Source organism: Oncorhynchus keta, chromosome 31, assembly GCF_023373465.1.
Source record: "Oncorhynchus keta strain PuntledgeMale-10-30-2019 chromosome 31, Oket_V2, whole genome shotgun sequence".
In the NCBI taxonomy this organism is placed as follows: domain Eukaryota; kingdom Metazoa; phylum Chordata; class Actinopteri; order Salmoniformes; family Salmonidae; genus Oncorhynchus; species Oncorhynchus keta.
This window is the reverse complement of record NC_068451.1, coordinates 7,094,937-7,167,025: the sequence shown is the minus strand read 5'-3', so window position 1 is coordinate 7,167,025 and position 72,089 is coordinate 7,094,937. Positions and strand designations below refer to the sequence as shown.

At 43.1% G+C, this 72,089-nt stretch overlaps 2 protein-coding genes across 3 annotated transcripts; one reads left to right on the top strand and one right to left on the bottom strand.

Annotated features, from left to right (window-relative positions):
* Positions 1-2,192: 2,192 nt before the first annotated feature.
* LOC118364289 (probable U3 small nucleolar RNA-associated protein 11) lies at positions 2,193-7,337 on the bottom strand. The gene is made up of 8 exons (XM_035745709.2): positions 7,002-7,337; positions 6,706-6,767; positions 6,469-6,571; positions 5,940-6,062; positions 5,520-5,613; positions 3,468-3,598; positions 3,096-3,206; positions 2,193-2,555 (listed from the first exon to the last, which is right to left on the bottom strand). Exons 1-8 carry the CDS (start codon positions 7,059-7,061, stop codon positions 2,472-2,474), a joined length of 768 nt encoding a protein of 255 aa, XP_035601602.1. The 5' UTR covers positions 7,062-7,337; the 3' UTR covers positions 2,193-2,471.
* Positions 7,338-17,384: 10,047 nt separating this feature from the next.
* Positions 17,385-69,558, top strand: LOC118364288 (four and a half LIM domains protein 3-like). 2 transcript variants are annotated; one of them, XM_035745707.2, is made up of 6 exons: positions 17,385-17,707; positions 60,736-60,920; positions 61,938-62,112; positions 66,919-67,088; positions 67,321-67,507; positions 67,821-69,558. In XM_035745707.2, exons 1-6 carry the CDS (start codon positions 17,629-17,631, stop codon positions 67,976-67,978), a joined length of 954 nt encoding a protein of 317 aa, XP_035601600.1. In that variant the 5' UTR covers positions 17,385-17,628; the 3' UTR covers positions 67,979-69,558. The 2 variants fall into 2 exon arrangements, with proteins under 2 accessions (XP_035601600.1, XP_035601601.1); XM_035745708.2 differs by lacking the exon at positions 17,385-17,707 and adding an exon at positions 46,033-46,055.
* Positions 69,559-72,089: the final 2,531 nt, after the last annotated feature.

Sequence of the window (72,089 nt, the reverse complement as noted above, 5' to 3'; positions counted from 1 at the left end):
GTAGTAACCAAAAAAAGTAACAAATCAAAATATATTTTATACTTGAGATTCCTCGAAGTAGCCACCCATGACTTGATGACAGCTTGGCACACTCTTGGCGTTCTCTCAACCAGCTTCCCCTGGAATGCTTTACCCAAAAGTCTTGGAAGGAGATTCCACATATGCTGAGCACTTGTTGGCTGCATTTCCTTCACTCTGCGGTCCAACTCATCCCCAACCATCTCAATTGGGTTGAGGTCGGGTGATTGTGGAGGCCAGTTCATCTGATGCAGCACTCTATCGCTCTCCTTCTTGGTCAAATAGCCCTTACACAGCCTGGAGGTGTGTTGGGTCATTGTCCTGTTGAAAAACAAATGATAGTCCCACTAAGCCCAAACCAGATGGGATGGCGTATCGCTGCAGAATGCGGTGGTAGCCATGCTGGTTAAGTGTGCCTTGAATTCTGAATAAATCACTGTCACCAGCAAAGCACCTCCACACCTCTTCTTCCGTGATTCAGTGTGAATCACACATCCAGAGATCATCCATTCACCTACTCTGCGTCTCACAGAGACAGAGGTTGGAACCAAAAATCTCAAATTTGCACTTATCAGACCAAAGGACAGATTTCCACCGATCCATTGCTCGTGTTTCTTGGCCCAAGCAAGTCTCTTCTTATTATTATTGGTGTCCTTTAGTAATGGTTTCTTTGCAGCAATTCAACCATGAAGGCCTGATTCATGCAGTCTCCTCTAAACAGTTGATTTTGAGAGGTGTCTGTTACTGAAACTATGAAGCATTTATTTGGGCTGCAATTTCTGAGGCTGGTAACTAATGAACTTATCCTCTGCAGCAGAGGAAACTCTGTGTCTTCCATTCCTGTGGTGATCCACATGAGAGCCAGTTTCATCATAGCGCTTGAAGGTTTTTGCAACTGCACTTGAAGAAACTTGACTGACCTTCATGTCTTAAAGTAATGATGGACTGTTTCTCTTTGCTTATTTGAGCAGTCTTACCTTAATGTGGACTTGGTCTCTTACCAAATAGGGCTATGTTCTGTATACCTCTCCTACCATGTCACAACACAACTGATTGACTCAAACACATTAAGAAGGAAAGAAATCCCACAAATTAACAAGGCACACTAGTTAATTGAAATTCATTGAAATGCATTCCAAGTGTGCAAAGCTGTCATCAAGGCAAAGGGTGGCTACTTTGAATAAACAAATCTAAATATATTTTAGTTTAACACTTTTTTGGTTACTACATGATTCATTGTGTTATTTCATAGTTTTGATGTCGCCACTACTATTCTACAATGTAGTAAATATTCAAAATAAAGAAAAACCTTGGAATGAGTAAGTGTCCAAACTTTCAACTGGTACTGTATTTACCTATGACAATTCTGACTGGTCTTATGTATACTGTTATGTAGACCATAATTGGTCTTTAAACGACGCAAAGAAAATACTAACTAAACTATGTTCTTGAATTGAGCTGTCCTGAGCGGCGAGAGAAAGTTAAGCCCAACTGTTCTTACTTCAAATGTGCCAACTAGACCCTCTGCCAAAATAAAGGAAACACAAAAATAAAGTGTCTTAAGAGTGTTGGGCCATCACGAGCCAGAACAGCTTCAATGCACCTTGGCATAGTTTCTACAAGTGTCTGGAACTCTATTGGAGGGATGCGACACCACTCTTCCAACAAGAAGTTCTATAATTTCGTGTTTCGTTGATGGTGGTAAAAAGCGCCGTCTCAGGCGCCGCTCCTGAATCTCCCATAAGGTGTTCCAATTGGGTTGAGAACGGGTGACTGAGGCGGCCATGGCATATGGGTTACATAGTTTGTGTGTTCATCAAACCATTCCGTGACCACTTGTGCAATGTGGATGGGGCATAGCCATCGTAGCCAAAATAATGCCCAGAATAACAGGCTGCCCAGTATTTTTTTTACATGAACATAAGATTGATGGGATGTTAATTGCTTAATAAAATCAGGAACCACACCTGTGTGGAAGCACTAGCTTTCAATATACTTTGCATCCCTTATAAATATTATTTACTGAAGTGTTTCCATTATTTTGGCAGTACATTCCATTGATAAAGTACACTAGTGCCATCTACTGGTAGTATAACTGAACAGCATGATATTGATAAACGCTCACATGAACCTATAAAGATGACGTTTGACAGACAAGCTTGAGGCTTTAGGAATCGGTCTCAAAACAGTTTATTCATACAATAATCAAACTTACATCCTTTGATAAGTGTACAAAAACCCTGCAGTGCTGCAATCATAGAGATAAATCTATGCCTCCAACAACAATTGAAAGTGTATTATTTTACCATTTCACTTGTCCATATCCACATGAATTGCGCTAGGCAAACCAAAGTCCACATTTCTGTCCGATGGAGACCGACTGGTGATTGTATAACAGGCCACAGAAAGGTCTGGTTGATGATGCGTTTCCTGTTCAAAGAGGTTTACCTTTCTCAGCACTTTCTCTTAGCTTCAAACTTGTAAACAGCAGAGGCATTGACCGTCTCTTTGCTCACCTTCACCTTCTTGTTCTTATCCTGGACAGAGAGGAGACACCACAGAGATGGTAATACTATTGAACGTTCTATCATTTAGTGTGTCATCGTATTCTGTGGGAGACACACACAAGCACAACGAGGATCAAAGAAACCTCCTCCTGTAGCACAGTTGGTAGAGCATGGCGCTTGTAACGCCAGGGTAGTGGGTTCAATTCCCGGGACCACCCATACGTAGAATGTATGCACACATGACTGTAAGTCGCTTTGGATAAAAGCGTCTGCTAAATGGCATATATTATATAGTTAACAAGCAGGCTGTTCTTTCTAGAAGTAGACGCCCCCTTTGGGACAGTGGATAGAATCGAATGGATTAGAACAGAACACAATTTAAAAGCCTAGAATTAAGTACAACTTATCCACCAGAGGGGGGAAACGTACCTTTGGACTTTCTAACATGTGAAGAGCCTAGAAATACCCCATCAATACAACTATCATGGGGAAATCCATGTCTTTCCCAACCACCGTCGTAAGCATTACGAATCATTAAGTTTATATGGCTTGCGGTCATCTCCTACTCACGTGTAGGTCTTTGCGTGTCTGGATCTTCTGGCCAATGACAAACATCTTCTTCTCCCGGTCAATCCGCTGGGACAAGATCTTATACTGGTGCTTCCTCTGTCTGGCCAACTTCTGCAGAGAGGAAAACATACGCAACCATCAACACATGTAACAGAGAAATACTCTGTAGTTGAATAACCACACACCACCATAATTGAGAAATCTTGTGAGTTTATGCTAACAAAAAGGCCTTAAAATGAAAGACTGGAATGGTCAATTTTTTTTTTTTTAGCAAAATCAACCCACCCGGTGCCCTGGGCGAGCTAAAACGAATGCACCCATTGCTGAGGATCAGTGTGGCTATCAGGCTACACGGGGGCAGTCCCGACTGACCTTCATCACGAGAGGCTCCACGGCACCCTGGATGGTCTGGCTCTCCAGCGTATGGAGGGTGGGCCGGTTGTACACTCTATCCACCAGCTCAGGAGCTGTATCCAGGTGGCTGGCCAGGTCAAAGTCTGCTACTGTAGTGGAACACAAAACCAGGAGATATGAGGGCCTCTATCAGTTTCAGATGGTCTTTAAAAACAGTCTTCAGTTAAAGGAAAGATTCACCCATCTCATTTCATCTCTGAGCAATGTTCTAAAGATTCCCGGGGACACTTCATGTTTATCGGAGCTACCTGATCCTAGATCGGCTCTCCTATTCTTAGAGGCTTTATGAATATGGGCCCTGATTCCTAGGTGTACAAGAAGAACGTCTGCACGTATGATGAAAGTGGGAGTTAATGGCCTTCTGTATGAAATATCCAACACAATACTACAAAATGTCCAGTGTGTATATACAGTTGAAGTCGGAAGCTTACATACACTCGTTTTTCAACAACTCCACAAATTTCTTGTTAAACTATAGTTTTGGCAAGTCGGTTAGGACATCTACTTTGTGCATGACACACATAATACTTCCAACAATTGTTTACAGACAGATTATTTCACTTATAATTAATTCACTGTATCACAATTCCAGTGGGTCAGAAGTTCACATAAACTAAGTTGAAAGTTGACTGTGCAGTGAAACAGTTTGGAAAATCCCAGAAAATTATGTCATGGCTTTCAAAGCTTTAGAGGCTAATTGACATCATTTCAGACAATTGGAAGTGTACCTGTGGATGTATTTCAAGGCCTACCTTCAAACTCAGTGCCTCTTTGCTTGACATTACGGGAAAATCAGAAAAGACCCCAGAAAAAAATTATGGACCTCCACAAGTCTAGTTCATCCTTGGGAGAAATGTCCAAATGCCTGAAGGTACCACATTCATCTGTACAAAAAATAGTATGCAAGTAGAAACACCATGGGACCACGCAGCCGTCATAGAGATGAACATACTTTGGTGTGAAAAGTGCAAATCAATCCCAGAACATGAGCAAAGGACTGTGTGAAGATGCTGGAGGAAACAGGTACAAAAGTATATATATCCACAGTAAAACGAGTCCTATATCGACATAACCTGAAAGGCCGCTCAGCAAGGAAGAAGCCACTGCTCCATAACCGCCATAAAAAAAGCCAGACTACGGTTTGCAACTGGACATGGGGACAAAGATCGTACTTTTTGGAGAAATGCCCTCTGGTCTGATGAAACAAAAATAGAGCTGTTTGGCCATAATGACCATCGTTATGTTTGGAGGGAAAAGGGGGAGGCTTGCAAGCTGAAGAACACCATCCCAATCGTGAAGCACGGGGTGGCAGCATCATGTTGTGGGGGAACTTTGCTGCAGGAGGTACTGGTGCACTTCACAAAATAGATGGCAGCATGAGGGAGGAAGATTATGTGAATATATTGAAGGAACATCAAGAAATCAGTCGGGAAGTTAAAGCTTAGTCACAAATGGGTCTTCCAAATTAACAATGACCCCAAGCATACCTCCAAATTTGTGGCAAAATGGCTTATTTAGGACAACAAAGTCAAGGTATTGGAGTGGCCATCACAAAGCCCTGACCTCAAGCCTATAGAACATTTGTGGGCAGATCTGAAAAAGCGTGTGCGAGCAAGGAGGCCTACAAACCTGACTCAGTTACACCAGCTCTGTTAGGAGGAATGGGCTGAAATTCACCCAACTTATTGTGGGAAGCTTTTGGAAGGCTTCCCAAAAAGTTAAACACAAGTTAAACAATTTAAAGGCAATGCTATCAAATACTAATTGAGTGTATGTAAACTTCCGACCCACTGGGAATTTGATGAAAGAAATAAAACTACTATTATTCTGACATATCACATTCTTAAAATAATGTGGTGATCCTAACTGACCTAAGACAGGGAATTTTTACTAGGGTTAAAATGTCAGGAATTGTGAAAAACTGAGTTTAAATGTATTTGGCTAAGTTGTATGTAAACTTCCAACTTCAACTGTACTTTGCTTGGTGTTTGCATTAATGTATTCCTCTACCTTCTTGCTTTGAGTCCAAGTAGAAGGTGTGCCCGTTTTTCTGTTTGCCGTCAGCGTCCAGGAGATGGAGTTCTGATTTCAACCTCTCAATTTTCTGAGGGCAATTCAAAACACTTAAGCCTGCACCATCACCATTGTATACCACCATTGACAACTTCAGTGATTTAACAGAGTGAGTACAAGAAAGCAACAGTCTGCACGTTGCACTCCACGGGATAAATTAACAGTTGATGTTGTTCAATTGCTTTTCATAGGCTCTTATTTGTGCTGACTGGCATAGGTTCACCTCACAATTTCACACTGTACGTATTCACAGCCCATTAATTTATCTAATCATACAGCGAGAAGGAAATGAGTTCATTCAAGAACACAAGGAACAGTTTACTCAAGTTTAAAAAAGGCACCACACTGAGCTCTTACCTTGCCCTCAGCCACTCTCTTCATCTCTACATATCTGATATCCTGCGTCCTCATCACCTTCCTCTGTTCCTCTGTATTCTCCTCCTCTGTTCCTTTAGCCTTATTTGCCACATGCACTCCATCCTTTCAGAACACAAGAGGACCAGAGATGAGGCTATTTTATTATGGGACTGCAGAAATGGCACAACCATTAATCTATCATGTTTTACTTTCATTCTTATACCAGCGAGGATGAAATATGGACATGGTAAGACAGTCAAACATGAAATGACCGTATAAGCTAGCTATTGTATTAGCCCGAGTGCCAGTCTGTTTGTGCCATCATGCCAACTGATTATCACACCTAACAATGAGCATGGGAGTTGGCAAGTGCACAAGCAGATCTGGGACCAGGCTCCTCCTGTACAACCCGGACCCAGATCTTTGAGGTCTTACTCCATTGTGTTTGGCTTGACAATGACCAGAGGAGTTGACAAGACAGCACAAATCTGGGACCAGGCTAAGCAACATCCAACGAGTGATGACTTACCTTAAGCTGAGAGTTGACCATCTTAAAATAGAACTCATCGGGGTTTTTGTCCAAGGTTTTTTTATGCAAAGCAGCAAGGGTGTTCTGTTTCTTGTGGTAGTCACTGAAAAGGTCGAAACAGAGCATATAAAGATAAGCAACCAAATCAAATCTGTACATGGACCACACATATCTAGCTGACAGTTCAGCAAAGGTGAATATGTGTTACTAGAATAAGCATGAATTAGATTGACTTACTCCGCGCGAAGTTTGTAATCCTTTTTCTTTTCAAGATGTCCCAGATGTTTTCTGAAAACAGGCTGTGGCAGAAAATTGAAGATGATTAGTTAACGTTAGTTATTACAGTAGGCAACAGGAACCAAATTCACATGGTCATGAAATAGTTAGCAACATAATGCTACATGTCAACAACCACCAATCAATACTTCACACATTGGTAGCTGTACAAACAATAGCATTGCTACCTGGAAAGTTAACGCGTTAGCTAGCTAGCGATAGTAGCTAGCTAACGTAACAATTTTCTCATCCTTTACCTGGGATCTTTCTTTGTGATTTTTTTGTTGGGATTTCAATGCCTTTCTAAACGACGACATATTTCCGATTTTCAAAGTAAAATAATCTATAAAGTAGACAGTTCTTCCTAAAACAAACAACTGCCCGACTAACTACAAAGCCAAGACGCAAATGCCTCAAAATTCTCCCTTAGTAAAACACGTGGGTATACAGGAAGCGCTACTTCACTTTTCATTTAAGAAGATTCGCTATTTCTTCGCTCTTCGCTGGCAACTATATGTAGTACAAATCAAACCAATGATATTATAGTGAGCTCTCTTGACGTTATGGTGGGTGAAACGAGTGATGACAAAATATTAATATATGTTTCGAATTTCCGTTAGTGTCATTATTCATATCATCAAAATAGACAACATCAAACTTTTGTTGAAATTATCGGATGCAATATTCGCAATTAAACAGTAGGTGGCACTGATACACACATTTTGAAAATTAACCAGGCACTCCTGCCCTGATGTTGAAGGTACTATGTGATAGGTATTTGGGTATGACATGACTCAGGCTCCTCCTCTACGTTTCTTTTTTTCTGATAATGAATGTCCTAATACAGATTATATAACTCACCCCTTGGTCCTAAGGACTATCTTCTAGTATTCAGCAGAATATTCTCACTAAACTGAGGGGCTTAAAATATCTATTTTAATGCTATTATGTGCGTATATTGTTATTAATGTCATTTTTCAGCGTGAATTTAAAAAGTAGCTTTAACTTTCGTTGTTGTGAGGATAATCAAATTAAAAATCAGCGATAAGACAACCAAATTAGCCATTCAGCCCAGTAAATCATTTACTGTGTTGAAAGTTTTCCGTTAAAAGTTTTAGTGGCTTTAAAATATCAACTTTGGCAATCTTTCTTCAAGCAGACCAAGGCAGATGCCAACATCCTGCTACAGAGACACTGAGCACACATCACCACATTATCTTTATATGGACATTTTAAATCATCGGCATCCAAAACTGGGATCGTCCAGTCTGGTCTGTTCTGTCGCATGCTGCAAAATGCCAGGCTTGGAACCAGGAAAAGCTCCATAACAAACCCAGGTCACTGCGCTAGTCAGTTTATATGTCTTGGCCACAGTTTTGATGCTCCAAATTACTTAAGTCACCGTAATGAAGACCTGCTTTTGCCAAAGAAGTTGATTAACACAAACAGATAATAAACTCAGCAAAAAAAGAAATGCCCTCTCACTGGCAACTGCGCTTACTTTCGGCAAACTTGTGTAAATATTTGTATGAACATAACAAGATTCAACAACTGAGACATAAACTGAACAAGTTCCACAGACATGTGACTAGAAAACGAATAATGTACCCCTGAACAAAGGGGGGGGGGGGGTCAAAATCAAAAGTAACAGTCAGTATCTGGTGTGGCCACCAGCTGCATTAAGTACTGCAGTGCATCTCCTCCTCATGGACTACACCAGATTTTCCAATTCTTGCTGTGAGATGTTACCACACTCTTCCACCAAGGCACCTGCAAGTTCCCGGACATTTCTGGGGGGAATGGCCCTAGTCCTGACCCTCGGATCATGGCAGAACACTGATATTCCTGTCTTGCAGGAAATCACGCACAGAACAAGCAGTATGGCTGGTGGCATTGTCATGCTGGAGGGTCATGTCAAGATGAGCCTGCAGGAAGGGTACCACATGAGGGAGGAGGATGTCTTCCCTGTAACGCACAGCGTTGACATTGCCTGCAATGACAACAAGCTCAGTCTGATGATGCTGTGACACACTGCCCCAGACCATGATGGACCCTTCACCTCCAAATTGATCCCGCTCCAGAGTACAGTCCTCGTGTAACGCTCATTCCTTCGACCATCACCCCTGGTGAGACAAAATCGCTGCGGAATACTGTGGTAGCCAAGCTGGTTAAGTGTGCCTTGAATTCTAAATAAATCACAGACAGTGTCACCAGCAAAGAAGCCCCACACCAATGAACCTCCTCCTCCATGCTTCCCGGTGGGGACCACACATGAGGAGTTCATCTGTTCACCTACTCTCCATCTCACAAAGACACAGCGGTTGGAGCCAAAAATCTCAAATTTGGACTCATCAGACCAAAGAACAGATTTCCACCAGACTAATGTCCATTGCTTGTGTTTCTTCCTATTGGTATCCTTTGGTAATGGTTTCTTTGCAGCAATTCAACCATGAAGGCCTGATTCACGCAGGCCTCTGAACAGTTTATTTTGTATATCACCCCTACCTTGTCACAACACAACTGATTGGCTCAAATGCATTAAGAAGCAAAGATATTCCACAAATTAACATTTATCAAGGCACACCTGTTAATTGAAATGCATTCCAGGTGACTACCTCATGAAGCTGGTTGAGAGAATGCCAAGAGTGTGCAAAGCTGCCATCAAGGCAAAGGGTGGCTACTTTGAAGAATCTCAAATATAAAATATATTTAGATTTGTTTAACATTTTTTTTGGTTACTACATGACTCCATAAGTGTTATTTGATAGTTTTGATGTCTTCACTATTATTCTACAATGTAAAATAGTAAAAATAAAGAAAAACCCTATAATGAGTAGGTGTGTCCAAACATGTGGGGCCACAGTGCATGAACCATAACCACGTCGGAAATTACACACTCCCCATCTCTCTCGCACAAAAATAGTTATTATTAATACATTACATATACTGTCACGGGCATCGAAAGCATGCTCTTCTCCTCAGTGACATGGGGGTAAGGGGGTACAACACCTCCTTGGGGAACACCGCTCTCTCTCTCGCTCCACTTCCTGATACAATAATCCAAGGAGAGACCAGGCAAAGCCACAGTGGCACCAGATCCCTAATCCCTAATCTCACTTTGGGAATGCTATGGAAAAAGCTCAAGAAGGAAGAGGGATATTCCACTATTCCACAAACCATCTTTTTTTCTGGGTTTGCACTCTCTGTGCTCTATCCCCCATGACCACATGACCACAAAGAATGTGTTTAATATGTGTGAGATTTGCCCAGCGAGCAGAATATTCTGCGGGTGATGAAGAAACCACTGAATGGGTTCAGTGTTTCCACTTTATGTCACTCACTTGTTTTTCATTTTCATCTCTAATGACCCTACTGTTTGGGGTCTGCCTCGGGGCCACTGTGATATACTAGTCCACTAACATGAGTCTAATTACCAAAACACAGACAGCACTTTAGGATTTACGGGTTAAATAATGTCTGCATAGATTTAGACTAATCAGCACTACAAGCCCAAATGCCTGTTGAATTATTGTAAGGGGTAAATAGTAGAATGAAGATTGTGAGTCATAACAAGTGGATCCTAGAGTGGGAGGACAAGAGCATTCGCCAAAGGGTCAGGGATTTCGAAATAACCTTATGGTGGCAAATCAAGTCAAATCAAACTTTTTTTCACATGCGCCGAATACAACAATTGTAGACCTTACCGTGAAATACTTACTAACAAGCCCTTAATCAAACAAAAGTACCAATTGTGATGTTTATGGGACATATTGGAGTGCCAACAAAAGACGCCCGTCAAAGGTAATGCATGTTTTATATTTTATTTCAGCGTTTTTTGTAGCGCCTGCAGGGTTGAAATATGCTAACCCCTTTGTTTACTGCTGGTGCTATCATCAGATAATAGCTTCTTATGCTTTCGCCGAAAAGCATTTTTAAAATCTGACATGTTGGCTGGATTCACAACGAGTGTAGCTTTAATTGAGTATCTTACACGTGTGATTTAATGAAAGTTTGAATTTTATAGCATTTTATTTTAATCTGGCGCTCTGCATTTTCCCTGGCAATTGGCCAGTTGAGACATTTGCGTCCCGCCTATCCCTAACTATATTTATCCAACAGTGCAGTTCAAGAAGACTTAAGAAAATATTTACCAAATAAACTAAAGTAAAAAATAATAAAAAGTAACAAAATAACATAACAATAACGAGACTTTATACAGAGGGTACCAGTACCGAGTCAGTGTGCAGAGGTACAGGTTAGAGGTAATTTGTACATGTAGGTAGGGGTGAAGTGACTTTGCATAGATAATAAACAGCGAGTAGCAGCAGTGTACAAAAGAAATGGAGGTGGGGGGCAATGTAATAGTCCTGTGGCCATTTGAATAATTGTTCAGTAGTGTTATGCATTGGGGGTAGAAGCTATTAAGGAGCTTTTTGGTCCTAGACTTGGCACTCCGGTACCGCTTGCCGTGTGGTAGCAGAGAAAACAGTCTATGACTTGGGTGACTGGAGTCTCTAACAATTCTATGGGCTTTCCTCTGACATCGCCAATTATATAGGTCCTGGATTGCAGGAAGCTTGGCTCCAGTGATGTACTGGGCCATACACATTACCCTCTGTAGCGCCTTACGGTCAGATGCCGAGCAGTTGTCATACCAGGCGGTGATGCAACCGGTCAGGATGCTCTCGATGGTGCAGCTGTAGAACTTTTTGAGGATGTGGGGACCCATGCCAAATGTTTTCAGTCTCCTGAGGGGGAAAAGGTTTTGTCGTGCTGTCATCACGACTGTCTTGGTGTGTTTGGACCATAATAAATCATTGGTGATGCGGACAACAAGGAACTTGAAACTCTCGACCCGCTCCACTACAGCTCCGTTGATGTTAATGGGGGCCTGTTTGGCCCGCCTTTCCCTGTAGTCCAGGATCAGCTCCTTTGTCTTGCTCACATTGAGGGAGATGTTGTTGTCCTGGTACCACACTGCCAGTTCTCTGACCTCCTCCCTATAGGCTGTCTGATCGTTGTCGGTGATCAGGCTTACCACTGTTGTGTCATCAGCAAACTTAATGATGGTGATGGAGTTGTGTTCAGCCACGCAGTAATGGGTGAACAGTTAGGACAGGGGGGGACTAAGTACACATCCCTGAGGGGCCCCAGTGTTGTGGATCAGCATGGCAGACGTGTTGTTGCCTACCCTTACCACCTGGGGGCGGCCTGTCAGGAAGTCCAGATTCCAGTTATAGAGGGAGGTGTTTAGTCCCAGGGTCCTTAGCTTAGTGATGAGTTTCGTGGGCACTATGGTGTTGAACGCTGAGCTGTAGTCCATGAACAGCATTCTCACATAGGTGTTCCTTTTGTTCTGGTGGGAAAGGGCAGTGTGGAGTGCGATTGAGATTGAGTCACCTGTTGATCTGTTGGGGCGGTATGCGAATTGGAGTGGGTCTAGGGTGTCCGGGAGGATGCTGTTGATGTGAGCCATGACCAGCCTTTCAAAGCACTTCATGGCTACCTACGTGAGTTCTACGGGGAGGTATTCATTTAGACAGGTTACCTTCGCTTCCTTGGGCACAGGGACTATGGTGGTCTGCTTGAAACATGTACATATTAGACTCAGCCAGGGAGAGGTTGAAAATGTCAGTGAAGACACTTGTCAGTTGGTCCGTTCATGCTTTGAGTGCACGTCCTGGTAATCCATCTGGCCCGGCAGCTTTGTGAATGTTGACCTGTTTAAAGGTCTTGCTCACATTGGCTACCGAGAGCGTTATCCCACAGTCATCCAGAACAGCTGGTGCTCTCGTGCATGCTTCAGTGTTGCTTGACTCGAAGTGAGCATAAAAGGCATTTAGCTCATCTGGTAGGAATGTGTCACTGGGCAGCTTGCGTCTGGGTTTCTCTTTGTAGTCCGTAATAGGTAGTCCATAGTAGGATTCAATCTTCATCCTGTATTGACGCTTTGCTTGTTTGATGGTTCGTCTGAGGGCATAGCGGAATTTCTTATAGCCTTTCGGATTAGTGTCCCGCTCCTTGAAAGCGGCAGCTCTATCCTTTAACTCGATGCGAATGTTGCCTGTAATCCATGGCTTCTGGTTGGGATATGTACAACAGTACCACAGTACGGTCACTGTGGGGACGATGTCGTCGATGCACTTATTGATGAAGCCGTTGACTGAGGTAGTATACTCCTCAATGCCATTGGATGAATCCCGAAACATATTCCAGTCTGTGCTAGTGAAACAGTCCTGTAGCGTAGCATCCACGCCAGATGACCACTTCCGGATTGAGCGAGTCACTGGTACTTCCTGCTTTAGTTTTTGCTTGTAAGTAGGAATCAGGAGGATGGAATTATGGTCGGATTTGCCAAATGAGGGTTGGGGAAAGGTTTGTATGCATCTCTGTGTGTGGATTAAAGGTGGTCTAGAGTTTTTTTCTCTTCTGGTTGCACATGTGACATGCTGGTAAAAATGAGGTAAAACTGGTTTAAGTTTGTCTGCATTAAAGTCCCCGCCCGGCCACTAGGAGTGCTGCTTCTGGGTGAACATTTTCTTGTTTGCTTATGGCCTTATTGAGTTGGTTGAGTGCACTCTTAGTGCCAGCATTGGTCTGTGGTGGTACATAGATGGCTACAAATAATATAGATGACAACTCTCTTGGTAGATAGTGTGGGCTACAGCTTATCAGCCAAGCAATACCTTGAGAATTCTTTAATATTAGACACCAGCACCAGCTGTTATTGACAAAAAGACACACACCCCCACCCCTCGTCTTACCAGACTTAGCTTCTCTGTTCTGCTGGTGCATGGAAAATCCCTCCAGCTGTATATTGTCTGTGTCGTCGTTCAGCCATGACTCAGTGAAACATAAGATATTACAGTTCTTAATGTCCCGTTGGTCAGCTAATCTTAATCGTAGGTCATCCGTTTTACTTTCCAATGATTGCATGTTAGCAAGTAGAATTGATGGCCATGGGAGTTTACTCGCTCTCCTATGGATTCTCAAAAGGCAGCCTGATCTGCGTCCTCTTTTCCTTCGTCTTTTCTTCACACAAATGACGTGGATCTGGGCCTGTTCCCGGGAGAGCAATATATCTTTCTCGTCGGACTCGTTAAAGGAAAAAGCTTCTTCCAGTCAATGGTGAGTAATCCCAGTTCTGATGTCCAGAAGTTATTTTTGGTCATAAGCGATGGTAGCAGCAACATTATGTACAAAATAAGATTAAAATAATCCAGATCTATGGCCTGTTTGGTTCTTAATATGACCCCATAAAAATAACAGCATTGAAATAAGCCTGCTGGACAGTGGCTGAGTTCAGGACTCTGGTCCTGTCTCCGCTGGCCCTGACCATTGCAGGGCCTTTTTTACAACAGGCCGACCCTGTCAGAAAAGTCCTCGAAAGGAGTTCCTGCGTGTGGTTCTAGATCTGTTTGTGCTGTCTGTCTAATTCCTATGGTCATTGGCGTGACAATGGCCACAGAAGTTGACAAACAGCCCAAACAGATCTGGGACCAGGTTAGGAGGTTAACATTTTAGTCCCCCGACCAAGACCACAGTATTTTTCCAGTACAATTACATTACATTTCTATGATGAGGCCCAACCTCTAAGACATATAGTGCGAGACATAACATTCTTCCTGTTTTTTCTCCCCATCTCCCCCGCTGTTCCTCGAGAGCCAGCAACAGTGAGTGCACCCCTGGACCTGATTCCCACCCTCACTCTCCAACCACAAATTCCTATAAAACGGAAATCATCTCCAATTAACTGTTAAGTCTGCTGCTTAATTTCTCTGCTTGAGGTTGTGGTGTATATTGCTGGATTACCTGTTATATTATGGAGCCTCCGAGTGAGGTAGAGTGGGTGTTGTAAGTCTCCAAAATATGTCTGCAATCCTGAGGTAAAGGCAGTTCATCTCAAGCTTCAGTTCAAGCAGCTGTGAGTTTTAGGCCTAGGATTATCTTATTGTCTTCTACTTATGCATAGCCTACATTTAATTTTTGGACAAGCAACCAATTGGATATTGCATTTGGACAAGCAACTACCACTTCTTAGACGTGGTCAAAAATACGTGTTCTTAGACATGGTCTATAGATAGCTACTCTAGCCCATGGTGACCCATTATGGCTAACTCTCTTGGCAGATGCGACAACACCCTTCAGAAATGAACATTTCTTTTTTGTGCCAATGACACATATAGTACATGAGAGTCACCTGGCTGAACTCATAACAGGTCATACCAGGTCGTATTCCGAACCGCATCCAAATCTGATTCTAAATTGAATCTAAAACTCTAAATCTAAATCAAAGGTCAAAATGTGTCCTGACATTACTGGACTCTGGTGGAAAATTGGCACTCGTGTTATTTTTGCTATGACGGTTCCCAACCCGACACCACACACACACACACGACAGGCTGGGTGCAGAACAGGGTCAGCCGCAAAGCAACAACACCCCTGGAGCAGTTTGGGAGATAATACATTGCTCAAGGGCACAATGGCTGTACAATAGGTGGTACCTGAAATAAATGCCAGCCTCCGAATGCCAACTCAATCCATATTTTTCCCATCAGCACGGGTAATCCCCCCCCATCAGGAAATGTATCATACTCATATCTCTAGAGTCATAGGGCTTCAATTAAACTCTGTGCTTCTTTTCCAAAATTGAGACAGAGAGTTGTTCTGTGTTGGGGTACAATATGGATCTCAACATTTCTCAACATCTCTGGGAAGAAGATCACTTTTTTCCCTGTGTGAATAGAGCAGCTTCGGTTCTCTAATTTGTTGTGCAGGACTGGCAGGCTTCCACCGAGGTGTGTAAAATAAGAATTTATAATTAGGGGAGTGAGGTGTTGAGACGTCCTGACAGTATCAGAGACACACTCTTCCAATTGTCTTGCCTTTGAACCGTGAAGACTGAGGAGTCTCACATGTCTTAGGAAACATGTGAAGAATCCTTGCTTATCAACCCTCCCTCATCCTTTTAAGAAATGTGACACAATAGTTTTTTCCCTAATGTTTCGCAACCCATGATGCAGGTTGTAAAATATACAATAGGGGTTCTAATATGGTTCACATCACATGCGTGTGTTCTTTATCCCATCAAATACAGTATACTGGATCTAACGGTAACATGTAGGCATTACTCTTGGTAAGGACCCTGCTTCAATGTCAAGACCATATCCACCCATTTACTTTTCCAAATGACACTATCTTGTTTTCCATCTATGTACATTGATGATCTCGAGGCAGCACTCAAAACACTTTTTTTTAAAGCTGCTTTTAAGAATAATCCAAGCAGTGCTCAAAACTATTTCCTTGTTCCCTTTTTAAATTATAATTTGAAAACCATAGATTTATTTTTATCACATCCATATTTTTCTTGACCAAGTCCTCAGTGAACTGGCACCGTTGGCACCCAGTTGGCACTCATGCCTAGTTATGTAAAATGTGTTTGGACTGAGTGCAGAACCATGTGAAATGGAGATCTGCTAGAGCTAGCCTTGGCACTTGTCTCCGTGTAGTCTAAATAAAATGTGACGGTCAAAACACACCAGTTCAGACCAGAACAATACCATGGTGCAGGGTGATGCATGTGTCAACATCATGTTCTACAGGCTCAGCACAGCTTGCTGATGAAACACTTGGATTAACCTCTCCTCTATTCCTGGGAGTGTATTAAAAAAAGTGTATATAAGTGCCTGGTCTAGGATCAGGTAACCTCATGTCCTTATAATGTTATGCATTATGATCTAAAAACTGATCCTAGATCAGCAATCCTACTCAGAGACACGTTATGCATACTGGCCCAATTTCTACCCCAAGGACATACAGCTGTTGACATTTATATTGAGAACGCTCCCTCTTGTTGACTCATATAGACAAGATGAGACAAATGAAAAAAAGAGGGGAACAGAAGACAAATCGTATGAAACAGGAAGTGAGATCATTACCCATATTGGGGCAAAGTGCGCCAGATAGATCATGCCTGAGTTAAGAGAAAGAACAGCTGTGCAGTTTTGGGAAAATAGGAGAAAGTACTGATTCTGGTCACACACACACACACACATACATACACACATATAGGTTTCAGTTTAACACGTGTAAAAGCTATCAATAAACTTACAACAGGAAAAAACATAATGAAAGAATGACCAAAGGAATTGAAAGCAATACCAACCCCAGAGGGCCTATTATGCACTTGTTGACAACATTGGATGAACTCTACGCAATGGCAATTCAAGCCCATAACACAAAACTATACAGTAGTAGGCTTACTGTCCATATTGTTGTTCAGGTTTGTTTGTCAGTGTTGTGTGTAAGCTAGGCCTACTTGTTGTCTGTTATCCCCACCTACCTGTTATGTGTGTCTAGCAAAATAATGATATCAGCTGTAGCCTAGATTGCAATCAAATCACAATTTCCATTAAGATATTTTTGGGAGAACTTGCATCTGTGTAAGGTGTGAATATACTTTGTCAGGGCTAATTGAGTGACTGTCAACTACTGAGGCACAACCCAATTTAGAAATTGCACCTTGTGTATTCTACTATTCTTACTCTCAACAGTAAATCGAGACCCCGACTCGTGGAGGGGAATTCATCGCGGGCCTACAAAAGGGGGGCTGCCAGTTTCCCCATCCCTGGCCTACATGACCAAAGCACAGCACAGTCCGAAGGTTCGAAGTCAGAGGGAGGAGATTTTTCTCCAATATCGGGGCGGGGTCTTGTGACTCACCATCAACTTCCTCATAGACAGTAGAGCCGGTGAACTGTGTCACACTTCAACATTGTACAGTTAGAGGTCTGAGTAGACTGCAGTGAAAAAGGAACGGGAAAAATTGTACAGTATAATAATCTGCCAGTGGAGTAGCGACCGGCAGAAATTCACATCGTTTGAATGTCTGGTGACACAGCGCGAGAGGTGGGCTTCGATTGTCAAGTCGCAAAGGTGCATTCAACAGCAGATATAACGTCGGGTAAGCGCGATCACCCATTCTACTTTGAATAGTGAAATGCAAACTTTTCGCCATCATATCTCCACTGTTCTTAGGTAGACCTACGTAAACTCTAGAGTAGGCCTACACACACGTTTCTTATTCTTTGCACATGGATATACTGATGAAAACCATTTTCTTTTTAATCATTCTATTGTGCTGTTTTTGAGTCGTCCCATTCATTGCGCATTTTAGCCAGATGTCAGTAATGTAGGCATAATATGCATTTATTGAAGGAAATACGTTTAATTTGAACTTTTCATTTGCAATGTGAGGCAGAAAAGAAGTTGAGCGGTGCTCCCGGATTCTGAATGAATGAATGAATGAATGAATGAATGAAGGATAGATACAACAATGCATATAATGCATGTCAGGAAGAACGGAATATCCGACAATTTAGAAATAGCCTACTTTGTAGAAGTTTTGTCCATATTATACTAATGAGACTAAGTAACCTGAGAACAACTGGAAATTGAGACTAGACTATACTTATAAACTAAACTTTCTACTGGACAATGGAACAACGGGAGTTATAAAGTAATTCCATAACAGCATGTACCCGTTTGTTGTCTCACGTCAAGCATAAGAGCCTCGGAATGGGATCTTGTGCCTAATGATGTCAATTTCCATATGACGTTTCTACTTTCCACATTTCTAAAGCAACAAATGGTCAATAGCTCCCACCTAAACCACTCCAATTATGTCCTTATAAGTATAGTAGGGAAGGTGACCTAGTAGGCTATATCACTTCATTTGTGGATTTCTGCAAGTCTCAGTTGGTTGGAGAGATATTTAATATGTCTGCATATTGTTATGTCTACTAACTCAGTATTTAACCATGTCTTCTATACAAGGGTATAGAAGTGCTGAGATAATTGGAGGTTCTCTATAATATATGCTTTAATATATGCCACTTAGCAGACGCTTTTATCCAAAGCGACTTACAGTCATGTGTGCATACATTCTACGTATGGGTGGTCCCGGGAATCGAACCCACTACCCTGGCGTTACAAGCGCCATGCTCTACCAACTGAGCTACAGAAGGACCACTCTAGACTTTGTAGTGTCCCTGAACATGCTCCAGTTGCACTGATGGAATATGAACATTCTTGCCACTTAGCACCTTCAGTAATTACACACCGTGATAACTGGGACTGAAGACAGACGGAGCCATGAATGGAGGAGAGAGGGAACGAGTGCAGGGAAAAAGGGACTATTCTTGTCACAGGGAATTCTGGCATGTCCAGTGCCCACAGATGGGGCTGCATCCCAAATGGAGCCCTATTCCCCACAGTGGAGGCTGCTGAGGGGAGGACGGATCATAATAATGGGTGGAAAGGAGCAAATGGAATGGCATCAAACACATGGAAACCATGTTTGATCCCATTCAACTGATTCTGTTCCAGCCATTACCACAAGCCCGCCCTCCCCAATTAACGTGCCACCAACCTCTTCTGATTCCCTACAGAAACTGCAACAAATAGGGCCCCATATGGCTCTGGTCCAATGTAGTGCACTATGTAGGGAATAGGGTGCCATTTGAGATGGAGCCATGGAATACTTACCACCCTCTGTTTTTCCCTGGCTTTCGTGCTACATGTCATACCCCGAGGCTGTCATCAGGACTGGCATGCCTGGGGCATCCTGGCACTGATGGCGGTAGCTAGCCATCTCCTCATTGACTCGGTGGTCAGTCCCCAAGGCTGAGCAGTTCTTGGTTAGAACACTTCTGGAATCAGTATGGACTAAGCAGGAAAACCTGGGGATTTTGCAACCCTAGTCATATTTCTGTCTCATCTGTTGCCGTTTCACACGTGTTCCATTGGGCGAGAAAGGGAAGATAAATCATACCCTTAAAATAGCTGTGTTACCAGGCTTACTGTGAGTTCCAGACCGACTAGCTAAGGCGCCAGCGCAGTTGGTTCTCCCTTGCATGCTGCCTGCCTCCTGCTTCACCTGGGACAACTTTTTAGAGATCCCTGTTGTCCTACACTTAAAAGACTACAATAGCCACAAGGCCGTTGACAACCAAAGCATCTATTACTGCAGTTGTTTAGCAGTTAACCCATTTCCTGTAGTTTGTTTCATGTAATCACTTTATTTTCAATTTCTACTTCAAGTGGCGCACACTGTTAATAACATGTATTAAATCATATGAAATAATGTCATTTTAAAAATAAGTTGACTCACCCACATAAGTATACCTGGATGCACATGTATCAACATTGAAATATGTTTTTCTTTGTTTGGCTAATGGCTAGGCTAATATGTATTCTACCTAAAGTGCAGACATGGCCGTGGCAATAGCCTGCAATTCACGTCACCCAAGTAGATGGCAAACATTTGTTTAACTCTCAGTGCCCGGCCTCTTTCCCTCCAAACATTGTTCATTTAGCAGCATTGCTGCGTGAGCTAGGCAATGGGAGACCAACTACAGCGCTGCTCAATTCACTGCCCTTTCGCCGACGCAGGCGGTGACTCTTCTTCTGTCGGTGGCATCATTTAGGTTGGCCCCGAGGTATATTTTTTTTGGGCTATGAACCAAGTGCGAACCGGCAGAGTTCCCACATTTGTTGTTGCGTCACCTCGCCTTAGCTGAGGAACGCACCTCTGACAAACTACAGTGTTCTTTGAAGGAGCCTCTCTTCTGGGTGTGTTGGTACAATATAACAGATGCTCAAGCTAATTTATAAATCGGCACCATTCCAATTACGTTTGTGCATATAGTGTATGTGGACACCCCTTCAAATTAGTGGCTATTTCAGCCATACCCGTTGATGACCGGAGTATAAAATTGAGCACACAGCCATGTAATCTTTTTGGACAAACATTGGCAGTAGAATGGCCTTACTGAAGAGCTCATTGACTTTCAACGTGGTGTCAAATTTCTGCCCTGCTAGAGCTGCCCCGGTCAACATTAGGTGCTGTTATTGTGACGTGGAAATGTCTAGGAGCAACAATGGCTCAGCTGCGAAGTGGTAGGCCACACAAGCTCACAGAATGGGACCGCTGAGTGCTGAAGCGCGTTTGCAGCATTCACTACCAAGTTCCAAACCGCCTCTGGATGCAATATCAGCACAAGAACTGTTAGTTGGGAGCATCATGAAATGGGTTTCCATCGCCAAGCAGCCCCACACAAGCCTAAGATCACCACGTGCAATGCCAAGCATCTGCTAGAGTGGCGTAAAGCTTGCCGCCATTGGACTTTGTAGCTATGGAAACGTGTTCTCCGGAGTGATGAATCACGCTTCACCATCTGCCAGAAAGAACACTACCTGCCTGACTGTATAGTGCCAAATGTAAAGGAGGAATAATGGTCTGGGGCTGTTTTTCATGGTTCGAGCTTGGTGTTCATAGTTCCAATGAAGGGAAATCTTAACGCTACAGCATACAATGACATGCTAGACAATTCTGTGCTTCCAACTGTGTGGCAACAGTTTGGGGAAGGCCCTGTCTTGGTTGAGCATGACCATGCCTCTGTTCACAAAGCGAGGTCAATACAGAAATGGTTTGTTGAGATCGGTGTTGAAGAACTTGACTGGCCTGCAAATACAAATACTGGCCTGCACAGAGCCCTTACCTAAACCCCATCAAACACCTTTGGGATGAATTGGAACACCGACTGCGAGCCAGTCCTAATCGCCCAACATCAGTGCCCAAACTCACTAACGCTCTTGTGGCTGAATGGAGGAAAGTCCCTGCAGCAATGTTCCAACATCTAGTGGAAAGCCTTCCCATAAGAGTGGAGGCTAATAATAGAATCAAAGGGGGCATCAGCCCCATATTAATGCCCATGATTTTGGAAAGAGATGTTCTACAAGCATGTGTCCACATGCACTACAATACCAAAAGTATGTCTTCTAAAAGATCTCATACATTATTTTAAATAAGAAAATAAGCTTTTGATGTCATAAACAAGGATGGAAATAAGTATCTTATGCAAAAACCTTCATTTATTAGATCAAATACAATGCTTGTTTCATAAACATGGATAGAAATAATAGTAATCCTTGTCTTTGCTCTATGCTAAATTACATTTGATTTATAAAATTAGATTAGATGAGAATTAGATTACTTTCGACATCGGTGCTCTTCATTTTTCTGTAGCATCACATTGTCACTTATGAAAGTCCAAGGTCATACCCCCAAGACATGCTAACCTCTCACATGACCAATAACAGGGGAGGTTAGCGTGTCTACGGGGTATGATCTTTGACCCTCTCTAGCGTCCTATAAAATCAGTGTTGCGGAGAACGCGGACGGAATCACAGAATCCAGACATTTAAAACGGAATCCAACAATATGAAAATGTTTATTGACCATAGGAAATCAACTAAATACATTAATATGCCAAAGATTATCACAAGACATGAACAAAATGCATCAGTGAATCATATTTTCCTGTAAGCTTTCTGAAGAGGCAACGGCACAGGAATTCCCCTGTCTGAATTTGCGCATTTGTCTACCACTTCCGTGTAGCCGTTAGCGATGATGCTAATTTAAGACAACCTCTTCTGGTAGATGGAAAGGTTCTCAAAAACCTTCTCAATTAAATGTTAACTACAAAGTAGCCTATGCCTACCTGGCAGAATGTTAACATGATTGTTTGTATCAATCCAGTGGCCATTTGTTTTGTAAAATCTGCAGTCGCATGATCGTTACAGAAACATTGCTAACCAAATGGTCTCAGGATGGTGCACAGTTAAATTTAAAGGGTAACTACACGCAAAAAATGAAATTGTCTTAGATTTTTCCAGACCCTAAGTCGTCTCCTGATATGGTTTAAGCATTGTTGTGGACTTAGAACATCCAATTTTGTTGTTTTCTATTACAAAGTTGTGATTTTGAGAGCAAAAAGCAGAGAAAAACAGAAACCTGGAAAATAAACTTTTTTGGGGGGTGATGGCGACTAACTTAATCAGGCATAAGATTTGGCAGATTTTTTTTATAGGGCCCTACCTATAACTCAAATGATACACTACATTATTTACCATTTCATTTCTCTTGGGCACAAAATAATCTGAAAAAGAAACTGCAAATGCATCCAACAAGTTTGTGGCCACAAACTTGATGCAGTCATGGCGTGCTAGGAATATGGAACCAAATACTAAACTTTTGACTACTTTATTTATAGGAATCTTTAGTAGTGAATGGAAGTTCGGCTCTTTTTACTGACTCAATCTTTTCGGCTCCTTCAGTCAAAAGAACAAATCTTTCAACTAATTTTGTTCATTAGTCAGTAATGCCCAGAACACACAGAACCCCTTACCAGTGAACAATGAACTGAAAACTTCACATGTCAGTCATCATAAGGGGCTTATTGGAGCTGTCATTTGTCACTGAGACTTGGACATTGTTTTAAAGCACAATTTAATTTGTTTGTGAGGCATTTGAAGTTGTGGCCGCAACCAAACTAGATTGTGAACAAATCTTGGCAGAATGCATTGCTTGACTGCCGTGAGTGTGATTGGCACTATATCATTCGCGAATTGCAGCACCCACAACGATTAATTCTCGAGTTCGAGGTTGTTGAGCAAAGGCTGTGTGTACAAAGGTCATGCGTCCTTCAAAACATGACCCGCCAAACCGCGCTCCTTAACATGCGCCTGCTTAACCACGAAGCCAGCTTCACTAATGTGTCAGAGGAGATACCATTAAACTGACCATAGAAGTCAGTCTACAGGCGCCCGGCCCGCCACAAGGAGTCGCTAGAGCGCGATGAGCCAAGTAAATCCCGCCGCCCGGCCAAACCCTCCCCTAACCCGGACAACGCTGGGCCAATTGTGTGTCGCTCTATGGTACTCCTGTTCACGACTGGTTGTGACACAGCCTGGGATTGAACCCGGGTCTGCCGTGCCACTCGGGAAGCCCACGTGTTTTCTTCTTTATGCTGCCAGCAGCATGAAATGTTTCCCTGCGCGCATATATGACAGACAGCTGTTGGTCGGAGCACAGCTCCCGAGCCACTGAGTTGAAGGAGTGCGTATTAAGTCATTCAAATAATGAACTGTTTGCGAACTTCACGTCACTAATCAATATCAGTGTCAATCATTTGATTAAAAAAATACTTGCTAAACAAAATCTTTCTGAGCTATTTTTTTTGTTTATGTAAACAGTTTCCCATTTTTTGTTGTTGCATACAATATTATTTGAATAATTTATTTTCTACAGTCATTATTAAACATCTTTGTCAAAGGTGTCAATCATTTCTGTCCCTACATGGACAGTGGTAGTTCCGCTCAAAGCCATGTACTATCGTCAACTTTTAAACAAATAGCTCTTCCTCTCAATTGTACACCACAACTCAACTTCCTCCTATGAAGAACTGTGTATCTGTAGTGTCCTGCTGTGCCAACCAGGCCAATCTGATGGTTTTACAGTTACTTTTTTTTCACAAGAGGGCAATAAAATCCAAAAGTAAACATCCTTTATGTAGCGTCTGGCATGCCTGCCTTGACCCAGCTAATGGAGTATATCATGTATTTGTTTGCCTCTCTCTCTTTCCTCTTTTCTCTCTATGGTGTTTTAAGCGATCACATTCTGTTCCCCGGGCGCCGAAGACGTGGATGTCAATTAAGGCAGCTCCCCCCGTACCTCTCAAACTAAGAGGGGTTGGGTTAAATGCGGAAGAGACATTTCAGTTGAATACATTCAGTTGGACAACTGACTAGGTGTCCCCCCCCTTTCCCTTTATTTGGAGGTCTCTGTGTTTTGCTGAAGGTTAGCAGTTCTCTGTTTTGGAGTGGTGCCATGTTTAAACTTCAGTGAGACCATAATGACTTGTAATCAAATGTATCAGTCGCATACACCTTTTTTGCAGATGTTATTGCGGGTGAGGTGAATTGCTGGTGGGTGGGTTTGGGGGCTGACAGTTTCTAGCCCGTAGTACAACGATGATGGACAATCCACAGTCAATTGCTTGCGGGTCGTTTGACTGGAATGTTGAGTTGTAGTTTTGACACGGCACCCCTTTCGTTCCCTCTTTCTCCAACTCTGTTGTTGAGGAAGCTACTGGAACCTGTTTCTTTTTGCGGTCTGCTTGCTGTCTATTTGCTGACTCTCAAACACTCTTAAGGGGAATCAGTATTGCAGTATGTGACATATTGGTTAAGATGGCCAGTTACTTTAAGACCGACGTAAAAGCTACCCAGGCAATCTGAACACTAGTTCAGAAAATAGAACATTATAAAGGCATTGAGCACACAAGTGAACCTGTCAAGCATTACCTCCAAAGCAGGCTTTTCTCTCTCTATCCTATATCCTCAAACCCCAACAGCCATTTCCCCCCTTCTTCCTGCCTTCCTCTGGTAGTCAGACTAGCCACTAACCAGGCACCCTTCAATTGAGTATGGGGGGTGTGTGGCACGCAGCTTGAGTGTGTCTGGCCTGTCTGTGAATAGGGGGGGAAGTGACCTCATGTTTCCTGCGTGAGTGGGGGTGGGTGTCCAGGTGCTGCAGTGTTATTGTGAGGGGGCACAGCTTCCTCCAGCGGCTATTTTGTAGGAAAATGGCCGAAATCCGATTCTGAGAGTTTGACCCCCTGCGGGAGGCATCGTACGTTTTTTGTATTTTTGTATTGTCTTTTTAATTTCACCTTTATTTAACCAGGTAGGCCAGTTGAGAACAAGTTCTCATTTACAACTGCGACCTGGCCAAGATAAAGCAAAGCAGTGCGACAAAAACAACACAGTTACACATGAAATAAACAAACGTACAATCAATAACACAATAGAAAAATGTGCATACAGTGTGTGCAAATGAAGTAAGGAGGTAAGGCAATAAATATGCCATAGTGGTGAAGTAATTACAATTTAGCAATTAACACTCGAGTGATAGATGTGAAGATGAGAATGTGCAGTAGAAATACTGGTGTGCAAAAGAGCAGGTTGGTTGGATGGGCTATTTACAGATGGGCTGTATACAGCTGCAGCGATCGGTAAGCTGCTCTGACAGCCGATACGTGAAGTTAGTGAGGGAGATATAAGTCTCCAACTTTAGTGAATTGATTTATTTATTTTTTTAGCAATTTGTTCCAGTCATTGGCAGCAGAGAACTGGAAAGAAAGGCGGCCAAAGAGGTGTTGGCTTTGGAGATGACCAGTGAAATATACCTGCTGGAGCGCGTGCTATTGGTGGGTGTTGCTATGGTGACCAGTGAGCTAAGGCAGAGCTTTACCTAGCAAAGACTTTATAGATGACCTGGAGTATGTAGCGAGGACCAGCCAATGAGAGCGTACAGGTCGCAGTGGTGGGTGGTATATGGGATTTGGTGACAAAACGTATGGCACTGTGATAGACTGCATCCAATTTGCTGAGTAGAGTGTCGAGGCTATTTTGAAAATGACATCGCCAAAGTCGAGGATCGGTATGATAGTCAGTTTTACGAGGGTATGTTTGGCAGTATGAGTGAAGGAGGCTTTGTTGTGAAATAGGAAGCCGATTCTAGATTTAATTTTGGATTGAAGATGCTTAATACGAGTCTGGAAGGAGAGTTTACAGTCTCGCCAGACACCTAGGTATTTATAGTGGTCCACATATTCTAAGTCAGAACCGTCCAGAGTAGTGATGCTAGTCGGGTGGGCGGGTGCGGGCAGCGATCGGTTGAAGAGCATTCATTTAGTTTTACTAGCAGTTGGCGGCCACGGAAGTAGTGTTGTATGGCATTTAAGCTCATTTGGAGGTTTGTTAACACAGTGTCCAAAAAAGGGTCAGATGTAGGTGCTCTGTGCTCTCCTCTGGTCTCCTCTCTCTCTCCTCTCTTATGTATAAAGGTTATTTAGGCCATATGTTGTTCGCTTCTCCCCTCACCCCTTTCACTCTTTCTGTCATAAATGTTTCTTTGGTCCCTCCTATGACATCAAATAATTCTTACTGTCTACCCGATCTTGCCAATGCATGTTGTGTAGGAGTTTGGCTATTCCAATAACATTTTGTGAGAAAGCCCTGTCCACTCTCCTAGCTGCGTTCGAAACCGCATGATGTCAGAGACAGCCCCATAGCGCTTGTGATGAAGCAGATGTTTTAGGTGCGTGATTCCTGTCGAGTCACCCCCCCCCCCCAGTCATGTATCCGGCTTTGTGAGTCAGCCATGACTGGTTCCCTGGCTGCGCCCAGACCTACAGCAGGAGGATGTTGTCTACTGCAAGACTATGAGAAGTACAGCTATTGAGTAGTTTAATGTAATCATATTTAGGCCCCTCTGCACAAAACAATCATGTGACATAGTACATTTTTTAAAATTTTTAATCCTGTAACTTAAACCTCATCCAAAAATAAGAATTGGACAAATGAAAGTAATTGGCTGAGGATGATGCTGGACCATCTGACCATAAAGAGGACAGTTTTGATATATAAAAAGTTCAAATCCAGGCACATCACATGATTGCGCAAAACACATGGCCCTCGTCATGACGCAAGACGGACTGTCTCGTTAGCATCAACACCTCCCTCGTGATTAGTGTTATCGTGTTAGAAAAGGTTCACCATTTTAATGGCACATCTATAGTGAGTTAACCTGCCGTCTAAGTTGAACTGTTGTGAAACAATAGTGAGGACAGTGTTCAGTCTGGTTTCGGCAGGCTGATGGTTGATTTCAGCATTTGGCATGCATTTCTATCCCCCTCGCCTAGACTTGCAACACTGTTAGAGAATGTGCCCTAGAACCCTGGCAGCCACACCACCGTGCCTTGTCAGTTGTAAACATCACTCTTATTCCCCATGTTCCTATAAATGGAGGCCATGTATAAATATTTATTTTTTTCAAGCAAACATGCCTCCAGAACCAACACGCAAGTCCCATCAAGTCGTGTAAAAAGTGCACAAGGCACACATTGCGAGTTTGAAGACAAATTGCAGCGGTTTTGAGATGACGAGTATTATGAATTTCATACATACTTTGGGATGTGGCTAATGATTAAATCATAGGATAGGCCTAAATGGTTAACAGAGGCACTTGGGGGGCGGGGGTGAGATGTAAGGCCAATAATTTTATACAGCGTGGTAGGGTGTGTAATTTCGCCTTGCAACAAACCTGGGAAAGACGGTGTGAAGAGGCCTCTTTGCTGCTGTTCACTCAGCAACCCTATGTCCTCCATTGAATTGGGAGTGTATATGTTTATAAAGATATATTCACCCTACAGTAACTTAAACATCCCTTCCGTAGCTGTCCCCTGTAATTACTTTGGCAACTCCCAAAGTGTTTATCTTCGAGGACCGTGACCGACCAGAAAACTACTGTCCGACAACAATAAAAGGAATAACAATGAGGAAGAAGGATGAAGTTTTATCGAGGAATCCGTTTGGCAATCAACCACACAGACCCAAACCTTTTTTTCTGTTTAATTTCTTCCGATTATGATAATAATACATGGGTTTTATATAGCCTCTTTCAAGACCAAGACACTTCTACTCTGTGAACTTAAGGGCGGGCCCAAAAAAACACATCTGTGGGACAGACTGTCCTGAAGGATCACCCTCTCGTGATAAGCATGTAGTATCTCTTGTCATATTTCAGTAATCCTATTCTATGTATGTGATAGAAGTCATTGTTCATCTGGAGTGTCATGGATTTAGTCTTTTCTTTTTTGGGGGGTTGCTCTCACACACCAAGCATATGGCCTAATTGGCCTTCACTTTGAGGCATTGTGGCTTGCTATGATCCCCACCAAAGAGTGATGCTCAACAGCCCTGGAACAAGGCCCGGCGCTAATGCTAACGATACAACCAGAGAGGATTAGAGGGCCTGACATCTTTCCACGACAGCATTCTCACAAGGCTTTCCCACAACAGTGATGTCCTGGCGTAGCAATTTGCCTGCAATCCCTGTTTGTTCCAACATGCCATCAGCACCATCGACACCACCGCAGTGGCTTTGTCTTTACGTGGTTCGGCTACCCACCTCGCCCCAGCACTCACTCGCGCACACGCTGAGCTAAGTGCCGAGGCTGGTGTATTAGGCTTGATTGCTTCCCAACACTTAATGAGCCTAGCCTCCCACCACATCTGCAAGAAATGAAACCAAATGACTGACATCATCACAGATGTGGCGTAATCGGAGGAGAGTCTGTGTGTGTGTGTGCGCATTTCCTTGATTTGTGTGTGTTTGGATGTATGTGGACCCATTTTTGTGCAGATATTGAACCCTGTACCATAACAAGTTGTTACTCACAGCTTTTCTGGAGGAGCTGTGGTGAAGTGTGTACGTGCGTCAACTCCTCAACCCAAGTTATGGATTGGCTCACTCTGGACGCCCCGTCTTGCATGAATGCGTTAAAAGCTGTTACTTGTACAGATTAGATATGCATTTTTCTCCTCTGTTTAATTCATATGGCTGTTTATTTGGAGCACAGCTGCGAGTGAGTGTGTTCCCCTCTTTAAGTAACACAAGCAAATCCCTGTTCCGCTTGATGAAACTGGTGGGCCATCAAGAATGTAACTCCTTATCGGGTATCTTCAGTAGCCGCCTCTCTCTCTCTCTCTCTCTCTCTCTCTCTCTCTCTCTCTCCCCATCTCCGTGGTTGAATAGACAGTGGAGTTCTCTACTCCGAGGAGGCAGGCTGAGACAGGCCAGACCGACCTGCCACATTCACACATTCCGATAAAGGTGTGAGCGCATGTCACTCCGTGGACCTTAAATCGAAGTGTATATGACAAGTTGCCTAAGTCTAACATAAACCTAGGGGAGTGTTTACTTGGCAGAAGCATGGGTACAGGTTGGCACTAATGTGCAAGAGTCAAAGGCACAGTAAAGGGGAGGGGGGCTGTTCCCATCACAATGCCTTGTACTTGCAGGAGCCATAAATGAGAGAACATGTCCTTGGCTTGGCTATAAAAGAACACAAGCTCTTGGTTGATGAAGAGGAGAAGACTGAGGTGATTTACGACAGGATGGGCAATGGAGAGCCACTGCCAGGGATCTTGAATGAAGGGATGCAGAGAGGAGATGGCGAGAGGAGTGGCCCAAGAGGAACACCATTAATGCTTGTAGGCCACGGACAGGGGTGCCTGTCACAGCATGGCTTCATCTGAGATTACTGCAAGTCCCTACTGTTTGGTTGGAGTGCAGTGCATACTAATGTTATTGACTCTCGCTTGTAAGGGTTTGTGTTGGGCAACTAGGCCGGAGAAATTCCACTCCCTTTTTTTCCCCCTGTGGATTAAAGGTAGACTCAGTAATATGACATAGATGCAGAAAATAAACACATTTCCGCAGCAGTCTTGCATCTCTATCCGCAGCGCCGCTCATGGCAACGTTATTTAGCGGTGACTACCTTTTTAATTCAACAGAGAGCGGAAGAGAACGTAATTTTATTTGACACACTTGATTAAACTGTTAAACTCTTTTACTTTTTAAGGTCTTTTGTCACGCGGTCGGATCTATGATATCATTGGACTAATGTTCTCCAAAGAGCGTAATCTGTTTGTTCGATAGGGCATGCAGAACCAAAGGGCGGATTAAGCCCAGGATGTTTGTGGTAATTGAATATATACACTATTAAAAAAATATACAGTTTCAACTAATAATAATTAGTATTTTTAACAGCCTTTTTTAGTTTTCTGTTTGTGTTTACCTGAATTTAACTGTTTTTAGTTGGCCCAAACTTGGCACCAATTTGAGAAGTCTGTCAATTCTGTCAACATAAAATGTTTGCTCAATTTGTCTCATGTTTGTTCAACTACTATTTTGGCATGTTAACAAAAAAAAGTCTGTGGAACCAATAATAATTATACTTAACAAAAATATTAATGCAACAATTTCAAAGATTTTCCTGTGATTCAGTCAATTGAAATAAATTCCTAAGGCTGTAATCTATGGATTTCACATAACTGGACAGGGATGAAGCCATGGGAGTCAGGTTGACCCACTGGGGAGCAAGGCCCAGCCAATCAGAATTGAGTTTTTTCCCCATAAAGGGCTTTACTACGGACATAAATATTCCACCACCCCCGCAGGTGAAGGTCCTGGGCTGGCGTGGTTACACATGGTCTGCGGTTGTGAAGCCGGTTGGACATACTGCAAAATTCTCTAAAATAATAATAATAATAATAATATATGCCATTTAGCTGACGCTTTTATCCAAAGCGACTTACAGTCATGTGTGCATACATTCTACGTATGGGTGGTCCCGGGAATCGAACCCACTACCCTGGCGTTACAAGCGCCATGCTCTACCAACTGAGCCACAGAAGGACCACATTAAACAACATTGGAGGCGGCTTATGGTAGAGAGGTGAACATTCAATTCTCTGGCAACAGGTCTGGATGACATTCCTGCAGTCAGCATGTTAATGGCACACTCCCACAACTTGAGATATTTGTGCCATTTTGTGTGACACAGCTGCACTTTTTAGTGGCCTTTTATTGTCCTCGGCGCAAGGTGCACCTGTGTAATGGTCATGCTGTTTAATCAGCTTCTTGATATGCCACACCTGTCGGGTGGATGGATTATCTTGACAAAGGATCAAATGCTCCCTTACAGGGATGTAAATAAATTGACAGAAATAAGCTTTTTGTGTGTATGGAGCATTTGCGGGACATTTTATTTCAACTCATAAAACATGGGACCAACACTTTACATGTTGTTTATATTTTTGTTCTGTGTAGTTGAAGCAACTACAATTATTTATTTTTTCTTCAGTGTAACTCATTCCAGAGCAGAGACCAGAACATCTAACACGTTTACCAGCACAGATGGGACCCAGACCTTAAATGCCATAGAGGTTCTGTTGATGTTGTCTCTGCTGTTGTGCACATTTCTTTGAGGTTCCCAGGCCTGTTAGACTCCGTAATGTCCAGACTTTCTGGTTCTCTGATCAAGACTTTTATAAGTGTCTTGCTACTGTCAATCAAGACAACTTTTTTGTGTTTTCATTCAAGAGGATGTGAAGATGTCTTCACTTGAAGGGACTGTGACATCCATAGAAACAAAATCTATTGGAGTCTAATGTTCATGATGACATCACTCCCATGCCCCTGACCGTCAAACACCAAGCTGACCCTTACTGCAGATGGAACCCTATTCCTACACATGACCGCTGACTTTGACCGTGACCCTGATCTGAAAGGTTTAGAGGACATTTGGTCAGAGTGAAATCTATAGTTTCCCAGCTGCATTCCTGTTTAGGGCTTTTACACCCAGAGAGGCAGTATTCTTGAATCCGTTTCAATAATATGCTTAGGTTGTGAAAAATACTAATGATGTTATAATTCTGCATTGGTGTGGGCTGGAATACAATCGCTGCTTTGCACTGTTCAGCTCTCCTCAAAAGGTGTAGAGCCGGGGTGCTGGGTAACCATCCATGCAGGTTGCCATCTCCATTCAGACTTACTTAATGGGGGTTGCCAGATTACCTCTCTATTCTCTACGGAGACTGTCCAGCTGTACATTCTCAACGCATCCACCCATTCCTCTCGAGCAAAGTCTGGCAAACATTATTAGTTGTTTGTTCTCTTCTTTTTGCCATACGTTAGCAATTCAGTTTTATTTTAAGGGGAGTAGGAGACCTAGGCATCCAGCATCAAACAGAACCACATCCAATGCAAGTGTAAAATAAATGAAATCAATGAGTAGAACCGGGGCGCGCCAGACTGCTTGGAAAGTAGTACAGCATAGGGCCAATGACACAAACACCATGACTTCGCCCCGAAAATATTTCACCCCCCCTCGGCTGCCCTCATCCCCTCGCCGGGTGAAAAAAAGAATTTGGAAAACAGTGGCACCCCATTGGTCAAAAACTGGTTGAATTAACGTTGTTTCCACATTTCAACCCCCCCCAAAAAATCTAAGTGACGACATTGAATCAACATGGAAAAGAGATTTGGATTTGCAAAAAGTCATCGACGTTGAGGGCATTTTTAATCACTTTTTTTTTTTCAACCATTTTTAAAAAATTTAAAAATAATAATAATCCAAATCCAATGACATTTTGTTGAATTCACAAAAGTTGAATTCACAAAAGTTGAATTTCACAAAAGTTGAATTTCACAAAAGTTGAATTTCACAAAAGTTGAATTTCACAAAAGTTGAATTTCACAAAAGTTGACAACTCAACCAAATGTAAATCAAAGTTAGACGTTGAACTGACGTCTGTGCCCAGTGGGACTATGATGTTAGAGGGCTTATAGATAAGGCTCATTGGTCAGACCACGTCATACTTGTTCTCTGTTGGACACCGAGATCATTTATGTGTGGTGTATATGTGTGCTCCTACACATTCCTGTGTTTTGTGTGTGTGTGCCAGCTTTTTAACCTTTACAGTGTAGCCAGATTGAATGGTGTTTACTGTAGAGTGCCGTGGGATGCCTTTTGTCACCATCTGTGGTTGACTGTGACGCTGTGCAAGCTAGCAGCCCACTAATCAGGGGTTGTGCAGTAAATTTAGTTAATTTACACCTTGTGTGACAAACATGTACTTTTAGTTGATCGATGGAGACGTTCTCAGAGCAGTGACTAAACCTGGCGCCTTTGACTAGGGAGTGTCAGTCTGTCTGCCAGGTTTCTGTCTTTTTCCGTCTCACTGCTAAAGTAATTTTCCTGTTCCTACTAGTGTTGCATGGCATACTGAAACTTCAGTACTTTTTCAATACTAGAACATGAAAAACGGTTTAGTACTTTTGTGAAATGTGTCTCACGTCGTCTACTGATTGAGAGAGGATCACGTCTGTCTTACAGCGCAGCCGATGTCCCCTTTATGGTGCGTTCTCACCATGCCTGCTCCACTCACTCATTGCTAGCTCTAGCCTGTACTGAGGAACCACTGCACTCACTGGGAGTCTGGGCTGCATCACCACTTTTGCTGCACAGAGGTTAACACACTTAAATAATGCAACACGGCATTTAGAAATGTTAAACTGTTCATTTACTGTTCGCAAAACAATGTCCATTACAGACTAGAACACTTTATAATGCAAGATTCCGGTAGCTTCCAGCTTTGTAGGCCAACTTTTTCTTACTAGCTTACAGCTGAAGCTAACATCAATACACTACCCTAGTACCTTGAAAAAAAAACATATTGTTGAAATCCAAAGCTGATTTGAATAAAGTTTTTGGTGACATTCACTTCGTCTCCCTTGCCTCACATCTCTCCCAGTCAAGATCATCTTTGCTCGAGCCTTGAACTGACTGTGGTGTGTGTGTGTGTGTGTGAATAAGTGTTAACTTTTATAAAAAGATATTGCTGCTTCTATGCAAATGTTGTTGACCAGTATAATAGCATGAGTCCCAAATGGAAAGGACACTGTTTCATCTGTAGCCCCATGAAATCAGTCAAACAAAGCTCAATAACACAATGAATGCACACACTTCTATTGAATATGCATTCACCTGTATTGTGACTAGGCCTAGGTTACATCCTGATTTACCCAGTTTCAGTAGATTTACCATACAAATAAATCAATACCATTGTTACGTAGTTGGCTTGGTTAAATAAAAAATTAAAATGGATTGTATAATTGATTCATTAATGCATACATTCAAAATTCAAACATTTCATCAAATGTAATGACATTAAACTAAAAAAAAGATCTGTCTGGATCAAGTGCAATTCTGTGACTTTGGGTAATATGTCTTGTTTTTTTGTTTTGGTATCAAGTATTGTCATGGTATTGAGTATCGTGATACTAAACCTGGTATCGAAGTAAATATTCTGGTCTCATATCAACACTACTTCCTACTCTGTTAAGCTGTTCTTATGTCCTAGTCTTGAGGTTTCGCCTATACTGTTTCCTATAGCCTACTGTCTCCTAAAGAAGAGACATGTATAGGACCAGAGTAAGAGAGGGAGTTGAGAAAGAGTGGGGAGATTGTGGTTGATATATTGAGAGAGAGAGAGATAAGACATGTCTGATTGGGACTCGACATAATTCAACTCCACTACCTGTGTTTACCGAAACACCTGTGCTTGCGTACATTGTCTCTTTATTTAACCAAAGCACTGGGTGGACTTTGCATTTTATCACTTTGCAGTGAATTAGGCGGAGAACACGAATAGTGTTTTGCATGGCTGCATGATAAAGAGATCCCATGTGACACAGCGAGATAAGAGCGTGACTGATTGTGGCTCTCCTCTGGTAGTTGAAATTGGATTTCTTAGATTGTGCTTTCCTTCAAGCACTTTTGAACACACCAACAGTCGAGCTCCCTGTCCATTCGCACCAAGGTATATATGATAAAAATGTGTCTTCTGAGCATCTACTTATAACAACCTGCCACTCCCCAAATATCTTCTATGACAAGGATGCAATGACCTGCCCTTGACCTGGCTACTACTAGTTCTAACTAATTTCTTCTTAGCAGTGGAGTCAGAAGAAGGACGGGACCAGAGTGAATGAGCACTGAGAATGTGCCTGCATTGCAAAGTCCAGCAAATATTGCACAATATAGACCCAGAATAAGGAGTTTCATCTCTGGGTCCATGCTCTACCATCTTTCATGCACAACTGAACGTGGCCCAGGTTCTCAGGTTGGAGAAGGGCAGAGAGATGGAGGGGTGAGGAGCAGAGGGGAACGGGATGGAGTCCTTGGCATGGCAGCTTGATTTATGGACACCTTTTTGAAGTGAGCTCATTCCAGCCGCATGCTGGAAAAGAAATTGACCCACGGGTCGCTGACCCCCACTGGCTGCACTGTTGGCTTCTCCAACAGATACGTGACATTCTCTTCTCTCGTGTCCTATGTGAAGGTCAAAGAAAATGAGAGAAGGGAGGGAAGGAGGGGGAGAGAAGAGGTGATTCTTTTTTGATGGGTCCGCTGGGGATTGTACAATTTGGTCAGGAGAGGCGTGTTTCGGCACAAGCCAGCCGTCTTTCCTCTTTCTTCCCTCATGCCGGAAGGATGTTTAGTAACTGTGTGGTTGTGTAAGTTTTTTTTTTTTTTGTGTGTGTCATTATTCCTATTGGCCTAATGCAGATTTTTTTCATGGCCGGCGTGTATAGAAGTTGACACTTCCCTGTTATGTCAGCTTCAGTGAAATCACTGTTTGAATGAGCACAGCTTTTATTGGTCTCTTATACCAGTGAGGAGAGTAATTTGGCAGGATTATGCCTATTAAACCCTAGTGCTTCTTATCCCAGTCTGGTCCGCTCTCTATCTGGATTGATTATCCACTCAGTGTGCTTTGATGACTATGACCAGGATCTGCCCACTTTGTTTTTAGAACTCATTTCCTAAATATATCAAGTTGTTTGATCTTATCGGGTTCATTTATGAGTGGATCAGTCGGAATTGTGAATATGAGCATTAATGACACTCAATGGGAAGTCGCCACAAATAGACTTTTGTTTTCATCCCAAATGGAACCCTGTTCCCTATATAGTGCCCTATGTTTGACCAGAGCTGTACGTGCCCTTGTCAAAAATAGTGCACTATAGGGAATAGGTTGCCATTTGAGACTCCGCTTTAAACAAACAAACTGCTGGTTGCTTCTGGTCTTCTACTAGTCACCCATTGTCCCCCGATTTTTATTTATTTATTTCATTTTATAAAAATAAAAGTTTTGTCTTAGAGGGTTCAATCTTCCTATTTTACATGTGCTGTATATGTTTGTAGATGAGCGCAGTGGCCTGCTGTTTCTTTGTCTACTTGCTTGTCTCTGTGTCAGGCGTGTTTATACAGTACGTGTCTGTTTTTCTTTGTGGCCGTGTGCGTACTGTGTCTGTGTTGGGATCTGTGAGAGCTCTGGGATATATCTCTGTTCTGGGGACAGGAAGGAGCAACTGGCCCCTGCATTGTCTTTGACCCCACGCTAGTCATAGGGGTCACCCTCCAGCAGGAAAGGAACCTACTTCTGGCCTCTCCTACAAATACCAGAATGAAAGAAATGGTCATTACGTTTTTATGAGTGGAAACTTCAAATTTGATATGTATCAGACAGGCCAACTGGTGGAATGGGACTCTCCTAATAGAAATGCCTGTCGCTCCACCACCATTAACACACCTAGTTATTAGGTCTATTATTCTATTTTTGTACAGTATATCTTTAGTACGATGCTTTTAATATGCTTCTGTTATACGGTCCCTTACTGTACAGACATGCATTGACCTGATCCTCAGGTTCTGGAGACTTGTTTTTTTTTATTTAGGGCACCTTAGATCCATAATGTGTTTGTTTTTTTTATCGGGGAAAAGGGAATGAAGTCAGCCCACGAGTCATGTACAGTATCCGATGAAAGTGAAATAGTTCATCGAGCATATGCGTACTCATTCAGTGCATAATTGATCATATTGTGCTTAAGAGTCAACATATTTCGCATTGCCACGGTATCACCTCCAGAACGCCCTCTGTGAACTCTGGGAGGACTAGAAGCAAGGGAAGACTTCACTGCCAAGTGTTTTATGGTGCCGGGGAATGAGGGCACTGTTTACACATTTCCAAGGAGACCTTACTCTGTGGGGGGAAGAGTAGTACCTCTGGAAATTACTTTTAACGGTGATTCATCCCAGTCGTTTCCCATTTGGCAGATTCCCTCAGCATTTTCTGGACATACGTAATGTTCCCCCCTCAAATAAACCCATCTTTTCAAGTTCGTGGAGCGAATGAGCGAGAGCGAAGGGATGGTTTTTGGTGACCGCAATTTACTCTTGTGAGTTGCAGAGAACATAGCTAGGGTAGATGTCAGCTTTGATACTCATTACAAGTGTACGTAACTAGGAACGTTGTGCAACACTTCTAATAGGACATGTCTCAGATGCCTACACCTGCAAGCCACAAAGCCTCCAGATAGTCCCTATATAGGTTTGAAATGGGGAAAGAGAGCATTGCCACATTGACCAAAAATCTGGCATCTTAACCCAAGGATCAGGTGCCACCATAGCAATCATGAGTGGCCATGTGTGTGAGAGGAATAATTGCTTGCAGTTGTGGCGAGCAGCAATTGCATGTGGCCATCAAAGGGTGCTCAAATTGCTGACTGTGCGGGCTCGGAAACTCTACACCAGCTCCTTGATGCCCTCGCTAACTGTGCTGAGTCGGCAGAGTCAGGCGACCACCTGGGAATGGCCAGTTTACAGGAGCCATTTTGGCTCTGTGGCGCGTGGTCTAGCCTTGGTTTTTGGTCCGTGTGGGTTGGAAATAGCCATGGACCTATAAAAGGCGGCGAGATTGTATGGCATGAAAGGGATGATGTCAAATCAACTTGCTGACGTATTCATGAACATTGTGCTTACTCTATGTTAAATGGGCTGTGTAGCATTTGACTAGCCAACTTTGTGTCAAAGGTTCAAAGGAACTACACAGATGACCATTTGGTAAGCAAATACGGAATGTGAAGTGTCATTCAGGTCAGATCCCTAGAAACCAGGAAGGATGGAATTTGCATTGCCAGTTACACGCTGCCTCTTATCGTCTGTATCTTTCACCACGGTCTCTGCATGACGGACCGGGCTCTGAGAAATGCCTTAGGACACCAGTAACTTGATATACAGTACAATCTCAGCCTTGAGACCAGTCCTACTACAGCAGGGGTCTCCAACATTTTCTAGCTACGTTTAAATTATGAAATATGTTGCAAACTACTCATGAATTATTTCCTAGCTAAATAGGCACTATTTAGTATTTTCACATTGTTTTATTTTTCCTGGTTTGGGATTTTTTTCTTCAGTTTTTCACTCTCAATTGCAAGTATCCATAGAGAACAATGACATTGGATGTTCTAAGTCCATGTCAATGCTTAAAAGCGTCCCATCTGGCCAACATCCAGTGAGATTGCAGAGCACCAAATTCAAATACAGAAATACTCATTATAAAAATTCAGAAAACAAAACATATTTTACATAGGTTTAAAGATTAACTTCTTGTTTAATCCAACCACTGTGTCAGACTTAAAAAATGCTTTACGGCAAAAAGCATACCTTACGATTATTTGAGAACATAGCCCAGTTGACAAATTATTACAAACAGTAACCAGCCAAACAGAAGCGTTACAAAACTAAAATTAATCCCTTACCTTTTGATGATCTTCATATGGTGGCACTCAGAAGACATTCAGTTACTCAATAAATGTTCCTTTTGTTCGATAAAATCTCTATATCCAAAAACCTCAGTTTTGTTCGCGTTTTCTTCAGTAATCCACAGGCTCAAATTTTGTCAAAACAGGCAGACAAAATCCTAATTGTATCCGTAAAGTTCATAGAAACATGTCAAACGATGTTTATATTCAATCCCCCAGGTTGTTTTTAGCCTAAATGATCTATAATATTTCAACCAGACAATAACGTTGTCAATATAAAGGGTAAACAAAAAATACTCTCTCGGGATTGCGCATGAAAAAAGCTCTGTGACACGTCAGGGTCCACTCATTCAGACTGGTCTTACTCCCTCATTTATAAGAATACAAGCCTGAAACAATTTCTAAAGACTGACATCTAGTGGAAGGCATAGGAACTGCAAATTGAGTCCTAAGTCAATGGATACTGTAATGGCATTGAATAGAAAACTACAAAAAAAAACAATACTTACTTCCAATACTTCCTTCACCTGCCAAATCAGTTCTGTTATACTCAGACACTATTTTAACAGTTTTGGAAACTTTAGTGTTTTCTATCCAAATCCACCAGTTATATGCATATCATATCTTCTGGGCCTGAGTAGCAAGCTGTGTAATTTGGGCATGCTTTTCATCCAAAATTCCGAATGCTACCCCCTACCCTAGAGAAGTTAAATTGCATCAGAAAATTTGAGGGCTGAAAAAAAAAAAAAAAAAACACTGATTTTTTTTTGGTGTAATAACCCTTTAACTTGTGTATTTTGCAAAAGAGGAATGTGCTGGTCTAGTGATGTTTTTGCTGCTGCATATATCCAGTGGTGGAAAAGTACCCAATTGTCATACTTGAATAAAAGTAAAAATACCCTTTTTTAAATTAAAGACGCACCCAGTAAAATACTACTTGAGTATCAGTATCAAAAGTATAAATAATTGCAAATACTTTATATTAAGCAAACCAGATGTCACAATTGTTGGGTTTAAATGTTTTTAACTATGGATAGCCAGGGGCACACTTTGTGTTTAGTGAGTACGCCAGCTCAACGGCAGTTGCGATGACGACCAGGGATGTTCTCTTGATAAGTGTGTGACTTGGACCATTTTCATGTCCTGTTAATCATTCAAAATGTAACAAGTACTTTTAGGTGTCAGGGAAAATGTATTGAGTAAAAAGTACATTATTTTCTTTAGGAATGTGGTGAAGTAAAAGTAGTCCAAAATGTAAATAGTAAAGTACAGTTACCCCAAAACATGACTTTAAGTAGTACTGTATTTTTACTTAAGTACTTTACACCACTGCATATATTATGACAGAGTTTGTAAATCAAATGCCCACCCGATTTTATAGAAATAATCATTATATAATTCTGCCAGGTAAGCTTACTTTGCAGTTAACATTTAATAGAAGGTTTTGGGGAAAGTATTTTTCTACCCAGAAGACAGTTCTCATTGTCACGAACTGGATACACGAAGTGAATAAGAGACAAACGTGCGCAGCACACAGACAAACAAGGGCAATATTGATGGAACTTAATTGGCAGATATTGTGTCACGTTTTGCTTTTTAAGCCAATTCTGGCTAACTAGGAGTGAGAATGTGGATTTGATTGGTTAGAGCTTGAGGTGTCTGCTTGTGAGATTTTGTTTTTTAACAGTTTGCGCTGGAACACGTGAAAAATACATGCACATTCAGAATTGTTTGGCGAGTTAGTGATAGGTGGGCTGCGAGCTACCAGCGTTCAACCTGTTAGAGACCCCAGTACTACAGCATAAAATGTGTGACTGAATCCATTTCTATGACTGAATCACTGACCTCTAAATGAGAAAATCACAATTTCCGTACCAAAGTGTCAAGTCTTCACAGTTCAGAAATATTTAACAGATTGTTTTTTTTTTTCTGGGTCCAGACAAAACAACCTTGTGTCTGACGACTGGGGAGGTTGTTGTGTCTGATGTAAAACACCGGCAGAGATGAAATTGACACCACGCCAGTAAAGATATTGCATAGGAGGACTCCCTCAGTTTCCCCTTCTGAAGATTAGTGCAAACACCATCCTCTCTGGAGACCAGCTAGGCTGACCTGCTGCTGAAAGGGAGCCAGAGTGTACTGTGACCCACTGTAACTAAACATTCTGGTCGTACTGCTCTAGTAGCACCATTCTCCTTTAGGTGGGAGAAATGCAATACTTTTTCAAGGATCAAGCTAAGGCGGCATGTTTTAAGTTCTGTTTGCAAGCATGAATCAAATTTGCCGCACAACAAAAAAAAACACAGCCTTTGACAGATATTCAAACAATCAACTTCCCATGTTATCTACACGTCTGCGTTTCCACCTTGCTCCAATGAAGCCTCAGCGGATGCTATTGAGCCAAACCCTCCCCTCACTCTGCCAGTGTCTAGTATTCAGTAGGGTTCTGTTTTTCAAAGAGATGAAAGGGAAGCCCTGACCTATCCCCTGGATTGGAGTGCAGATGACCGGCAGCCCAGCCAGGGGAGGACAGGACAGTGACGAGAATTATGGCATGGCCATGTTTGGTAATAAATCTGCACGTTGCTGCTGGTCAGTGGGACTCCTGGGAATCAGGGCCATGTTTTGTTTGTACAAGGAGGAATAATATACTCCACCTTCTCATACATTGGCTTCTGAACTGTACTCACCCCACTCGCTGTCCACTCCCTACCCCTACCAATGTCCACTAGGGCCCTAACTGAGACTATTTACTGTAATGACTGTCAACTACATGCTTGCTCCTTTTTTCAGACATTTCTCTCTCTCTCTCTCTCTCTCTCTCTCTCTCTCTCTCTCTCTCGCTCTCTCCCCTTAGACTTAAACGCTATCTTGTTTATATATTTTATTACTACGACTAGCTTTTTATCCTTTTGTTGAACATTTTATCTCTATATAGCCTTTTCTCTCAGCTCTTTTGTCTCTGCATTCTTTCACTTCCTGTGTTCCCCTTGCAATGCTGACAGTCTTGTCATTATCTCTCCCTCAACTAGTGTTTCCCAACTCAGATCTAGGCCGATATCTTTTCCCACTTGCTCCCCGTCTGTCACTTCCTGTACCTTTCCCTTTCTCGCTCTCTCTGTTTTTTTTCCCTCTGCCCTCTTAACATTTACCGGTGCATACCAGTGCTGCAGAGAAAGTAAAGACACCCCTTCCTGAATTCTCCAGTCAGTGACTGTCCAAAACCTCCTTTGGCATGCTGGAGTTGACTGCATACTTCCCCCGAATCCAAACCAGATGTGAAATTGTAATGTATGGCAGGTTTTTTTTCTTTCTCTTCAAAGGAAGTCGAATGTGGGCCAAAAATGTAGTCTTTTGACCATCCACACCGGGATATAAAAATGTATCCAGATACATTTTCCAGAATCTAAAGCTGTTTTTCATGATTGGTTGAAAAAGCACGGTAGGATTTAGGTACATATATCTGTTATCGTTGGGGGAAGAGTTATGGTAAGCTTGGATAGACATTTGAGAGAGGGGGTGTGTATATGACAATTGCATTTCGGGCTGTGCTTTACTTCTGAGAGTAGCTATTCATTCTTTCCTCACAATGAACATGTCCTCTCTTGGCAAGTAAGAATACGGTTTTATCACAATGTCATTTTTGGCATTTACAAAAGTCCGTAATAGGCCTACAGAAATTACTGTTGAGTGCTGTGTTACCTCCTTTTCTGTGGTTAACTGACATTCTCCATAAGATATTCTAAATCACTATGAAACTCCTCCTGTTCCATGTTGAGCCCCATTTTTTTCTTCTCCCCCTTCAGGGCCAGTTAGCGCATATCCTTCTACTCGCTGTGCAAAGTAAACCCTGCTAACATTCTAGCGGAGGTTTGTGTCCCGCATAGGCCTGTCCTTTTCCTGGGTTTCCTCTGCCTCTCTTCAAATCTCTAAATCACATCTCTCCTCTACACCTGCTCGCTCATTTAAAGCTAAGAGGAGAGACAAATGCCCTGCCACAGGTACTCATTTGGCCACCTTTATGGTTACGACACTCTCCCTCATCGGATCCCTCGGTGTCCTCCCACCACCATACCAGGCTGTGTTTAAATGCTCAGGGACAATGACCGGTTAGACCTCCTGTGACTGGTCCTCGGCCCAGCCCTCTTTTGGTGAAGTCAAACCCTCCACATAGGAACAGTGTACCGCTTTGTCACTACTGAGCAAAACTAAGATGAGCTGTACTGGGCCTGCCTGTTTATGGTTCCAGCATAGTTGCTGGAACCATGTGGGAAGGACGATATTTTCTTCTCATATCTGAGCCAGCACAGTATGGCTTGAGTCTGCATGATATTATGAAAATGGTCAGTAGAGACCAAGCATCTCGACGCTGTTATTCTAGGGATCACAGAGAGTAGCGATGGCCACAGCAGTAGTGTTTTAGTGGGCCTCAGGCCTACTGATTTGTAGCCTCATGAAATGTGTGAGGAATGAGGTTGGTGGGTGGGCCAGGTTGTTCTCGTCTGAAAGTGGGGGAGAAAAGACGTAGAAGTGGCAACTCTTCAGCTGGATCCTCTGTTTGTTTACCAACGGCGTCCGATCTGTGGCTCCACTCCGTGTCTGGAAGCGTAAACAGCGTTGGCCACAGATTACGCAATGGCTATGCATCCCGCCCCGTGGAAGCTATGGAGTGCTGGGGCGGAGTTGGCCTGTTCCAACCGCAATTAAGGAAATGATGCATTGCTTAAAACAGGAAGTGTTGGTTTAACAATGGTTTGACCTACCGAGACACATCAGAGTTTAAGATATGCCTCTGGCATTTTAATCGTGACGAGTGAGTGCCTTTGTCCTTGTTTTTTTAATGTTGGGTACTATTGGAAAGCAGCTAGCTAGGTTCTGCGTCATATTATCCCCATGTGAATCGTCATTTGTCAGTTAGAAGCAGAAAGCATCTTTGTGGTCTGAGTGTCTGTTCATTAGGTTGTTATAGTGACTGTGTGTTTGTAAGCGTGGTTATCTCGTTTTCATTGGGTTGTTATAGTCACTGTTTTTGCAAACATGGTGTGATCTCGTTATCATGAGCAATTTCCTCTGCTTCCTCTGACTTCATTGGCTCACCCCTTCCTCACAGTTACTGTAGTGTCTTTATCTGATACAGCAAATGCCAGTGAGTGCAGCTCACAACTACAAAAGTACAAACAGATGTTGCTCATGAAATGTATCCCCTAGTTTGACTTTGTTGCTTCATTGTGCCTCTAGTCTCTCATGTCAACCGACATGCATAGGCTGAGTTACAGTGGCTTCAGAAAGTATTCGTACCCTTAGACTTATTCCTCATTTTGTTGTGTTACAGATTAAATCCAAAATGTATTACATGGTTTTTTTCTCACCGATTTTCACGCAATACGCCATAATGACAGTGTGAACTTTTTTTTGTTTTTTTTTGCACATTTATTGAAAATATCTCATTTGCATAAGTATTCACACTTCTGAATCAATACTTTGTAGAAGCACCTTTTGGGTAAGTCTCAAAGCTTTCCACGTCTGGATTTTGCAACATTTCTCCATTCTTTTCAAAATTCTTCGATCTCTGTCAAATTGGTTGTTGATCATGGCTAGATAGTCATTTTCAGGTCTTTCCATAGATTTTCAAGTAGATGCAAGTCAAATCTGTAACTCGGCCACTCAAGAACATTTACTGTCTTGGTAAGCAACTCCAGTGAAGATTTGGCCTTGTTCAAGTTAATTGGGAATTTATATCCCAGTGTCTGGTGGAAAGCAGACGGAACCAGGTTTTCCTCTAGGATTTTGCATGTGCTTAGCTCCATTCCATTTATTATTTTATCCTGAAAGACTCCCTAGTCCTTAACAGTTACAAGCATACCCATGACATGATGCAGCCACCACTATAGTGAAATATATGGAGAGTGGTACTCACTAATGTGTATGTTTGGGGCAAATCCAATAACACTTTGTATTCAGGACAAAAAGTTATATTGCTTTGCCACATTTTTTTGTAGTATTACTTTAGCGCCTTGTTGCAAACAGGATGCATATTTTGGAATATTTTTTTCATTCATGTACATGCTTCTTTTCAATGTCAGTTAGGTTAATATTGTGGACTAACTACAATGTTGTTGATCCATCCTCAGTTTTCTCTTACCACAGCCATTAATCTGTAACTGTTTTAAAGTCACCATTGGCCTCATGGTGAAATTCCTGAGCAGTTTCCTTCCTCTTCGGCAACTGAGATGGGAAGGACACACATATATTTGTTGTGACCATCCAAAGTGAAATTAATAACTTCTTCATGCTCACGGGGATATTCAATATTAGCTTTTTAAAATTTTTACCATCTACTTTCTTTGCGAGGAATTGGAAAACCTCCCTGGTTTTTGTGGTTGAATGTGTTTGAAATTCACTGCTTGACTGAGGGACCTTAATTATCAGTATGAGTGGGATACGGAGATGAGCTCGTCATTCAAATATTGGTAAACACTATTATTGCACTCCGTGAGTCCAAGCATCTTTTTATGTGACCTTATAAGCACATTTTTAACCCACTTATTTAGGATTGGCATAACAAAGGGGTTGAATACATATGGACTTAAGACGTTTCAGTTAATAATAAAACATTTTAAAAAGTTTAAAAAAATATATATATATAACGTAATTCCACTTTGACATTATGTGTTTGTGTGTAGACCAGTGACTTTTTTAAAACATTTTTTTATATATTTTTTTTATCAATTTGAAAATAAATGTCTCAATGTGGAAAAAGTAATGGTATGTGAATACTTTCTGAAGGCACTGTACTTATCCAGCACAAGACTTGCAGTAGCTAGATCATTGTGTTCTCAAAAGCCTAACAAGGCAGTTGAACCTGACAGCCCGTTGATGTCCTGATGTTAAGGGAAGTCGCCAGGCAAATGTCCAGTCATCTTGGCCTCCTAGCTGTCTCTGTGGAGAGTGTAGTCCTTGAATTATCAACTGTTTAAATCCCAAAGGACACTGGCCTTGCCTTTTTTTAAAAATGTGTTTAAACGTAAAGGGATAGTAATCCTAAGGACAGTCTAACACAAACAGGTTCTGGACCATGAAAATATTGTGTAATTCATGCAATTGACATTTAACATTCGTCACCAAATGGAGAGTCTTATCGAGCTGACACGGCGTGATACATTGAGTAAATAAGGCAGGGAGAGGTTCCCCGTTTGGCTTAGTTTTGAAATGGCCATTGCGATTGGACTGTAACACAAATGAACTTTTCTCGATATGCTCAACCGGGCCTTAAATGATATACTGAAGTGTCCAGCGCTGTATTTTCTACCCGTCTCAAAGCCAGCCAAGGAGCTTTACTCTGTCTGGAAGACATCCAGACAGTAGAACTGAGGAGCATAATGTGGTGGTATGTGTTTATCCAAACCCAACGTTTCACTTTTCCTCTGCTCTGATTTATGACATGTCATAGGTTTCAGATCCAACGCCAAGATTGGATTTTCCTCTAAATGTCACACTCTTCTTTGCTCTTTCTATCTATTCCATTTGATTTCTCCTTAATTTCTTCTCACTCTCCGTGCGTTTTCTCTGTCCTTCTCATATTGCCCATTCTAGCCAGTTTAGCTAATGCAGCAATTGTCATGTTTTTAATTCGAAAAATACTAAGCAGGTTAATATTAACTGATACACTACATGACCAAAAATTATGCGGACACCACTTCAAATTAGTGGCTTCGACTATTTCAACAACACCGGTAGCTGAAAGGTGTAGAAAATCGAGCACACAGCCATGCAATCACCATAGACAGACACTGGCAGTAGAATGGCCCGTACTGAAGAGCTCAGTGACTTTCAACGTGGCACCGTCACATTTTTGTGACCTGCTAGAGCTGCCCCGGTCAACTGGAAGTGCAGTTATTGTGAAGTGGAAATGTCTAGGAGCAACAACGGCTCAGCTGTGAAGTGGTAGGCCATACATGTACCATGTATAAATCATCTGTCCTCTGTTGCAACACTCACTACTGAGTTCCAAACTGCCTCTGAAAGCAACTTCAGCACAAAACTGTTCTCTGGAGTGATGAATTACGCTTCATCATCTGGCAGTCCGATGGACTAATCTTGGTTTGGTGGGTACCAGGAGAACGCTACCTGCCCGACTGCATAGTGCCAAATGTAAAGTTTGGTGAAGAAGGAATAATGGTCTGGGGCTGTTTTTCATGGTTCGGGCTAGACCCCTTAGTTCCAGTGAAGGGAAATCTTAACGCTACAGCATACAATAACACTCTAGACGATTCTGTGCTTCCAACTTTGTGGCAACAGTTTGGGAAACAGTCCTATTTCAGCATGGCAATGCCCCTGTGCACAAAGTGAGGTCCATACAGAAATGGTTTGTCGATTTTATGTGGAATAACTTGACTGGCCTGCACCGAGCCCTGACCTCAACCCCATCGAACACCTTTGGGATGAACTGGAACGCCGACTGCGAGCCAGGCCTAATCGCTCCAACATCAATGCCGACCTCACCAATGCTCTTGTGGCTAAATTCTGCGGGGATTTGCTTCCAATGTTCCAACCTCAAGTGGAAAGCCTTCCCAGAAGAAGGTTATAGCAGCAAAGGGTGGACCAACTCTATAATAATGCCCATGATTATGGAATGAGCTGTTTGACTAGCAGGTGTCCACATACTTTTGGTCATGTAGTGTAGACTATGTAATAGTCAGTTGTGAATATTCTTTCATTGCACTCTAGGATTTATTTTGAGGATGCATTGTGGGCTGTATTCCCACCTCTCCCATTCACAACATTCATTGTTGAGGTGATAACACAAGTATGAAAGGAAGCAGAGGTATTTGGCAACTACAGGAAGTATAGGTCAGCTGGATGCTGGAGAGTCAGATTCCCTGTGCTCTACTGATTTGGGTGTACTCGCCAATACTCAATGAAACCTATTCCCACACATCTATAGAAACAAAAAAACATCTAAACAGACAAACACAGGATAGACGCAAAAAAATTGTACACTTGTCGTGCCATTTATAAAACCTTTGATTGGTCAAAACAGAGGACACTGGCTCTAAGTCCCTGGAGAGCCACAATGTGTTTTGCAGGGCTCCATGAAATCACAAAAAATGTTTGCCTGATTCCAATACCCCTGTGCACAAAGCAAGAGCCATACAGAAATGGTTTGTTGATCTTTGTGGAAGAACTTGACTGACCTGCACAGAGCCCTGACCTCAACCCCAACGAATACCTTCGGAATGAATTGGAACGCCGACTGCGAGCCAAGCCTTATTGCCCGACCGTACTAATGTGCAAGTCCCTGCAGCAATGTTTCAACATCTAGTGGAAAGCCTTCCTAGAAGAGTGGAGGCTGTTCTAGCAGCAAAGGGGGGGGGGGGGACCAACTCTATATTAATGCCCATGATTTTGCAATGAGAAGTTTGACAAGCAGGTGTCCACATACTCTTGGAAATGTAGTGTATATGCTTTGATGTTTTTATATAGACCAATGGTTAGTTCAATGTGTGTGAAATATATGCCTTTGGGCTGCAATAGGAAGCCATCTTTGTTTCCCCTCTACTCCTCCATGTCTTTGAGATGTTGTAATTTAGGAGAACTATTGGATAGACTCTGACGGACTGGCTTATCTTGACACTTTTACTGAGGAGTGGCCATAGACTGTATGGGAGTACTCTTTGCACACCAGACTGGCCTGACCAACTGCAGAGCGCCGAGTGGTTAGAAGTAATATTCCTAAGGAGGCCAGCTCATGTCTAACACACAACCACTCCCCCATATTCTGGTAGTCAATCCTTTCTTTTCTCACACTTTAAGATGGCCATTCATGTCCTTTTTTTCTTAATATATGTCCTTTAAAAAGAACAACGGTGGTCTCATTCCCAGTCAGTGAAATAGAGGTGTTTTTAAAACCGGGAGCACACATTCTTGTCGAAGTTAAAACAGTTGTAGTTGGTAATAATAAGATTTGTTGACCTTGTTTGAGTCTCCTTTCCACACTTTGGAAAGGAGACTCAAAAGATACAGCAGCATTGCTTGTGGTTGATGTCTGTGTGTGAGGACACTCTGAACCTTTTTTGAGGATATGTGTGTGTGTGTGTGTGTGTGTGTGTGTGTGTGTGTGTGTGTGTGTGCGCGCATATGTATGTGCTTAATCATAGAGTACACACAGACAAGCAAGAGCTTGAACTCTACACAGAACACCTGTTGGGTGAAGTACACAGGGCGATGTCGCTGTCTAGTACGTCAAGTGCTCTCCTTGCCATGTTTACATCGGCTCAGCTCCAGCAGCCTTACGCTTACTCATCAACATTCTGATCCACTCCGACAGACTAATCCTCAACGCATGATTATAGAGGACATTTCCAGAAATGACACAAGTACAGTAGCTATAGCATCACGTTCTTCTTTTTTTCAGCCTCTTAAGACATGCATGTGTTTCCCATAAGATTGAAACGTGTTAGTCGTGTGCACTCTGGCTATAGATGGGCCTATAATGTACTTGGTTTATTTGGTTGTCTCGTAAATATCACCCTTTCATATCCACATTTTGAAATCGTTTTTGAATAACTTTCTCTGCTCATGGTCTTCATAACATTTTTCCTTCACAACAACTTGTCTCTCATCAATGCTATTCCTGTGTCTGTAATTGTGGAACATTATATGGTTATGTCATCATTTGCTTGTGTAGCATACTTTGTGGAACTCGCTACAGTCTCTTTTTTTTTCGACAGCCAGGGACTGTCTCTCTCATCTGTTGATGTAACACACGGTCTACTGCTTTGTCTGGCAACTCTGACCGTCGCCAAACAGACGTTTTACAAGCGGATACTCTCACCGGGGCGTTGGGACAGAGGAAGAGCGCTAGGGACTGTTCCCAGCGCGGAGTGCAACGGCCGGCTCGTTTGGAGTGAACCGAAGCGTGAGCAGAGTTTTTAATCAGGGGATTAGCGGGCCCGTCAGTTAAACCGGACCCAGCACTGGGGTTGGTGGGAGGGAGCCTTAGCTAACCCATCTCTGGCGCACATCCTGAGTTTGAGCCTGATCAAACGGCGTATAGTGCTGACTGACTTGGCAGCAATGAGTAAACAACTTGCATAGACCCATAGAGAAAGCAATCAGCCGCTCTATTGTTTTATCTCTACGCATAGAGAGAATCACGTTTACATTGCTAGGGTTCTATCTCTACGCATAAACCTCTGTCTCTGGGTCTCTAAGCCCACCAACATGTTAATTGGGGGGGGGGGTGCGGGTTGTGATGACTAGACTAGACTGACCTTGACGTTCTCTCGCTATCTCACCGGATGTTCTGGCTGAGACTGAGAGACTTCAACCCCAATCAACAGCCTTGAAAGAGTAAAGAAAGTCAGAGGAAAAGGCACTGGTGAGGAGCCGCTCCATTTCTACCTACAGTATATAGCATTTGCAGCATCTGGATACGTTTCCATTGAGCTAAATGTCTTCCAGACAGTTGCATTCCCTTTTGGGAATTATGCATGTAATATACCAGAATGTATTACAAGTAACCTTCCCTACTGTAAGATATGATATCATAAACAGAATTGTTGGGTTGTTGGTCATCCTTGGCGGGGGAGGTAGTGCTTTCCTAGAAGTCTCTCTCTCAGGGGAATGTGTCACTCACTACTCAAGTGTTTGGGAATGTTACGAGCAGAAAGTGTTTTTTCTTAGTCACTGCGCCCCAAGCACGGATAATATGGACTCCTTCCGGGAATCCGGGATACACTGGGAGCAAAGCAGTGTGAGAAATAGTCTTGATCGTAGTTCTCTGAGTACCACTTCCACCCCCTACAACCTTCCATTCTCTCGGTCTCGCTCTCACTCTCTCTGAGCAAACAGCAGCCCCCTCACCATCTTTTTAGGGGGTGGTGGTGGTTTGAAGGGTGGTCATTTCGGTTTCTGGATTCAATCACTTGTGGAGCCCCAGGGTCGTACACTGACGTCATGCTCTCTCGCTGTGAGAGCCCAGGTCCTGTGGCATCCGGAGTTAATTTACCCATCAGGGCTGTCCGCTCGCCCCTCACGGATTGTTACTCTTGCATTTCAATACTACAAGATGTGAAGACCAAACAACCCGTTCTGTCCTACCCGAATATGTAGGGCTTAGGAATGTCGACGAGTGTAAAGTTCCCATCCTTAGTTTGGAGTCCCTTGGAGCCACTGGCTGCTTCCTAATCTTAACTGATTGCTGGCAGGCGGGTTATTGTAGCTCAAGCCGTCGTCTCCCCAGAGGCCGTAAACTCTGCAAAAAAAGAAACGTCCTCTCACTGTCAACTTTATTTTCAGCAAACTTAACATGTAAATATTTATGAACATAACTGAGACATAAACCTAACAAGTTCCACAGACGTGTAACTAACAAATGTAATAATGTGTCCCTGAACAAAGGGGGGTTAAAATCAAAAGTAACAGTAAGTATCTGGTGTGGCCACCAGCTGTATTAAGTACTGCTGTGCATCTCCTCCTCATGGACTGTACTAGATTTGCCAGTTCTTGCTGTGAGATGTTAGCCCACTCTTCCACCAAGGCACCTGCAAGTTCCCGTACATTTCTGGGGGGAATGTCCCTAGCTCTCACCCCCCGATCCAACAGGTCCCAGACATGCTCAATGGGATTGAGATCTGTGCTCTTCGCTGGACATGGCAAAACACTGACAGTCCTGTCTTGCAGGACATCACGCACAGAACGAGCAGTATGACTGGTGGCATTGGCATTAGAGGTCGACCGATTAATCAGAATGGCTGATTTAATTAGGGCCGATTTCAAGTTTTCATAAAAATCTGATTTTTAAAAATAATATATGTTTTTATATATATATATATATATATATATATATATATATATATATATATATATTGCTCAAAAAAAATAAAGGGAACACTTGAACAACACAATGTAACTCCAAGTCAATCACACTTCAGTTAATTCAAACTGTCCACTTAGGAAGCAACATTGATTGACAATACATTTCACATGCTGTTGTGCAAATGGAATAGACAACAGGTGGAAATTATAGGCAATTAGCAAGACACACCCAATAAAGGAGTGGTTCTGCAGGTGGTGACCACAGACCACTTCTCAGTTCCTATGCTTCCTGGCTGATGTTTTGGTCACTTTTGAATGCTGGCGGTGCTTTCACTCTAGTGGTAGACTCGGTCTCATGCTAAAACTCACAAATGGCTCAGGTAGTGCAGCTCATCCAGGATGGCACAACAATGCGAGCTGTGGCAAGAAGGTTTGCTGTGTCTGTCAGCGTAGTGTCTAGAGCATGGAGGCGCTACCAGGAGACAGGCCAGTACATCAGGAGACGTGGAGGAGGCCATAGGAGGGCAACAACCCAGCAGCAGGACCGCTACCTCCGCCTTTGTGCAAGGAGGAGGAGCACTGCCAGAGCCCTGCAAAATGACCTCCAGCAGGCCACAAATGTGCATGTGTCTGCTCAAACGGTCAGAAACAGACTCCATGAGGGTGGTATGAGGGCCCGACGTCCACAGGTGGGGGTTGTGCTTACAGCCCAACATCGTGCAGGACGTTTGGCATTTGCCAGAGAACACCGAGATTGGCAAATTCGCCACTGGCACCCTGTGCTCTTCACAGATGAAATCAGGTTTACACTGAGCACATGTGACAGACATGACAGAGTCTGGAGACTCTGTGAAGAACGTTCTGCTGCCTGCAACATCCTCCAGCATGACCGGTTTGGCGGTGGGTCAATCATGGGGTGGGGTGGCATTTCTTTGGGGGGACGCACAGCCCTCCATGTGCTCGCCAGAGGTAGCCTGACTGCCATTAGGTACCGAGATGAGATCCTCAGACCATATGCTGGTGTGGTTGGCCCTGGGTTCCTCCTAATGCAAGACAATGCTGGACCTCATGTGGCTGGAGTGTGTCAGCAGTTCCTCCAAGAGGAAGGCATTGATGCTATGGACTGGCCCGCCCGTTCCCCAGACCTGAATCCAATTGAGCACATCTGGAACATCATGTCTTGCTCTATCCACCAACATCCGTGGTCCTTCTGTAGCTCAGTTGGTAGAGCATGGCGCTTGTAACGCCAGGGTAGTGGGTTCGATTCCCGGGACCACCCATACGTAGAATGTATGCACACATGACTGTAAGTCGCTTTGGATAAAAGCGTCTGCTAAATGGCATTTATTATTATTATTATTATTATTATTATATTATGTTGCACCACAGACTGTCCAGGAGTTGGCGGATGCTTTAGTCCAGGTCTGGGAGGAGATCCCTCAGGAGACCATCCGCCACCTCATCAGGAGCATGCCCAGGCGTTGTAGGGAGTTCATACAGGCACGTGGAGGCCACACACACTACTGAGCCTCATTTTGGCTTGTTTTCGGACATTACATCAAAGTTGGATCAGCCTGTAGTGTGGTTTTCCACATTCATTTTGAGTGTGACTCCAAATCCAGACCTCCATGGGTTGATAAATTTGATTTCCATTGATAATTTTTGTGTGATTTTGTTGTCAGCACATTCAACTATGTAAAGAAAAAAGTATTTAAGAATATTTCATTCATTCAGATCTAGGATGTGTTATTTTAGTGTTCCCTTTATTTTTTTGAGCAGTGTATATATTTTATTATTATATTTTTTTAATATATATTTTTTTTGTTATACCTTGTATTTAACTGGGCATGTCAGTTAAGAACCCATTCTTATTTTCAATAACGGTCTAGGAAAGGTGGGTTAACTACCTTGTTCAGGGGCAGAATGACAGATTTTCACCTTGTCAGCTCGCGGGATCCAATCTTGCAATCTTACAATCTTACAGTAGTCCAACGCAATAGCGACCTGCCTCTCTCTCGTTGCACTCCACAAGGAGATGGCTTACTGCATTCGCATAACAGGCAAAGGTAAGTTGCTTGCTAGGATTAAATTTATCTTCTAAAAAACAAACAATCATAATCACTAGTTAACTACACATGGTTGATATTACTAGATATTATCTAGTGTGTCCTGCGTTGCATATAATCTGACTGAGCATACAAGTATCTACGTATCTGACTGAGCGGTGGTAGGCACTTTCGTTCGTTTTGCCAGCAACTCTTCGTTGTTCATCAAGCATTGCGCTGTTTATGACTTCAAGCCTATCAACTCCCGAGATGAGGCTGGTGTAACCAAAGTGAAATGGCTGGCTAGTTAGCGCGCGCTAATAGCGTTTCAAACATCACTCGCTCTGTGCCTTCTAGTTGTTGTTCCCCTTGCTCTGCATGGGTAACGCTGCTTCGATGGTGGCTTTTATCGTTGTGTTGCTGGTTCGAGCCCAGGGAGGAGCGAGGAGAGGGACGGAAGCTATACTGTTACACTGGCAATACTAAAGTGCCTATAAGAAAATCCAAAAGTTAATGAAAATCAAATGGTATAGAGGGAAATAGTCCTATAATAACTACAACCTAAAACTTCTTACCTGGGAATATTGAAGACTCATGTTAAAAGGAACCACCAGCTTTCATATGTTCTCATCTTCTGAGCAAGGAACTGAAACATTAGCTTTCTTACATGGCACATATTGCACTTTTACTTTCTTCTCCAACACTCTGTTTTTACATTATTTAAACCAAATTGAACATGTTTCATTATTTACTTGAGACTAAATTGATTTTATTGATGTATTATATTAAGTTAAAATAAGTGTTTATTCAGTATTGTTGTATTTGTCATATTTACAAATAAATAAATACAAATCGGACGATTTTAATCGGTATCGGCGTTGAAAAATCATAATCGGTCGACCTCTAATTGTCATGCTGGAGGGTCATGTCAGGATAAGCCTGCAGGAATGGTACCACATCAGGGAGGAGGATGTCTTCCCTGTAACGCACAACGTTGAGATTGCCTGCAATGACAACAAGCTCAGTCCGATGATGCTGTGACACATCGCCCCAGACCACGACAGACCCTCCACCTCCAAATTGATCCCGCTCCAGAGTACAGGCCTCGATGTAATGCTCATTCCTTCGACGATGAACGCAAATCCGACCATCACCCCTGGTGAGATAAAACCGCAATTCGTCAGTGAAGAGCACTTTTTGCCAGTCCTATCTGGTCTAGCCATGGTGGGTTTGTGCCCATAGGTGACGTTGTTGCAAGTGATGTCTGTTGAGGACCTGCCTTACAACAGGCCTACAAGCCCTCAGTCCAGCCTCTTTCAGCCCATTGCGGACAGTCTGAGCACTAATGGAGGGACTGTGCGACCCTGGTGTAACTCGGGCAGTTGTTGCCATCCGATACCTGTCCCACAGGTGTGATGTTCGGATGTGCCAGGACAATCAGCTGTCCGTCCCGTCTCCATGTAGCACGGTCTTAGGCGTCTCAGAGTACAGACATTGTAATTTATTGCCATGGCCACATCTGCTGTCCTCATGCCTCCGTGCAGCATGCCTAAGTCATGTTCACTCAGATAAACAGGGACCCTGGGCATCTTTCTTTTGGTGTTTTTCAGGTTCAGTAGAAAGGCCTCCTTTAGGACACTAAGTTTTCAAAACTCTGACCTTAATTGCCTACTGCTGTTAGTGTCTTCATGACCGTTCCACAGGTGCATGTTCATTAATTGTGTATGGTTCATTGAACAAGCATGGGAAACAGTGTTTAAACCCTACAATGAAGATCTGTGAAGTTAATTTGTAAAAATCCAAATATCTTTGAAAGACCGGGTCCTGAAAAGGGGATGTTTAATTTGGATGTTGGGCCAAAGCTGCCTGGATGGTCCACGCAAGGGGGAAAGAAGTGGGCTCCAGAATGCCTTGGATGATCCATGCCAGGCTCCGAAAGCTTGTACCCTTGGTTGTTTAGACATCTCCAATGCAATATTGGTCCAGCCTTCACAGAAATAGTGCGTACATCAAACCTAAGTGCTTTCTGGCCATACTTTGAACGACTTCTTTGCAAGCTACTTATACAAATGAACTGGGAAAGGGCAATAAACAGATCCTCCATTTTTTTTAAATGTATTTTAGATGAAGGATGATGTCAAAACACAGGCTAACCTTTGCTTTCAGTACCGAATGAGTATACACATGCCTGGTCTCGTTCACCTGTTTGGAAAGCAAGGCTAGCACATACCTGGTGCAGCAGGATATGCTTTGGTTTGATGGTGCAGCCTACACCTTCGCCTTGTGTCATATGTATAAACAAGTCATTGGCATGAAGCTAGCTAACATTTTACTTTGGCTCACTAAAGAAAGTTCTAGGTATTGAACCGTGGGGTTGCAAGCTCAAATTCCATCCAATCATCCATGTTCGGTTTAACCAAGGTGGCTGTCAGTGACGCCAGCCCCCCCCCCAGTTTCATGACTATGAAGTGAATAATGGTTGAGTTTCTCAGGTCCTCGGGGGATATGTATCAGTTGCCTCATTAGTTGTAGAACTGTGGTAGGCTAGTGACGTGAACCAGAGACCGCAGGGCTCCCTAACAGTAACGCTGCCTAATTTATGGTTCTGCTTATTGAAGGGGGAAGAGAGGGGGTTGAAAGTGCCTCGCCAAAATGGGTAAAGTGGTGTAATTTCAGAGAGAACACATCATTGGGTTATTTATGAACATTAGGAGCAGGTGAGGACATTTTTGTCTTTACTCCATCACCCGACTCATTTGAAGCAATTCCACATGAATGACAGACTCCCATTTTTTAAAAATCAAATAAAATCTACGTCAAACAAAAACCAATGATTGCAATGTTAAACGAACCTTACAACGCTATGCACAAGGACTACTTCTAATAATTTCCAAAAATGTAATAAAAACACATTTACTTGAACAGTGGAATTGCCCCTCACCGAGAGCTGAAACATGATAGTTTAGGTCTGTGGTCTTTGATCCAGTAGTGTGTGTGTGTGTGTGTGTGTGTGTGTGTGTGTGTGTGTGTGTATTTGTGAATATTAACACAGGCAGCACTAGACCTCTCAAGTCTTGATTTCATTATTTCTGGGTGGTTGAACACTTATCACAGGGCTTTCCTTCAGCGACACGGTAATGTTTTGGCAACCAGATACCATTACCATAATGCACAAACAATATTATTGTGCACTTTGTGTACTTCAGCTAAGATATATAGTATGTCATCAAACTGATGTTCCTTTAAAAACTGTATGTATAAATATAACATTACAGTATATGTTAGTGAATATACACTACATGACCAAAAGTGTGTGGACACCTGCTGGTCGAACATCTCATTCCAAAATCATGGGGATTAATATGGAGTTGTTCCGGCCCTTTGCTCCTATTAGGATCAAATCAAATTTTATTAGTCACATGCGCTGAATACAACAGGTTACCTAACTGCACAGTGAAATGCTTACAAGCCCCTAACCAACAACGTAGTTAAAAAAAATATGAATAAGAAATTAAAGTAACAAGTAGTTAAAGAGCAGCAGTAAAATAACAATAGCGAGACTATATACAGTGGATTCCGGTACAGAGTCGATATGCGGGGGCACCGGTTAGTTGAGGTAATATCCACATGTATATAGGTAGTTATTAAAGCTATTATGCATTTATAATAATGGAGAGTAGCAGCGGTAAAAGAGAGAGAGGGGGGCAATGCAAATAGTCTGGGTAGCCATTTGATTAAATGTTCAGGAGTCTTTTATTGCTTGGGGCTAGAAACTGTTTATAAGCCTCTTGGACCTCGACTTTGCACTCTGGTACAGCTTGCCATGTGGTAGCAGAGAGAACAGTCTATGACATGGGTGGCTGACGTCTTTGACAATCTTTAGGGTGTTCCTCTGACACCGCCTGGTATAGAGGTCCTGGATGGCAGGAAGCTTGGTCCCAGTGATGTACTGGGCTGTACGCACTACCATCTGTAGTGCCTTGTGGTCGGAGGCCGAGCAGTTGCCATACCAGGCAATGTTGCAACCATGCTCTCGATGGTGCAGCTGTAGAACCTTTTGAGGATATGAGGACCCATGCCAAGTCTTTTCAGTCTTCTGAGGGGGAATAGGCTTTGTGCCCTCTTCACGACTGTCTTGGTGTGCTTGGACCATGTTAGTTTGTTGGTGATGTGGACACCAAGGAACTTGAAGCTCTCAACCTGCTCCACTACAGCCCTGTCGATGAGAAGGGGGCGTGCTCGGTCCTCCTTTTCCTGTAGTCCACAATCATCTCCTTTGTCTTGATCACGTTGAGGGAGAGGTTGTTGTCCTGGCACCACACGGCCAGGTCTCTGACCTAGGGCTGGGCGGTATACTGTATTTGACTATATACCGGTATTGATGCACGGACCAGTTTTGGTTTTTACTTTACCTTCTATAACAGTATTTGAATGTTTGGGTTTTTAAGTGTGATACGTCCATTTGTATAGTTTACTCCTCTACTTGCGTCATCTCGCTCTCGCTCTCTCGCTTTCCACACAGACCTAGTCCCATCCCCTGTCACTCAAGGAGCGCATGTGTTGTTGCATGCCCACGAGACACCTTCGTTCAGTCTGAATGGTTAATGCAGCACATGCAACAATGTTGATGACAAAGATAATGGTTTGCAAGCCCTGCACATCCGATGAGCGTCAGTTGGTGTAGTACGATTTGATCTTAGTCCTGTATTGACACTTTGTCTGTTTAATGTTTGTCGGAGGGCATAGCGGGATGAAGTATAAGCTTACGGGTTGGAATCCCGCTCCTTGTAAGCGACAGGTCTAGCCTTTAGCTCAGTGTGGATGTTGCCTATAATCCATGGCTTCTGGTTCGGATATGTACGTACATTCACTGTGGGGATGACATCTGAGCAGCTAACCGATCGCTGCATCTGTACATAGTCTATCAGCAAGTAGCCCACCCATTTTTACCTACCTCATACCCATACTGTTTTTATTTACTTTTCTGCTCTTTTGCACACCAATATCTCTACCTGTACATGACCATCTGATCATTTATCACTCCAGTGTTAATCTGCAAAATTGTAATTATTCGCCTACCTCATGCCTTTTGCACACAATGTACATAGACTCTCCTTTTTTTTCCTACTGTGTTATTGACTTGTTAATTGTTTACTCCATGTGTAACTCTGTGTTGTCCACACTGCTATGCTTCATCTTGGCCAGGTCGCAGTTGCAAATGAGAACTTGTTCTCAACTAGCCTACCTGGTTAAATAAAGGTGAAATAAAATTAAAATAAAAAATCATCGATGCACTTATTGATGAAGCCAATGACTGAGGTGGTGTACTCCTCAATGCCATAAGAAGAATCCCAGAACATATTTCAGTCTGTGCTAGCAAAACAGTCCCGTAGCTTAGCATCTGCTTCATCTGACCACTTTTTTTATTGCCCAAGTCACTGGTGTTTCCTGCTTTAATTTTAGCTTGTAAACAGGAATCCGGAGGATAGAATTATGGTCTGATTTGCACATTTGTTCTTGTCTGTGTCTGGAGTAAAGGTGGTCTAGAGTTTTTATTTAAAAAAAATTCCCCCTCTGGTTGTCCAGAAGTTATTTTCGGTCATAAGAGATGGTAGCAGCAACATTATGTACAAAATAAGTTACAAACAACGCAAAAAAACTAACATAAACACACAATCTGTTAGGAGCACGTAAAACATCAGCCATCTTCTCCAGCGCCGTCTTCGAAGTTGGAAGCACAGAATTGTCTAGAATGTCATTGTATGCTGTTGCGTTAATATTTCCCTTCACTAGAACTAAGGGGCCCCAGTCCGAACCATGAAAAATAGCCCCAGACCATTATTCCTCCTCCACCAAACTTTACAGTTGGCAGTATGCATGGGGTAGGTAGCGTTCTCCTGGCATCCACCAAACCTAGATTAGTCTGTCGAACTGACAGATGGTGAAGCGTGATTTATTACTCCAGAGAATGCTTTTCCACTGCACCAAAGTCAAATAGCGGTGAGCTTTACACCACTCCAGCCGACACTTGGCATTGCTCATTGTAATCTCAGGCTTGTGTGCAGCTGCTTGGCCATGGAAACCCATTTCATGAAGCTCCCGACGAACAGTTTGTGTACCGATGTTGCTTCCAAAGGTAGTTTAACTCAGTAGTGAGTGTTGCAACTGAATGCAGATCATTTTTAACCACAATGCAATTCAGCACTCGCCGGTTCCGATCTGTGAGCGTGTGTGGCCTACCACTTTGTGCTTGAGTCTTTGTTGCTCCTAGATGTTTCCACTGCACAATGACAGCACTTACATTTGACCAGGGCAGCTCTAGCAGGGCAGACACGAACTGACTTGTTGAAAAGGTGGCATCCTACATTGGTGCCATGTTGAAAGTCACTGAGCTCTTCAGTATGGGCCATTTTCTTTTTTCTTTTTCTTTTTTTACACCCTTTTTACACATATATATGTGTGTGTGTGTGTGTGTGTGTGTGTGTGTGTGTGTGTGTGTGTGTGTGTGTGTGTGTGTGTGTGTGTGTGTGTGTGGGCCTATCCTCGATTTGTGTTTTCACAAGTCGACTGTCATGAGTTTGACATGAGGGTAGTCTTCACCGCTGTCTCGGTTGGTGGTCCACACAGATCTCCATCTCTTCCCAACATAAATATTTATCTCAAATATTTGCATTTACCGTTTTCATTCCTTTCATCTCGGAGACAGTAGATTCAGAGGGGTTGATAGTGTTACGGAGGAGTGCAAGCAAAGCCCAGAGTGATAGCTCTGTGCATCTCCCTCTCTCTCGTCTGCGTGTGCATCTCGCTTTCATCACTCGGCAATAAAAGTTAATAGCTGTTTTGAACTACCCCTCATGAATGCCAAGTCTCATCTCCTGTTCCCTCTTTCTCCTCTTTCACTCTCCCTGTCTCTCTCTCTCTCCATTGTGTTAAGTTTTAGTTCAACTTCAGTTAAAGGTGAACAGTAGAAAGTGAACAGAATGACAGACTGAAAAATGCTTGCAAATGACAAATTTTAACAGACCAAAACACTACAGGTGTTAACATTTTAAGTTCACTGATGTCTCTCCTAACCAGAGTTAATCTCATCTCCCCCTCCACCCTGTGTCACCCACTCCCTGCCTCCTTGCCGCTCGCCTTCCCTAGCACAAAGGGTTCATTTTAAAGGCTCATGTTCATGCCAACACTCTTTTTCTGTTGCAGGGATGGAACAAGTCACAATGAGCGACCGGTTCGACTGCGACAACTGCAAGGAGTCCCTATACGGACGCAAGTACATCCAGGCAGACGGGGGAGAGGGGGACAGCCCCTACTGCATCCCCTGTTACGACAGCCTGTTCGCCAACACCTGCGACGAGTGCAAGGAGCTAATCGGCCATGACGCCAGGGTAAGACTTTTGATTTTGGATCCACTAGTGGGTTATGTTCATTAGGGCATGCAATACTTGTTGAGTCATTTCAACACCGCAAACTGTTGTTACATGGTAATGAGTGGTAGTTAATAGTTCTCGTTAATTATGCATTCTGTATGCTAAATGAGGCAGTTGTCTTTCATGGTGTGGAAGTGCAAGGTGTAGGCAAAACATGCCATTACAGATGGTTTCCAACCAAGCTCAACTAGCCAGCCATGCCATGTCAGACCATGAAATGCTGTGAGGAAAATGTCTTCTTGTTCGCCACAATGAAAGCAGTTTTAGTATTTCCTTAATGGAAAACAAACACATGACGCTGATTATTTGCGATAGTAACAAGAGGGAGTGGATGAGATAAGCGATGAGGGTGGGTGTGTTCTCTCTCTCAGCTGCCTCTCTGCCTCTCAGCTCGGGGATTCGACCTGCCGCCCCAGCTAGCCTATTCCCTCTGTTCATAACCAGAAACCCCATTGTTAGCTTGAGTTTTCCTGGTACTTGCAGTGTCAGGATGACCTGGGAGTCACCAGAGTTATTGTCATTACACATCCAAAACACATTAAATTAGATGTATAATGCACTATTTTTTTAGATCATTTACAATACTTGACCATGGTGGTCACAGTAGTTCACTGGTCATTTGAAACAGGATCACCAATGCAATTCTATCCAATGTACATGTGTAGCCAATCACTTCTACGTTACACGTTCCGTTACATTGTGTAGCCTACATTGCACTCCTTTCCAGGAAGTCCTAGGAATTTGTCTGTAAATTGTCTTGGATGGAAGAATAGCATGAGCATAAAGTACTAACCTTGCAAATGTAACCGGTATTTTGACCTGCTCCAAACACGACAAAAAAGCACAAGGTCAGCTACAGTGCAGCCCCCTGGAGCAGTTTCGGAGTTAAGCGGCTTGCTCATTGGCACAACGGTAGTGGATGGTAGCTCTGATCTCTGATTCTGATCTCGACTGTTGCCCTTGTTGTATCTCCAGGAGCTGTTCTACGAGGACCGGCACTACCACGAGCACTGTTTCCGTTGTTTCCGCTGTGACCGCTCGCTGGCGGACGAGCCCTTCACCAGTCAGGACGAGGCCCTGCTGTGTAACGACTGCTACTGCAATGAGTTCTCATCCAAGTGTGTGGCCTGCGACAAGACCGTCATGCCAGGTACTGTGGGGGGTAATGAATGGGTGAAATTAAATGAATGGAACTTTTCCAATATTTTACAGCCATTTCAACGAGCCCATCCTCCGATTCAGTGACACCAGCCTCCACTGACAAACTCACCTCTAGCATATATATTTAACATATGCTACACATACTGTACACTACGTGACACAAGACTGTAATCATGATCTCCCCCACGTCCTTGGAAATGGTTTGTCCTTGCGTCACCCTGGCACTGTTCATAATTTGTGCAGCTGAGTGTTTAAGATGGTCTGAAGATATAGGATAGTGAACATGAAAAGCACAAAGAGGCTTTTGTCGTAAAGCTTGAGATCTCGAGAAATACCTTTGACAACAAAACATTTGCACCTAGCCAGAGAAAGAGATACAGAGGAAGCGAGAATGTCAGAGAGACAAAAGAGCGATTGAGAAGAAAGAGTTAGCGAGTCAGTGCGGACGGGGCAGAACGTGACAGGGTAATTGCCAGTTTGCCTTACTTGCTGTCTCTGAGCCAAATCCCCGTGCCTTGGAGAGTGGCCAAGTGTCTGATGATAACGAGATAAGCCCGTAAACTATTTTGGAACCACTGTATCAGCCAAAACAGCAAATGATTCCAGGAAGAGTGTGGAGGTGGTGTCCCTTCTTTTCTTAATTTTTATTTTATTTTTATGGATACTTCTTTAAGTTTAGACAGATTCCCTTCACTGTATTCAGTGTGCGTTGATGGTGTTGGATGGTGTCAGTAAGGGATGTCAGATAGCGAACTGTAAAGATACAGATATCATCTGAGCCTGTAGAATAATGACGTGTTTTAGTGCCATATTATTCCGTCACACTTTATTTGGACAAATACTTTGTCTTTGATGAGTTGGACGAGAGGGATTTACTCCAGACACCCCAACAGGCCCTCATCCACGTCATTCGCAGGAGAAAGAGGCAGAGGTAGGGCAGAAGGAGATCGGGGTGCCTTGTGAGGATCCGGCAACATGTGGCTAATCTACCTTTGCCATTGTTACAATTGGCTAACGTACGCTGGATAATAATGTGGACGAACTTAAAGCACGTATATACTACCAACGGGACATTAAACTGTAATATCGTATGTTTCACCGAGTCGGGGCTGAACGTCGATCTCTTCTTGAACTGCACTGTTGGTTAAGGGCTTGTAAGGTAAGCATTTCACGGTAAAGTCAACATTTGTATTCGGCGCATGTGACAAATAAAGTTTGATTTGAATAACATACAGCTGGCGGGTTATACACTGTATCGGCAGCAGCCTCTGGTAAGACACCCTAGTCATAGACTGTTCTCGCATGGGGGAGGAGGTGTGATGGTGTTTTACTAGAATTCAAGTCACACTGAACCAGCATGGCTACCACAGCATTCTGCAGCGATACGCCATCCCATCTGTTTTGCGCTTAGTGGGGCTATAATTTGTTTTTTTACATTTACATTTACATTTAAGTCATTTAGCAGACGCTCTTATCCAGAGCGACTTACAAATTGGTGCATTCACCTTATGACATCCAGTGGAACAGCCACTTTACAATAGTGCATCTAAATCTTTTAAGGGGGGGGGGGGGTGAGAAGGATTACTTTATCCTATCCTAGGTATTCCTTAAAGAGGTGGGGTTTCAGGTGTCTCCGGAAGGTGGTGATTGACTCCGCTGTCCTGGCGTCGTGAGGGAGTTTGTTCCACCATTGGGGGGCCAGAGCAGCGAACAGTTTTGACTGGGCTGAGCGGGAACTGTACTTCCTCAGTGGTAGGGAGGCGAGCAGGCCAGAGGTGGATGAACGCAGTGCCCTTGTTTGGGTGTAGGGCCTGATCAGAGCCTGGAGGTACTGAGGTGCCGTTCCCCTCACAGCTCCGTAGGCAAGCACCATGGTCTTGTAGCGGATGCGAGCTTCAACTGGAAGCCAGTGGAGAGAGCGGAGGAGCGGGGTGACGTGAGAGAACTTGGGAAGGTTGAACACCAGACGGGCTGCGGCGTTCTGGATGAGTTGTAGGGGTTTAATGGCACAGGCAGGGAGCGCAGCCAACAGCGAGTTGCAGTAATCCAGACGGGAGATGACAAGTGCCTGGATTAGGACCTGCGCCGCTTCCTGTGTGAGGCAGGGTCGTACTCTGCGGATGTTGTAGAGCATGAACCTACAGGAACGGGCCACCGCCTTGATGTTAGTTGAGAACGACAGGGTGTTGTCCAGGATCACGCCAAGGTTCTTAGCGAGTTGTCAACCGTGATGGCGAGATCATGGAACGGGCAGTCCTTCCCCGGGAGGAAGAGCAGCTCCGTCTTGCCGAGGTTCAGCTTGAGGTGGTGATCCGTCATCCACACTGATATGTCTGCCAGACATGCAGAGATGCGATTCGCCACCTGGTCATCAGAAGGGGGAAAGGAGAAGATTAATTGTGTGTCGTCTGCATAGCAATGATAGGAGAGACCATGTGAGGTTATGACAGAGCCAAGTGACTTGGTGTATAGCGAGAATAGGAGAGGGCCTAGAGCAGAGCCCTGGGGGACACCAGTGGTGAGAGCGCGTGGTGAGGAGACAGATTCTCGCCACGCCACCTGGTAGGAGCGACCTGTCAGGTAGGACGCAATCCAAGCGTGGGCCGCGCCGGAGATGCCCAACTCGGAGAGGGTGGAGAGGAGGATCTGATGGTTCACAGTATCGAAGGCAGCCGATAGGTCTAGAAGGATGAGAGCAGAGGAGAGAGAGTTAGCTTTAACAGTGCGGAGCGCCTCCGTGATACAGAGAAGAGCAGTCTCAGTTGAATGACCAGTCTTGAAACCTGACTGATTTGGATCAAGAAGGTCATTCTGAGAGAGATAGCGGGAGAGCTGGCCAAGGACGGCACGTTCAAGAGTTTTGGAGAGAAAAGAAAGAAGGGATACTGGTCTGTAGTTGTTGACATCGGAGGGATCGAGTGTAGGTTTTTTCAGAAGGGGTGCAACTCTCGCTCTCTTGAAGACGGAAGGGACGTAGCCAGCGGTCAGGGATGAGTTGATGAGCGAGGTGAGGTAAGGGAGAAGGTCTCCGGAAATGGTCTGGAGAAGAGAGGAGGGGATGGGGTCGAGCGGGCAGGTTGTTGGGCGGCCGGCCGTCACAAGACGCAAGATTTCATCTGGAGAGAGAGGGGAGAAAGAGGTCAGAGCACAGGGTAGGGCAGTGTGAGCAGAACCAGCGGTGTCGTTTGACTTAGCAAACGAGGATCGGATGTCGTCGACCTTCTTTTCAAAATGGTTGACGAAGTCATCTGCAGAGAGGGAGGAGGGGGAGGGGGAGGATGATTCAGGAGGGAGGAGAAGGTGGCAAAGAGCTTCCTAGGGTTAGAGGCAGATGCTTGGAATTTAGAGTGGTAGAAAGTGGCTTTAGCAGCAGAGACAGAGGAGGAAAATGTAGAGAGGAGGGAGTGAAAGGATGCCAGGTCCGCAGGGAGGCGAGTTTTCCTCCATTTCCGCTCGGCTGCCCGGAGCCCTGTTCTTTTCCTTCACTCACAGTCCAACTCATCCCAAACCATCGCAATTGGGCTGAGGTTGGGTGATTGTGGAGGCCAGGTCATCTGATGCAGCACTCCATCACTCTCCTTCTTGGTCAAATTGCCGGAAGGGACGTATGGTCTCTCCTATTTTTCAACAGGACAATGACCCAACACACCTCGAAGTTGTGTAAGGGCAATTTGACCAAGAAGGAGAGTGATGGAGTGCTGCATCAGATGACCTGGCCTCCACAATCACCCAACCTCAGCCCAATTGCGATGGTTTGGGATGAGTTGGACTGTGAGTGAAGGAAAAGCAGCCAACAAGTGCTCTGCATATGTGGGAACTACAATGTAGAAAATAGTCAAACTAAAGAAAAACCCTTGAATGAGTAGGTGTGTCCAAACATTTGACTGGTACTGTAGATGATCTACAGATAGTCATACTATCAACAACGTATCTTTTAGCATCTAGGGTTAGGTTTAGAATAAGGGTTAGGGTTAGTGGATTGTTTGTTAAACTGTTGTTGAACATCTACTGAACATCTACTGAACATCTCCAAACCATATATACTGTATTTGGGAGTTGGGACTATCCAAATAAAGTGTTACCTATTGTTCTGATGTTGTGCTGTCGCTAGTGGCTTCTTGCCTAGGGTGTAGTTTTGCACTGTCAAGCTTCACTTGGTAAAGCTTAGGTGCCATTTGTCTTAGAACTCCATACCAAACTTCAATCACCTCAAGAATATCCCCTAAGCCATTCGAATGGAATCCTGGAATCCTCAGAAGCACTCTGTCACTTAGACAGATCTGATAGTATTTGAACCCAGGTCTTGTTCTATTTGGAATCTTTCAAATACTTTGAGCATTTGCTTTAGCCTGCCTGGTGTACCAGGTGGGCGTGGTTTGCAAATGTTGAACTTTTCTATTGGTTCCATTGCAACAGGCAAGTTCAGTCAAGCACAGCTTTAAGTATTTGACATGGTTTCAAAAAGTATTTGAACCCAGGTCTGGATTGAGCCACAGCAATGTCGGTTGCCAGGGATATTCGGCCAAGCGGTGAAATGTTGTGCACTCTTGACAGGGCTTTTTCTTTTTGTTCTCACTCAATTTTCCCTTCAACAAAATATTTCCTCAACAGTGGGACATTCTGTTGCTATTATCGCTGTCAACTGCCATTCATCTTCTGACTTGGACCTATTTTGTGTTTTTTTTTAAATGCTTTTTACTTCGATATTGTCTTCTACCAAATAAATATCTCTTCCTTTCTCACTTCATTTTTCTCTCATCTCTTTTCTCTCCTCTCTCTATCTCTGCACTCCCAGGCACGAGGAAGTTGGAGTATGGTGGCTCCACATGGCACGAGGGATGTTTCATCTGCCACAGCTGTGAGCAGCCCATCGGCTCCAAGTCCTTCATCCCAGACAAGGATGAACACTACTGCGTGTCCTGCTATGAGGACAAGTTCGCCCCGCGCTGCACCCGCTGCAAAAAGGTCCGTGTGAAAACTTCCCCCAAATCCCCTCTTTATTCCCTGCTTATTCCTTATTTCCTGATTCTGGGAACCAAAGGGGTTAAGGAGTTGTGTGGCAAAAGCCTTAAGAGGGTATCCATTCTGTATTATTCTGAAACATTTTTATCACATCTATTGAGTGTATTCCATTCTATCATTTTGACTTGTGGTCTTTGACTAACTATGATGACCTTTGACCCTCTCTTCCCTCCAGGCCCTGGCTAAAGGGGGCGTGACGTATCGGGATGAGCCGTGGCACAAGGAGTGCTTTGTGTGTTCGGGCTGCAAGGTGCAGCTGGCAGGGCAGCACTTCACCTCGCGTGAAGACAACCCCTACTGCCTCAAGTGCTTCGGCAGCCTATACTCCAAGAAGTGTGAGGCATGCAGCAAGCCTATCACAGGTAGGGTCAAAGGTCACAGACAGCTATTATGACCCAGTAGCAGGGGACAGTTGAGAAAAGCTGCTATAGACATGTCTTTTTTTCTCCTGAGGATCCAGGTGTACTGAGTAACTGTTGGCCATGTTCCAGACTGCCTACATAGCAGTCGTGCACCAAATCTTCAAAGGGATGGATAACATGGCATTGAATCAGTGGTTATCTTTACTCGTGGCGACTGCATTGCGGATAATCTGATTACACGTGTTTCTTTATGGGAGGAGACCTCAGTGGCTACTTGCTGTTTTGTTAAATAACATCTTCCTGTCTTGTCCAGGTTTTGGCGGAGGGAAGTACATCTCGTTTGAGGAGCGCCAGTGGCACCAGCCCTGCTTCACCTGCACAGAGTGCTCGGTCTCTCTGGTGGGGGCGGGCTTCTTCCCCAATGGAGACCAGATCCTGTGTCGCGACTGCAACACCAATAGCAATCTATAGACCACACACAGACACCGTATCGCCACACACACACACACACACACACACACACACACACCCACCTACCTAGGTCAACCCCAGGGCCCCCCATCACTGCCAAGGTTGTTAACACAGACCCACAGACTGCCTCTCAGGTCATGCCAACACACACAAGTTGCTCACTAGACCACAGCTCGATCCCTCATCCTCCCCCAGAGCTTTCTGCAGCTTTCTGTCAAATACCAGAGCTAAGCATCAGGCTACTGAAGCACAGACAGACAAATATCAGCCAGACTAAGGTTGATCTAACTTGGCAGAGGCACGTTTTCATTGTCTTCTTTGCCAAATAGACCTACTTTTCCTTCACCTGTATGTATGAGTGACTTTTAGGTCAGATTATGTTTGGTTTAACAGAGGAAAAAGTCTTATCTTTGAACAGAACTGAACCGTTATGATCGATTAACTGATTAGTGGTGTCATTTGATGGATTGCCAATGATCCACCAACCAAAAGAATGATCTACCAAAGAAATGTAGTATCTGCCATCAAAGAATGAACTGGTATGGGGGAAAACCATGGTTCTGAATTCACTGAAGAATTTAATTCCAGTATCACTACTCCAATATGCTGTATTAGAGGCTATAGCATTTTAATGTGAGGATAACATTGACCAACGTGCAAATTGTCCATCGAACATTGGCCGAAATCATACTATTTTGATGTAGTTGCTATCTAGACTGGAGAGGGGAGATCCACTCCAAGGCTTTCATTCTCCACAATAAGTTGTGACTATGTGGAAAAGAGTTTTGTGCCTTTAAAAAAAAATGCCATACTTTATATAGTATGTATTATCAAACCAAAGAGAAATGCTTACAGCTATGCGTACTTTTTGCTAGATTTCTTTTGTATGAACACATCACCACTAATCTATGAATGCAACACTTTTGTAAAGCAGCCACAGAACACTGATATTTACTACATTGTAAATATGTTGTGCAAGTAAAATATGTTTGAGTGATTTCAATGCTGATAATTGCAGTTTTGTGACATACGACTGTTCTCCTGTGTCAATTAGGTTTCAAAGCAGCATTTGCTGTCATGCTTTAGTTGTTACTTAACCTGTAGCCGTATCAGGATTTATTTTGAAGAGAATAATGAGAGAATAATATGCTGCAGTGGTTTGTTTATGCAGTTGTCAAACACTTTACAGTATACCGAAGAATAGGTCCAAGAGATGAAGAAAAAAATAGAAATTGTGAGAACGTGAAAAGAAAGAATGCTTGATGTACTGGAGAAAACCAATGAAGTCAGTTTAAGACATAAGGAAAACGTTGTCATGTATTTGCACTATGGCTAAAATATTCCCCGTGCTCCCAGAATTTGTGAACATACAAACAAACGCAACTCGAGCATTTATATATGGAGCAACACCTAAACCACTCTTTGCCTTTAAAAAAAATAACTATTGTTTACTTTTTTCCATATTGACACTTATCTATGTTTTTCGTCAAGCATATTTCCTGTTTTTCGCCTTTGTATTCAATCTTTCTGTTACTATCGCTGTCGTTTGTTAATAAATGGGCTAGTCCCAAAGAAGCTGAGCTGCATTTCATCAACTAAGTGGTATGCATGTCTTTTTTATTACCAGACATGGGTTCAAATACAATTTGAAATCATTTCAAATACTTTAGCTGAGCTTTATTGAGCTTGCCTGGTGCAATGGGACCAATCGCAAAACTGTCGCAAAACTGCAAACCCCACCCATTGGCACTTCAGGCAGTCTAAGGCAAATGCTAAAGGTATTTGAGATATTTCAAATAGTATTTGTTTGCCTAAAAATTATATTGATTGTTGCTGTTGAGATTGTCAGGTATACAAAAAAATTTGAAATATATATTTTTCATTATTTTGAGCTTTGATGCTGGCAAGTCAGAGTTGGCAAATGTGCTTTTTATGATTCTAAAAAAAGATGGAGAAACACGCCATCTGCGTGATGGAAGAGTTGATTCAAATCAGTTAAGTGTATTCTTTTAAATTGTCCATTTGTATGACCTGTTTATAAAATGTTATTAAAGAAATCTTAATTCAAACATTAATTTTCATTTAAAAATAAAAATGTTTAATCGAAAACCAGATGTTTTAGACCTAGATTTAGTGAAACACCTCTTCTGGTCTTAATTTTGACAGTTCATTGCAAAAGTAATATATTTGTCTTAAGTTAGTTGTAAATCCAGCTCTTTTTGCTCTTAGTGGTTCAACTCCACCATTGAAATTGCGCCTCTAAGTCATCTCAAGGGAGGTATTCGTTATGAAATGCTGGTGGTACCACCTCAAGGATAAATATAAAAGCAGGTGACACAATGGTCTTGGTAAGTGGAGTGTGCCAGTTATACCGTATATTGCATGATGCTTCCTTGACCTAACTACTGACGTTACACAAAATTCAAAAGGAAGGTCCATTTCCGCATATGACCAAATTGAACATTTGTACACATGCACTGTATGTGCTTTTACGAATCAATAAAACATGTAGTCTACGAGGATCATGTTTATATTTGTAGCTACATCCATTGTAACAAGAAATAGATGACAATGGTGGTCATGTCGACTAGATATTTTTTCCCCCAAACCGCTATGACTGATTGGTGGCGCAGTCCGATTAAAAACAGTTGGCTCATAGTTCAATCAATCAAATGTATTTATAAAGCCCTTCTTACATCGGCCGATGTCAAAGTGCTGTATAGAAACCCAGCCTAAAACCCCAAACAGCAAGCAATGCAGGTGTAGCAACTACGGTGGCTAGGGAAAAACTCCCTAGGAAGAAACCTGGAGAGGAACCAGGCTCTGTAGGGTGGCCAATCCTCTTTTGGCTGTTCAATGATTGTGAGTTCTAATTCCACATGGGCCTGTATTTACAATATTAATCCCGTGTCAACACAATTCTAATTATCTTAAAAGTGAAAGCATACTTGTAAGATAGGTCACCCTGGTAGTAGTTGTAGGTTTTAATACAGTAGCCAGGACCAATCTGTGAGTTAATTTGACCCTTGGAAAAAAAGGTACTGCGTAAATACTGCAATGCAGGTTGGATTGAAATGAACCCCTAGTCTTCATTTTCAAGGGGATGATTGCACTTTTCTTCCCAACGCAATAGTGCAATAAATGTGAATCCACATTTCCAATATTTTTTGCGTGCCCAATGGGGGATTTGAACTTACTCTGCAAGTGGCAATAGATGTCAGGAACTCTCCGAAGCCATATTGACATCTGATGCACGTTATTTTATCATCAGAACGTGCCAGTGGAATTCTGGTAAGTATGCTTTAGTGAAAAAGTGTTGGGATTAGGTACAACTAAATTTACCCACCCCCAAAATGAATATTTATGAGAAATTGCCCCCAACCACAACTTCTCACCTTAATGCATTTTTTTTGTACTTATGTGAAGGGGTTGGGTAAAGGTTGAAATTGGGGTTGAGATTTACCCTAATGTGTGGGTTGATGTTGTGCTAGTGATCTTATACTGTATATGGTAAGTCATCCAGTTCGGCACTTGTTTGTGCAACTAGCTTTTGACAGTCAATGTATGTAATTCAAATGGTATTTTACTGGCAGTATAGTATATGCCCAGATACCTACTTCTTTGTTGGCCGAGCTTAAATGTGTAACCCAACTACTGGAAACCTCTAGGCCTGATTCAGCATATAACACAAGGGTGTAGGAACTACACATCTTTGCTATGGCAGTGTGTGTGTATGCATGTATGTGTGTTTATGCTGAGTAGGCCGTTTCATCGCCTTGATAAAGCAAACAGGCCAATAACAAACAGACCGCCAGCTACTCTCTCCTGCGGGCATTGGTTCAATGTCTTTCTCCCTCCTGCCTTTTAGATTTTTTCACCAAAAAAGGAAATGGAAAACTTTGCTCATGGGAGGGGAAGAGGACTGGAGGGAGCGAGAGAAAGAGGGAGCGAGAGAAAGGGGGAGGATGAGCACATCTGGAGCTGCTCCATGGTAACTTTCACTCAGGGCCAGTTGCACACACATGGTCCCTCAGATTTATGGGAAGATGACTTGGGTAGTGAGGTGAGGGCTGATCGGAGTGGTCAGAGCAAGCCCATATGACTGAACCAT

What these genes read in the sequence shown, in the direction of transcription:
- LOC118364289 (XM_035745709.2), bottom strand. Translation starts at nt 7,061, where the DNA reads ATGTCGTCGTTTAGAAAGGCATTGAAATCCCAACAAAAAAATCACAAA. An exon ending in GATTACAAACTTCGCGCGGA is followed by an intron (nt 6,572 to 6,705) that starts GTAAGTCAATCT and finishes CGACCTTTTCAG; the next exon opens with TGACTACCACAAGAAACAGA. An exon ending in AGACACGCAAAGACCTACAC is followed by an intron (nt 2,556 to 3,095) that starts GTGAGTAGGAGA and finishes CTCTCTGTCCAG; the next exon opens with GATAAGAACAAGAAGGTGAA.
- LOC118364288 (XM_035745707.2), top strand. Translation starts at nt 17,629, where the DNA reads ATGTCTGGTGACACAGCGCGAGAGGTGGGCTTCGATTGTCAAGTCGCA. An exon ending in AACAGCAGATATAACGTCGG is followed by an intron (nt 17,708 to 60,735) that starts GTAAGCGCGATC and finishes TTTCTGTTGCAG; the next exon opens with GGATGGAACAAGTCACAATG. An exon ending in TAATCGGCCATGACGCCAGG is followed by an intron (nt 60,921 to 61,937) that starts GTAAGACTTTTG and finishes TTGTATCTCCAG; the next exon opens with GAGCTGTTCTACGAGGACCG.